The following is a 63083-nucleotide window of genomic DNA, read 5'->3' on the forward strand; positions in this document are numbered from 1 at the left end:
CCCTCGGAGCAGCGAAGCGGAGTTTTAGAGGGGTCTGTTTTCCCCGAGAGTTCCGTGTGACGATTAATATTAAGAATATATCATTAATATTAATAATATATCGCTAACATTATTAACAATTGATCATTAATCGGGTCGCGATTCGGAGCCGCCGCTCCCCCCCCCCCCCCCAAAAAAAAAAAAGCCCCAAAAGGGTTTTTTTGGGGGCTGATTTCGCGCCGGCCCCGCTGAGGTTTTGGGGGACTCGACTCCTCTTTTCCCTCCCCAAAATCGGGGCCACCGCGAGGGAGATTTTTTTTTTTTTCTCGATTAAAAGAAGCGATTCGGGAGCTGAAAAATTTCCATTTTCGGGGAATTTTCGCTCCGGGAGGGTGGGTTAAAAGAAGGGATTTGGGAGCTGAAAAATTCCCATTTTCGGGGAATTTTCGCTCCAGGAGCGGGTCCGAGAGGGTGGGTTAAAAAAAAGCGATTTGGGAGCTGAAAATTCTAATTTTCAGGGAATTTTCGCTCCGGGAGCGACTCCGGGAAGGCGGGTTAAAAGAAGCGATTTGGGAGCTGAAAAATTCCCATTTTCGGGGAATTTTCGCTCCGGGAGCGGCTCCAGGGGGGGTGAGACCCGGCGCTGGGTTTGGGGCCCCCTAAATTCCATCCCCCCCGTGACAGAGCCCCCAGAAATGTCCTTTTTCCCCCCCAAAAAAGCGACTTACCCGAGTGGCACCGCCAGAAAAAGTCGAGCGGCGGCAGAATTTGGTTTTTTTGGGGGGGAGGGAGGGGAGGGAATTTCCCCTTTTGGGGTTTTTTATTTTTTTGAGCGAAGAGCGAAACCTCCGAGGCAGGAAACGGAGCGGGGGCGGGAGAGCGAAGGAGCCTTAAACTGAAATTCAAATTTAAATTGAAATTGAAATTTAAATTTAAATTGAAACCGAAACTCGGAAAAACCCCGCGGAGGAGGGGGAAGGGGGAGCGAGGATCGGGGTCTTTCCCCTCCCCCCCCCCCCCCGATTCTCCAGGGGTTAATTGGGAGCAAAATTAGGATTCGTTTAATTTGGGGTGATGGGAGTTTAATTCGGGCCCTGATGGGGTTTAATTTTTACTCTGATGGGGTTTAATTCGGAGCCTGGTGGGGTTGGTTCAATTTGGGCCCTGGTGGGGTTTAATTCAGAGCCTGATAGTGTTTAATTTGGAGCCTAATAGGGTTTGTTTAATTCAGAGTCTGATGGGGGTTTAACTTTGACCCTGATGGGGTTTAATTCTGAGCCTGATGGGGGTTGGTTTAATTTGGGCCCTAATGGGGTTTCATTTGGTGCCTGATTTGGTTTCTTTTAATTTGACCCCTTTTTAGGGTTGGTTTAATTCAGAGTCTGATGGGGGTTGGTTTAATTTGGGCCCTGATGGGGGTTTAACTTTGACTCTGATTGGGTTTAATTCGGACCCTGATGGGGGTTTAATTTTGTCTCTGATGAAGTTTAGTTCAGAACCTGATGGGGGTTGGTTTAATTTGGGCTCTGATGGGATTTAATTTTAACCCTGATGGGGTTTAATTTGGAGCCAATGGGGTTTAATTCAGAGCCTGATGGGGTTTTAATTTTAACTCTGATGAAGTTTAATTCGGAGCCTGACTGGGGGTTTGTTTAATTCTGAGCCTGATGGGGGTTGGTTTAATTTGGGCCCTAATGGGGTTTCATTTGGTGCCTGATGGGGTTTCTTTTAATTTGAACCCTATTTAGGGTGGGTTTAATTCAGACCCTGATGGGGTTTAATTCAGACCCTGATGGGGTTTAATTCAGACCCTGATTGGGATTTGTTTAATTCAGAGCCTGATGGGGGTTGGTTTAATTTGGAGCCTGATGAGGTTTCTTTTAATTTGAACCCTATTTGGCGCTTGTTTAATTCAGAGTCTAATTTGGGCCCTGATGGGGTTTAATTTGGAGCCAGATGGGGGTTTAATTTTGACCTTGATGGGATTTAATTCAGACCCTGATGGGGTTTAATTTGGACCCTGATGAAGATTAATTCGGACCTTGATGGAGTTTAATTTGGGCTCTGATGGGGCCTAATTCAGACCCTGGTGGGGTTTTAATTCTGACCCTGGTGGGGTTTAATTTGGGCCCTGATGAGGGTTTAATTTTGACCCTGATGGGGTTTAATTTGGGCCCTGATGGAGTTTAATTTGGGCCCTGATGGGGCCTAATTCAGACCCTGGTGGGGTTTTAATTTTGACCCTGATGGGGTTTAATTCTGACCCTAATGGGGTTTAATTTTGACCCAGAGGGGGTTTAACTTTGACCCTGATGGGGTTTAATTTGGGCCCTGATGGGGGTTGAACTTTGACCCTGATGGGGGTTTAATTTTGACCCAGAGGGGGTTTAATTCAGAGTCTAATGGGGGTTGGTTTAATTTGGGCCCTGATGGGATTTAATTTGGACCCTGATGCCTGATGGGGATTGGTTTAATTTGGACCCTGATGTGGTTTAATTTGGACCCTGATGGGGATTGGTTTAATTCAGAGCCTGCTGGGGGTTGGTTTAGTTCAAGCCCTGATGGGGTTTAATTTGGGCCCTCATGGGGGTTTAATTTCTACTCTGATGAGGCTTTAATTTTGACCCTGAGGGGGTTTAATTTGGACCCTGATGAGGTTTAATTCAGAGCCTAATGGGGGTTGGCTTAATTCAGAGCCTGATGGGGTTGGTTTAATTTGGACCCCAATGAAGTTGAATTCAGAGCCTGTTGGGGGGGTGTTTAATCCTGACCCTCACAGCTCCAGCTCCCGGAGCCTCATCCCCTGCAATCCAGGCAATATTCCAGCCAACATCCCACCAATCTCAGTTAATCCCAGCTCCCAGAGCCTCATCCCCTGTAATCCAGGCAATATTCCAGCCAGTATCCCACCAATCCCAGTTAATCCCAGTTCCCAGAGCCTCATCCCCTGCAATCCAGGCAATATTCCAGCCAACATCCCACCGATCCCAGTTAATCCCAGCTCAGACCTCTCCAACCCTCTGCCAAGGGCCGGAGCCAAAGGAAAATCCTCCCCTGGGGGAACAAACCCGCCCTGGGCTGCTCCTCCCGGGGGTCTCCATCATCCTCCCGCTCCTCCCAGTGCCCCAGGGACAGGCCCTTACTGGTCCCAGTATAGCTGGGGTCACATCTCTGTGACTCCCAGTATCCCCAGTAACAAGCCTTTACTGGTCCCAGCACACCCAGGCTCCTGTCCCTATGGCCTCTATAGGTGTCTGTGACTCCCAGTGCCCCCAGTAACAGGCCCTTACTGGTCCCAGCACACACATATGGTCATGTCCCTATGGCCTCTACAGGTGTCTGTGACTCCCAGTATCCCCAGTAACAGGCCTTTACTGGTCCCAGCACACACAGGGTAATGCCCTGTGACCTCTGTAGCCCCTTGAGGCTCCCAGTGCCCCCAGTAACAGGCCTTTACTGGTCCCAGCACAGTGACCTCTCTAGGCCCCTGTGGCTCCCAGCAGGCCCAGGGCGGCACCAGGACCGGGCGATATTCCCAGGATGGGCAGCACTAGGACCGGGCGATATTCCCTGATCCGGGGCACCAGGACCGGGTGATATTCCTGGGATAGGCGGCACCAGGACCGGGTGATATTCCTGGGATAGGCGGCACCAGGACCGGGTGATATTCCTGGGATAGGTGGCACCAGGACCGGGCGATATTCCCGGGATGGGCGGCACTAGGACCGGGCGATATTCCCTGGAACGGGCGGCACCAGGACCGGGCGATATTCCTGGGAACGGGTGGCACTAGGACCGGGCGATATTCCCGGGACGGGCGGCACTAGGACCGGGCGATATTCCCGGGACAAGCGGCACTAGGACCGGGCGATATTCCCGGGATGGGCAGCACTAGGACCGGGCTATATTCCCTGATCCGGGGCACCAGGACCGGGCGATATTCCTGGGAACGGGCGGCACCAAGACCTGGCGATATTCCCTGGAACAGGCGGCACTAGGACCGGGCGATATTCCCGGGACAAGCGGCACTAGGACCGGGCGATATTCCCGGGACAGGCGGTACTAGGACCCGGCGTTATTCCCGGGACAAGCGGCACTAGGACCCGGCGTTATTCCCGGGACAAGCGGCACTAGGACCGGGCGATATTCCCGGGACAGGCGGTACTAGGACCCGGCGTTATTCCCGGGACAGGTGGCACTAGGACCGGGCGATATTCCCGGGACAGGCGGCACTAGGACCCAGCGTTATTCCCGGGACAAGCGGCACTAGGACCCGGCGTTATTCCCGGATCGGAGGCCCCGCCCCGTGCACCTGTACCGGGGGAAGGAGGGGGGGGACAGGTAGCGGAGGTGGCCCCGCCCCTCCCGGACTCACCTGAGGCCCCGCGGCCGCCCTGGAGCCGGTGAGCGGGGGAGGGGAACGGGGGTCCTGGTGCTGAGCCCCCGCCGCCGTGAGGGGGTCTGGGGGTCCCGGTGAGGAACCCTCGCCACGGGGGAGGGGGTCCGGGGGTGCGGGTGGTTCTCGTGCCGAGCCCTCGCTGAGGGGGAAGAGGGTCCGGGGGTCCCGGGGGTCCCGGTGTGGACCCTTCTCCACGGGAAGGGGTTCTGGGGGGTCCCAGTGCCGACCCCTGGCCCGGGGGAAGGGGGTCCGGGGGTCCTTGGGGAGCCCTCGCTTCCAGGGAAAAGGGGTCTGGGGGGTCCCAGTGTGGAGTCCCTGCTCGGGAGAAGGGGGTCCGGGGGTCCTCCGGGGTCCCCGTGTGGAGCCCTCGCTTCCAGGGAAGGTGGTCCGGGGGTCCCAGTGCGGAGTCCTTGCCCGGGGGAAGGGGGTCTGGGGGTCCCAGTGTGGACCCTTCTCCACAGGAAGGGGTTCTGGGGGTTCCAGTGTGGACCCCTGGCCCGGGGGAAGGGGGTCCGGGGGTCTCGGTGATTCCCGTGCCGAGCCCTCGCTGAGGGGGAAGAGGGTCCTGGGGGTGCCGGGGGTCCCAGTGTGGACCCTTCTCCACGGGAAGGGGTTCTGGGGAGTCCCAGTGCGGACCCCTGGCCCGGGGGAAGGGGGTCTGGGGGTCCCTGGGGGTCCCGCTGTGGAGCCCTCGCTTCCAGGGAAGGTGGTCCGGGGGGTCCCAGTGCGGAGCCCCCCTCGCGCTAAGGGAGTCGGGGGTCCCGGTTCCTATCGGGGTCCAGGGATGGAGCCGCTCTCGCTTCGGGGGAAGGGGGTCTGGGGGTCCCGGTGTGGACCCCTGGCCCGGGGGAAGGGGGTCTGGGGGTCCTGAGGGTCCCAGTGCGGAGCCCCCCTCGCGCCAAGGGAGTCGGGGGTCCCGGTTCCCATCGGGGTCCGGGGGTGGAGCCCCTCTCGCTCCAGGGGAAGGGGGTCCGGGGGTCCCGGGGGTCCCAGGGTGGAGCCCCCTCCCCCATCGGGGGGTCCGGGGGGGCTGCGGAGCCCCCTCGGGGTGAGGAGTGTCCGGGTGGGGGGTCCCAGTGGGAAGCTCCTCTCCGGGAAACGGGGGGGTCCCGGTGCGGAGCCCCCCCCGCAGCAGGGGAGGGGTCTCGGGGGGGTCCAGGAGAGGAACCTCCCCCAGTCCGGAAGGAAAGGGAGCCGGGGGGTCCCGGGGTGGGGGTTAAGGGGGTCTGGGGGTCCCGGTGTGGGGGTTAAGGGGGTCTGGGGGGTCCCGGCGTGAGAGTTAAGGGGGTCTGGGGGTCCCGGTGTGCAGGGAAAGGGGGGTCCGGGGGATCGCGGTGGGGAGGGGGAGTCTGGGGGTCCCAGCGCGGAGCACTCGGGGGGAGGGTTGGGGCCCCGGGGGTCCCGATGAGGAGCCCCCCCCTCCGTGGAAGGGGATTCGGGGGGTCCTGGGATGGAGCCCCCGGGGCAGCCCAGCGGCTCCGAGTAACAGATATTAATATATTAATAATAGAGTAATAATAGAGTAATTAGCAGATAGTTTAATATAATAAAATATAAATTATAATAATATAAATAATATACTAATGATATAATAATAACATATTAGCTAATATATAATATAATGATATAATATATGATAGTATAATATATATGATAATATAATTAATAATATATTGAAAATATATTAATATAAATTAATATATTATAATGATATAATATAAACAATAATATAATAAATAATATAATCGTGATATATTAATAATATATTAATAATATATTAATTGCTATATAGTATATATATACTATATAGTATATATACTATATAGTATATATAGTATTAATTAATAATATATTACTATATAATATAAATAATAAAATAAATACTATCTTAATACTACATTAATAATATATTAATATATGTTAATAATATGTTAATCTAACAGTACATTACTGCATTAATAAATCAATGATAATATAATAAATAATATATTAACAATATGTTAATATATTAATTAATGTATAATATAATGATATAATATAAATAATAAAATAAATATTATATTCATAATATATTCATAATATATTAATACATTATTGATATATTAATCTAACAGCCTGTTACTGCATTAATATATCAATGATAATATAATAAATAATATATTAACAATATGTTAATAATATATTAATTAATGTATAATATAATGATATAATGTAAAAATAATATAATAAATAATATATTCATAATATATCAATAAAATATTAATATATCAACAATACATTAATCTAACAGCCTATTAGTGCATTAATAAATCAGTATCGTATTAATATATCAATAATACATTAATCTAACAGCCTATTAGTGCATTAATAAATCAGTATTGTATCATTAGATGTTACCAAGGGGGTGGGAGGGCCCCGCCCCCTCCCCCCCCCCCGGGTCACCCCAAATCCCCCCGGCGGGGCAGAGACCCCCCCCCGGACCCCCATCCCTGGGGGTTCCCCAAGTCCCGGAGCGGGTCCGGGACCCCTCGGATTCATCCCAAGGGCGCGGGAGCAGCACCAACCCCCTCCCCCTCCCCTCCCGCAGGAGCGAATCCCACCGGGAACAATCCCGGTTTTTTTTTTTTCCCGCTCCCCCCGTCCTGTCTCTGCCACGTGGATCCCGCGGCCACGTCGCCCGCGCCGGTGTCGATTTACTCCCATTTTATTCATCTTCCCTTTTTTCCCCCCCTTCCCCCCCCTCCCGAGGATTCCTCTCTCCATTTTCCTTCCTCTTCCCACCTTCCCCAGTCCTCCTAAAATTCCCACCAAACCCCTTTTAAACCCCTTTTCTGAACCCGAAAGGCTCCGCTGGGTCATTTTGGTGTTGGTTTTACTCCTATTTTATTCATCTTCCCTTTTTTCCCCCTCCCTCCCGAGGATTCCTCTCTCCGTTTTTCTCCCTCTTCCCACCGTTCCTCCTTCCCCAGGCCTCCTCAGATTCCCACCAAACCCCTCTTAAACCCCTTTTCTGAACCCGAAAGGCTCCGCTGGGTCATTTTGGTGTTGGTTTTACTCCTATTTTATTTATCTTCCCTTTTTTTTCCCCCCTCTCCTCACCCCGAGGATTCCTCTCTTCATTTTCTTTCCTCTTCCCACCGTTCCTCCTTCCCCAGTCCTCCTCAAATTCCCACCAAACCCCTTTTAAAACCCCTTTTCTGAACCGGGAATGCTCCGCTGGGTCGTTTTGGTCTTGGTTTTACTCCCATTTTATTCATCTTCCCTTTTTTTCCCCCCCTTCCCCCCCCCCTCCCGGGGATTCCTCTCTCCATTTTTCTCCCTCTTCCCACCGTTCCTCCTTCCCCAGTCCTCCTCAGATTCCCACCAAGCCCCTCTTAAATCCCTTTTCTGAACCCGAAAGGCTCTGCTGGGTCATTTTTGTGTCGGTTTTACTCCTATTTTATTTATCTTCCCTTTCCCCCCCTCCCGAGGATTCCTCTCTCCATTTTCCTTCCTCTTCCCACCGTTCCTCCTTCCCCAGGCCTCCTCAAATTCCCACCAAACCCCTTTTAAACCTCTTTTCTGAACCCCAAAGCTCCGCCGGGTCGTTTTGGGGTCGGTTTTCCGGGGTATGGGAACCTCGGAAACCTTGGAAACGTCCCTGGTGCCAGGCGGGGTTTCCGGGATGGCATTTTTGGGATGGGATGGAGCGGCATCCAGCCGGGATTTTCCAGCCCAGGGGCACCAGGAGCTCGACGCCAAACGCGCCCCAACCCCTTCCCAAAACAGGGTCGAAAAGCCAAATATAAATTAAAAATCCCCCCCAAAAAGGACGGGATCGGGGTCGGAGCCCCCGCGGGAGCCGCAGCTTGTTGTGCACAAACCCGAACACCTGAGCGCCGCCTCGGGCTTAATTAGCGCCGCGCTCCTAATGAGCTTCGTTAGCAGCGCGGCGGGAACACCCCGAGAGACGTGGGGACGATGGAGACAAATGGGATTTTTTTTTTTTCTCCCCCAAAATCCGCTTTTTTTTCCCGCCGTGCGACGAAGCCGTCGGGGCTCGGGGCGGGGGGCACAATTTCGAGGCAAGAGCGGAAAATACGAAGGGATTTAGGGTTTTTTCCCTTAATTCCGCTTTTCCGAGGAGCCGGCGGGTGGGGAAAGGGCCGCCCTTGGCAGCGGAGCGTGGAGCGGCCGCCGCCTTTGATCCCGCGGCGCTCAAAGGGGGAACCTTCCTCCTCCTCCTCCTCCTCCTCCTTTTCCTTCTCCTTCTTCTCCTCCTCCTCCTTCTCCTTCTCCTCCTCCTCCTCCTCCTCCTCCTCTCAACCCGAACTTCCTCGCCCTTGAAGTTGTGGCAGGTGCCCTCCTCCGCCCCCTTTTTCCGAGAGAATAAATAGGAAAAAAAGGGGGGGAAAAGGGAATAAAGGGCAGAGGGGGAAGGACCCGGAGGAGGAGGCGGTGAATGGATCCCGCCGTGCTCGGCCACGCTCGGGCGGCCGCGGCTTCACAAAGAGGAGCCGCGGGAGGGTTTTGGGGTTTTTTTGGGGGGAAGGGGGAGGTGGGAAAAGCTCGGAGCTTCCGACGGATCCCGCTGGAAATTCGGGAGCTGGCGCCGGAGCTCGCGGTGGCCGCAGAGCCGCCGGACCCGCCGCTCCCGCTCGGCAGAACCTGCGGAGGCTCCTTCCCAGGAGTTTTCCTTCTCCCGGGAGTTTTCCTTCTCCCAGGAGTTTTCCTTCTCCCAGGAGTTTTCCTTCTCTCAGGAATTTTTCTTCCCTGGAGTTTTCTTCTGCCAGGACTTTTCCTTCTCACAGGAGTCTTCCTTCTCCCAGGAGTTTTCCTTCCCAAGAGTTTCCATCCGAGGAGTTTTCCTTCTCCCAGGAGTTTTCCATCCCTGGATTTTTCCTTCCCTGGATTTTTCCTTCCCTGGAGTTTTCTTTCTCTCAGGAGTTTTCCATCCCTGGATTTTTCCTTCCCTGGAGTTTCCTTCTCCCAGGAGTTTTCCTTCTCCCAGGAGTTTTCCTTCTCCCAGGAGTTTTCCTTCTCCCAGGAGTTTTCCTGCTCTCAGGAGTTTTCCTTCTCCCAAGACTTTTCCTTCTTTCAGGAGTTTTCCTTCTCTGGAGTTTCCTTCTCCCAGGAGTTTTCCTTCTCCCAAGACTTTTCCTTCTCGGGAGTTTTCCTTCTCTCAGGAATTTTTCTTCCCTGGAGTTTCCTTCTCGGAAGTTTTTCTTCTCTCAAGAGTTTTCCTTCCCAGGAGTTTCTTACTCCCAGGAGTTTTCCTTCTCCCAGGAGTTTTCCATCCCAGGAGTTTTCCTTCTCTCAGGAGTTTTCCTTCTACCCAGGCAGTGAAATTTATATTCGTGCGTTGTTAATATTACGTTGTTAATATTGCTTTACTATATTGCTCTATTAATGTATTAATATAATAATATATCATAATATATTAATATAACAATATATTAATACCATAATGTTAATATTATTTTATTATATTGGCCTATTAATATATTAATATAATAATATGAAGTAATATATTAATATAACAATATATTAATATCGTAATGTTAATATTAGTTTACTGTATTGGTCTATGAGTGTATTAATATAACAACATATTATATATAATAATATTAATATTACAATTTATTAATACTGTAATGCTAATATTACTTTATTATATTGCTCTATTAATGTATTAATATAATAATATAATATAGAGAGTAATATATTAATATAGCAATATATTAATATAACAATATATCAATATTGTAATGTTAACATTACTACATTGCTCTATTAATGTATTAATATAATAACATATTAGATATAATAATATATTAATATAACAATATATTAATATAGCAATATATTAATATCATAATGTTAATATTATTTTATTATATTGCTCTATTAATGTATTAATATAACAATATAACAATATATTAATATAACAATATATTAATACCGTAATGTTAATATTACTTTACTATATTGCTCTATTAATGCATTAATATAATAATATATTACATATAAAATAATATATAAATATTACATATAAAATGATATATAAATATAACAATCTATTCATGCATTAATATATCAATATTGCATTATTATATATTATTATATATTATCAACCTGGTCTAGTGGAGGGTTCCCTGCCCGCGGGAGGGGAATGGAATATATTTATATTTATATATTCTATAATACATATATATACATATAATACATATATATACATATAATACATATATATACATATAATACATATATATACGTATATAATACATATAGAATATATTAACATATTAATATATTCTATATTAATAGAATATATTTATATATACATATAATACATATCTATAATACATATATATATACATATATATACATGTATAATATATTAATATAATATGTATAAAATAATATAATATATATCTAATATATATTGAATATATTAATATATTCTATAATACATATATATACATATAATGCATATATATAAATATAGAATACATATAGAATATATTGATATAATGTATATATAAAATAACATAATATATGTAGAATATATATAGAATATGTTAATATATTCTATAATACATATATATATATATAATACATATATATAATACATATATATACATATAATACATATATATACATATAATACATATATATACATATAGAATACATATAGAATATATTAATATAATATATATAAAAATAATATAATATATTATATATCTAATATATATAGAATATATTATGTATCTAATATATATAGAATATATTAATATAATATATATAATATAATATATTTTATATCTAATATATATAGAATATATTATATATCTCATATATATAGAATATATTAATATAATATATATAATAATATAATATATTATATATCTAATATATATAGAATATATTAATATATCCTATAATACATATGTAATATTTTAACACCCGGGGCACGCACCCAAAGCGCGTCTGACCCGCGGCTCCTTCTCCTCCCCGCAGCTTCCCGGAGCAGAGCAGCGCGCCATGAACCGCCCCTGAGACCTCGCAGGAACCTCCCAGACCGCGCCAACCCCCCCAAAATGAGGCTTTTCGGCCGCCGCTCCGGCCCCTGGAAGGCGGCGCTGGCGGGGGCGGCCTTCCTCTTGGTGCTCTTCCTCCTGGCGCTGCCGCGGGCCCGCCGGGCGCGGGGCGCGGAGGGGCCGTGGCTGCGGAACATCGCGCAGGGCCGGGCGCAGGTGCTGGGGCTGATGCTCGGGGCCGTGCACAACCTGCGCGACTCGATGCCCAAACTGCAGATCGGGGCCCCGCAGCCCCCCCGCGAGCCGCTGCCCCCCGCGGGCCGGCCCTGCCCGCCCGGGGTCTACACGGCGGCCGAGCTGCGGCCCCTCCTCGAGAGACCCCCCCAGGACCCCGCCAGCCCCGGCGCCGACGGCAAGGCCTTCAAGAAGGAGCGCTGGACCCCCGAGGAGAGCAGGGAGAAGGAGCGGGGCTACGAGAAGCACTGCTTCAACGCCTTCGCCAGCGACCGCATCTCCCTGCACAGGGCGCTGGGGCCCGACAGCCGCCCCCCGGAGTAAGAGCCGGGCCCCAAAACCGCGGGGACAGCGGGTTCCCGGGAATCCGGACCTCGTTCCCTCAAATCTGGCCCCGCTGCCTTCAAATGTTACCCTTATTCCCAAAAATTCGGCCCTTATTCCTTAAAATTGGGTCCTTATTCCCTTAAAATTTGGCCACTTATTCCATTAAATTTGGCCACTTAATCCTTAAATTTGGCCCCTTATTCCCTTAAATTTGGCCCCTTATTCCCTTAAATTTGGCCCCTTATTCCCTTAAAATTTGGTCACTTATTCTCTTAAATTTGGCCCCTTATTCCTTAAATTTGGCCCCTTATTCCTTAAATTTGGCCCCTATTTCCCTTAAAATTCGGCCACTTATTCCTTAAGTTTGGCCCCTTATTCTCTTAAAATTTGGTTACTTATTCCTTAAATTTGGCCCTCGTTCCCTTAAATTTGGCTACTTATTCCTTAAATTTGGCCCCTTATTCCCTTAAGTTTGGCCACTTATTCCCTTAAGTTTGGCCACTTAATCCTTAAATTTGGCCACTTATTCCATTAAATTTGGCCCCTTATTCCTTAAATTTGGCCCCTTATTCCCTAAAATTTGGCCCTGGTGCCTTCAAATGTTACCCTTATTCCTTAAAATTTTACCCTTCTTCCCTCAAATTTGGCCACTTACTCCTTTACAATTTGGCCTCTTATTCCTTTACAATTTGGCCACGTATTCCCTTACAATTCCACCTTTTATTCCCTTAAAATTTCGCCATTTATTCCCTTAAAATTTGGTCACTTATTCCCTTAAGCTTGGCCCCGATGCCTTAAAATGTTACCAGTATTCCCTTAAATTTGGCTCTTATTCCTTAAAATTTTGCTCTTACTCCTTATATTTGGCCCTTATTCCCTTAAATTTGGCACTTGTTCCCTCAAATTTGACCCTGATGCCTTAAAATGTTACCCTTATTCCTTTAAATTTGGCCACTTATTCAGTAAAATTTGGCCCTGGTTCCCTTAAATTTGGCCCCAGTGCCTTCAAACGTTACCGTTATTCCCCAAAATTTTACCCTTATTCCCTTAAATTTGGCCCTTATTCCTCAAATTTGGCCACTTATTCCTTTAAATTTGGCCACTTATTCCCTTAAATTTGGCCCCTTATTCCTTACAATTTGGCCACTTCTTACCTTAAAATTGACCTTTATTTCCTTAAATTTGGCCCCGGTGCCTTCAAATGTTACCGTTATTCCCAAAAATTTAGCCACCTATTCCTTAAAATTGGGTCCTTATTCCTGAAATTTGGCCACTTATTCCTTAAAATTTGGCCATTTATTCCCCTACAATTTGGCCACTTATTCCTTAAAATTTGGCCATTTATTCCCCTACAATTTGGCCACTTAATCCCTTAAATTTGGCCTTTATTCCTTACAATTTGGCCATGTATTCCCTTAAGATTTGGCCACTTATTCCCTTAAATTTGGCCCTTATTCCTCAAAATTTGGCCACTTATCCCCTTAAAATCTGGCCTCTTATTCCTTTAAATTTGGCCACTTATTTCTTACAATTTGGCCACTTATTCCCTTAAATTTGGCCACTTATCCCCTTAAAATTTGGTCCCTTTTTCCTTTAAATTTTACCGTTATTGCCTTAAATTTGGCTCTTATTCCTTTAAATGTTGCCCTTATTCCTTAAATTTAGCCACTCATTCCCTCGAATTTGGCTCTTATTCCTTAAAATTTAGCCACTTACTCCCTCAAATTTGGCCCTTTTCCCCTCGAATTTGTCCCTTTCCCCCTTGAATTTGGCCCTTATTCCTTAAAATTCAGCCACTTATTCCCTTGAATTTGGCCGCTCATTCCCTTAAATTTTTGCCCCCGTTCCCCGAAATTTCAGGGGGTGTAAACCCGCCCGGGGACGGGGCGTCTCTCGGCGCTGGCAGCTGAAAACCGGCGGCAGAGCCGAACCCGACCCTATTTATTAATATTTCCCCAGTTCCGGCCCCTCGGGTCGGTTTGAGGGCCCCGCGCTCTTTGTGCCTCCGGTACCTGCTCGGGGGCTCCGGGATCTCCCCCTCCCCTCTCCCTCTTTTATTCCCGCCGGCTCCAGAAATCCCACTTTTTCTTTTCTCAGCCGAGCGGAACAACCCCGGAGCCCGCTGGGTGTGCGGGGACAGACAGGGGGGAGGAGGGAAACGGGGAAATCCAGGGATTTCCTCCTGCCGGATTAACCACGGGGGGCCCCCCGACCTGCCTGCGCCGGGGGGGAGGGAATTCGGGCTGGGAAAAGCCTGGAATGGGAGGGAGAAGAGGAGCCCCCTCCCCGTTCGATCGATTATCTGCGATCGGCGGGGACAAAGGGGGGGTCGGGAACGGGAATCAAAGCTGGGATGTACCAGGAGGGCCGGGAATGGGAATCAAAGCCGGGATGAGCCGGGGGGGTCGGGAATGGGAATCAAAGCCGGGATGAGCCGGGGGGGTCGGGAACGGGAATCAAAGCGGGATGAGCCGGGGGGGTCGGGAATGGGAATGAAAGCCGGGATGAGCCGGGGGGGTCGGGAATGGGAATGAAGCCGGGATGAACCGGGAGGGGCCGGGAATGGGAGGTCAAAGCCGTGGGGGGTCGGGAACGGGAATCAAAGCCGGGATGAGCCGGGAGGGGTCGGGAATGGGAATGAAAGCCGGGAGGAGCCGGGAGGGGCCGGAATGGGAATCAAAGCCAGGATGAACCGGGAGGAGTTGGGGAATGGGAATGAAAGCCGGGATGAGCCGGGAGGGACCGGGAACGGAATCAAAGCCGGGATGGAGCCGGGGGGGGGCCGGGAACGGGAATCAAAGCCGGGATGAGCCGGGAGGGGCCGGGGAATGGGAATCAAAGCCGGGATGAGCCGGGAGGGGCCGGGAATGGAATCAAAGCCGGGATGAACCGGGAGGAGTTGGGAATGGGAATGAAAGCCGGGATGAGCCGGGAGGGGCCGGGAATGGGAATGAAAGCCGGGATCAACCGGGAGGGGCCGGGAATGGGAATGAAAGCCGGGATGAACCGGGAGGGACCGGAGCCGCCCTCCCGCCGCGGGCTCTGGGGGTCAGAGGGGTCGTTCCCGCCGCTCCCCCCGCCACCAACCCCCCCTGTCGCGTGTCCCCAAAGGTGCATCGACCAGAAGTTCAAGCGCTGCCCGCCCCTGCCCAGCACCAGCGTGGTGATCGTGTTCCACAACGAGGCCTGGTCCACCCTGCTCCGCACCGTCTACAGCGTCCTGCACTCGGCCCCCGCCAGCCTGCTCAGGGAGGTCATCCTCGTCGATGACGCCAGCACCGACGGTGGGGACACGGGGGACACGGGGGAGACATGGGGGGACACGGGGACAGAGAGGTGTCGGAGCTGGGGTGGGATGTGGGGACACGGGGGTGTAGGGACCAGAGGGATGTGGGAGTTGTGGTGGGATGAGGGGAGAGGGATGAGGGAGCTGTGGTGGGATGCAGGATCCAGAGGGATGTGGAGCTGGGATGGGATATGGGGACACAGGGGTGTGGGAGCTGGGATGGGATATGGGGACACAGGGGTGTGGGAGCTGGGATGGGATGTGGGGACACAGGGGTGTGGGGACCTGCTGCACCCCATGTCCAGTGTCCTGCACTCGGCCCCCGCCAGCCTGCTCAGGGAGGTCATCCTCGGGGGATGACGCCAGCACCGATGGTGGGGACACGGGGGGACACGGGGGACACGGGGACAGAGGGGAGTGGGAGCTGTGGTGGGATGTGGGAAGAGAGGGATGTGGGGACAGAGGGATGAGGGAGCTGTGGTGGGATGCAGGATCCAGGGGAATGTGGGAGCTGGGGTGGGATATAGGGGCAGAGGGATGAGGGAGCTGTGGTGGGATGTGGGAGCTGGGGTGGAATGCAGGATCCAGAGGAATGTGGGGACCAGAGGGATGTGGGAGCTGGAGTGGGATGAAGGAGCTGTAGTGGGATATAGGGGCAGAGGGATGTGGGGACAGCGGGATGAGGGAGCTGTCGTGGGATGTGGGGACAGAGGGATATGGGAGCCACGATGGGATGCAGGATCCAGAGGAATGTGGGGACCAGGGGGATGTGGGAGCTGTGGTGGGATGTGGGGACAGAGGGATGAGGGAGCCATGGTCGGATTCAGGGGCCAGAGGGAGGAACAGGAGCCCTGGCAGGGTGTGGGGATCAGAGGGATGCGGGAGCCCTGGTGGGATATGAGGCCAGAGGGATGTGGGAGCTGGGGTGGGATGCGGGGCCAGAGGGATACGGGGGGTCGGGGGGGTGCAGGAGCCGTGGTGGGATGCAGAGGCCGGAGGAATGTGGGGACCAGAGGGACGTGGGAGCCGTGGTGGGATGTGGGGCCAGAGGGATGTTGGGAACTGTGGTCGGATTCAGGGGCCAGAGGGATGCAGGAGCCGTGGTGGGATGTGGGATCAGAGGGATGTGGGATCAGAGGGATGCAGGTGGGATTTAGGGGGCAAAGGGAGGAACAGGAGCCCTGGCAGGGTGTAGGATCAGAGGGATGTGGGATCAGAGGGATGCAGGTGGGATTTAGGGGGCAGAGGGAGGAACAGGAGCCCTGGCAGGGTGGTAGGATCAGGGGATGTGGGATCAGAGGGATGCGGGGGATGCCCGGTGTCCATTCCCGGGAGCCATGGCTCCGATCCACCGGGAGAAGCGGCTCGTGCCGATCCCGGGGCAGCCCCGGGACGTTCCAGCGGCTCCTCCCGCCCTTCACATCCCCGGGGATTTTCCCTTCCCCAACAAACACCAATCCCGACCCGGCCCGGGACACAAACTGGGCGCTCCCGCGAACACCTCGGTCACGGCAAACCCCGCGAGCCGCGCCCGGGGCTGATTAATTAACCACGTTAACAGCGCCTGGGGCTAATCAATTAACCACGTTAACCACGCCCAGGCTAATTAATTAACCACGTTAACCGCGCCCGAGGCTAATTAACTAACCACGTTTAACCGCGCCCGGGCTGATTAATTAACCACGTTAACCGCGCCCAGGGCAAATCAATTAACCACGTTAACCACGCCCAGGGCTAATTAATTAACCACGTTAACCGCGCCCGGGGCTGATTAATTAACCACGTTAACCGCGCCCGGGGCTAATTAACTAACCACGTTAACCGCGCCCGGGGCTGATTAATTAACCACGTTAACCGCGCCCGGGCTGATTAACTAACCACGTTAACCGCGCCCGGGGCTAATTAATTAACCACGTAAACCGCGCCCGGGGCTAATTAACCGGCGGGTTCAGGGTGGGTGTGTGGGAGGCGCGGACTCCACCTCGGCCCGGATAAATTCCCACTTCGAGGAGCCTCCGGTGCCGCGGGGCTGCACCGCCCGCGACCGCGCCCCCGCTGCGGTGGGGACGGGGGGGGCACTCGGGGTCCCTTCCCGGGGTGGTTCTCGGGGGGGTCCCAGCTCTCCCGTGGCCATTCCCAGCTCTCCCGTGGCCATTCCCAGCTCTTGGCTGCCCCGATATCCCGGTGTCCTGTGGTGACCCCGTGCCCGGTGTCCCCCCCCCTCAGTGACAGTTCGGTCCCGGTGACACCTGAGGCTCGGGGACGGGACCTCCTCCCCCCGGCAGCGCCCTGATCCCTCTCCAGGGGGGGATTCCATGGGAAGGGGCATTGGATGAGGAGAGGGGGGCGAGTCCTTCGCGAAACTCCCTTTCTTTGGCCAAACCCAGTGTGGATTTAGCCAAACCCAGTCCGGATTTAGCCAAAAACAGTGTGAATTCGGCCAAAGCCAGTCCGGATTTAGCCAAAGCCAGTCCAGATTTAGCCAAAACCAGTCCGGATTTAGCCAAAACCAGTTTGGATTCAGCCAAACCCAGTCCGGATTCAGCCAAAACCGCTGGGATTTGGGGAAAGACGATTCCACGTGTTTGAATCCGAAGCCGGGAGCAGCAGTTCTGGGGATGGGATGGGACGGGTGGGATGGAATGGGACGGGGTGGGGTGGGATGGGATGGGAGCAGCAGTTCCTGGGATGGAAGGAGTGGGATGGGATGGGAGCAGCAGTTCCTGGGATGGGAAGGGGTGGGATGGGATGGGAGCAGCAGTTCCTGGGATGGGAAGGGGTGGGATGGAAGCAGCAGGGTGGGATAGGATGGGGTGGAATGGGAGCAGCAGTTCCTGGGATGGGATGGAAGCAGCAGGGTGGGATAGGATGGGAGCAGCAGTTCCTGGGATGGAATGGGAGGGGAGGGGATGGGAAGGAGGGAAATGGGATGGGATAGGATAGGAGGGGGACAGCAGGATGGGATGGGATGGGATGGGAGGGGGTGGAAGGGGATGGAAGGGGATGGGAGGGGATGGGATGGGATGGATGGGATGGGATGGGATGGGATGGGATGGGATGGGATGGGAGCACCAAGGCGGGCTCGTGGGACGCAGGAACCGCCTCCTGCCCATCCCGACGGCTCCGGCTCCTGTCCCCCCGTCCCCCCGCCCCCGAATCCCGCAGAGTACCTGAAGGAGGAGCTGGATCGCTACGTGGAGCAGCTGCAGATCGTGCGCGTGGTGCGGCAGCGGGAGCGCAAGGGGCTCATCACGGCGCGGCTCTTGGGGGCCAGCGTGGCCAGCGGGGACGTGCTCACCTTCCTGGACGCCCACTGTGAGTGCCCGCCCCGCCCGGGGGTCCCCAGAGACCTCCCCCCCTTTTTCCTCTTTTCCCCTTCCCCTTCTTAACCCCCTTTTCCTCTTCTTTTTTTTTCCTCTTCCCCCTTTTTTCCTCTCCCCCCTTTTTTTCTACTTCCTCCCTTTTATCCTCTTCCCTCCTTTCTTCCTCTTTATTCCCTCCCTTTCCTTCTCTTATTCTTCCCTTTCCCCTTCCCCCTCTTTTTTCTTCTTCCCCTCCTTTTCCTCTTCTCTTTTCCTCCCCCCTTTTTCGTCCTCCCCCCTTTTTCCTCCTCCCCCCTTTTTCTCCTCCCCCCTTTTTCCTCCTCCCCCCTTTTTCCTCCTCCCCCCTTTTTCCTCCTCCCCCCTTTTTCCTCCTCCCCCCTTTTTCCTCCTCCCCCCTTTTTCCTCTCCCCCCTTTTTCCTCCTCCCCCCTTTTTCCTCCTCCCCCCTTTTTCCTCCTCCCCCCTTTTTCCTCCTCCCCCCTTTTTCCTCCTCCCCCCTTTTTCCTCCTCCCCCCTTTTTCCTCCTCCCCCCTTTTTCCTCCTCCCCCCTTTTTCCTCCTCCCCCCTTTTTCTCCTCCCCCCTTTTTCCTCCTCCCCCCCTTTTTCCTCCTCCCCCCTTTTTCCTCCTCCCCCCTTTTTCCTCCTCCCCCCTTTTTCCCTCTCCCCCCTTTTTCTCCTCCCCCCTTTTTCCTCCTCCCCCCCCTTTTCCCTCTCCCCCCTTTTCCCTCTCTCCCCCCCTTTTCCCTCTCTCCCCCCCTTTTCCCTCTCTCCCCCCCTTTTCCCTCTCTCCCCCCCTTTTCCCTCTCTCCCCCCCTTTTCCCTCTCTCCCCCCCTTTTCCCTCTCTCCCCCCCTTTTCCCTCTCTCCCCCCCTTTTCCCTCTCTCCCCCCCTTTTCCCTCTCTCCCCCCCTTTTCCCTCTCTCCCCCCCTTTTCCCTCTCTCCCCCCCTTTTCCCTCTCTCCCCCCCTTTTCCCTCTCTCCCCCCCTTTTCCCTCTCTCCCCCCCTTTTCCCTCTCTCCCCCCCCTTTTCCCTCTCTCCCCCCCTTTTCCCTCTCTCCCCCCCTTTTCCCTCTCTCCCCCCCTTTTCCCTCTCTCCCCCCTTTTCCCTCTCTCCCCCCCCTTTTCCCTCTCTCCCCCCCTTTTCCCTCTCTCCCCCCCCTTTTCCCTCTCTCCCCCCTTTTCCCTCTCTCCCCCCCCTTTTCCCTCTCTCCCCCCCTTTTCCCTCTCTCCCCCCCTTTTCCCTCTCTCCCCCCCTTTTCCCTCTCTCCCCCCCTTTTCCTCTCTCCCCCCCCTTTTCCCTCTCTCCCCCCCTTTTCCCTCTCTCCCCCCCTTTTCCCTCTCTCCCCCCTTTTCCCTCTCTCCCCCCCTTTTCCCTCTCTCCCCCCCTTTTCCCTCTCTCCCCCCCTTTTCCCTCTCTCCCCCCCTTTTCCCTCTCTCCCCCCCTTTTCCCTCTCTCCCCCCCTTTTCCCTCTCTCCCCCCCTTTCCCTCTCTCCCCCCCTTTTCCCTCTCTCCCCCCCTTTTCCCTCTCCCCCCTTCCCCTCTCCCCCCCTCTCCCCGGTTCCCAGGCGAGTGTTTCCACGGCTGGCTGGAGCCGCTGCTGTCTCGCATCGCGCACGAGCCGCGGGCCGTGGTGAGCCCCGACATCGCCACCATCGACCTGCACACCTTCGAGTTCTCCAAGCCCGCGCCCGGCGGGAAGCAGCACAGCCGCGGCAACTTCGACTGGAGCCTCACCTTCGGCTGGGAGCTGCTCCCGGCCCGCGAGCGGCAGCGCAGGAGGGACGAGACCTTCCCCATCAGGTGGGAGCACCCGGGGCTGCTCCTTCTCCCGGAAAATCGGGGCTTCGTGCCTCTGGGGGAGCGATTCTGCTCCTTCTCCCGGAAAATCGGGGGCTTGGTGCCTCTGGGGGAGCGATTCTGCTCCTTCTCCCGGAAAATCGGGGCTTGGTGCCTCTGGGGGAGCGATTCTGCCCCTTTTCCCCAAAAAATTGAGGGATTTGGTGCCTCTGCGTGAAGAATTCTGCCCCTTTTCCCAACAAATTGAGGGTTTTGGTGCCTCTGGGGGAGCGATTCTGCCCCTTTAACCCCAAAATTGATGGGCTTGGTGCCTCTGGGGGAGCGATTCTGCCCCTTTTCCCCCCAAAATTGAGGGTTTTGGTGCCTCTGGGGGAGTGATTCTGCCCCTTCACCCAAAAAATCGGGGACTTGGTGCCTCTGGGGAAGCGATTCTGCCCCTTTTCCCAGAAAATCGGGGGTTTGGTGCTTCTGGGGGAGCGATTCTGCCCCTTTTCCCCCAAAATTGATGGGTTTGGTGCCTCTGGGGGAGCGATTCTGCCCCTTTTCCCAAAAAATCGGGGGGTTGGTGCCTCTGGGGGAGCGATTCTGCCCCTTTTCCCCAAAAAATTGAGGGTTTTGGTGCCTCTGCGTGAAGAATTCTGCCCCTTTTCCCGACAAATGGGTGGTTTTGGTGCCTCTGGGTGAGCAAGTCCGCCCCTTTTCCCAACAAATCGATGTTTTTCTCACTTTTGGTGCCTCTGGAGGAGCGATTCTGCCCCTTTTCCCAACAAATCAGTGTTTTTGGTGCCTCTAGGGGAGCGATTCTGCCCCTTCCCAGTGGACTTTTCCCCCTGGGGGAAGGCTGAGACCTTCCCCATCAAGCAATCCCAGCCGGGGGGGATTCCTGATCCGGCTGCTTTTGCTCCTTTTCCCAACAAATCAGTGGGTTTGGTGCCTCTGGGGGAGCGATTCTGCCTCTTTTCCCGACAAATTGGGGTTTTTCCCTCAGTTTTGGTGCCTCTGGATGAGCAATTCCTCCCCTTCTCCCAACAAATCGGTGGTTTTGGTGCCCCTGGGGGAGCGGTTCCGCCCCTTTTCCCAACAAATCAGGGTTTTCCTCAATTTTGGTGCCTCTGTGTGAGTGATTCTTCCCCTTCCCCGGTGGAGTTTTCCCCCGGGACATCCCCAAACTCGGATTCCCACCTTTTTGTTTGCATTTACCCCTCCTTTGCCCCCGCAGGTCTCCCACCTTCGCCGGGGGCCTCTTCGCCATCTCCAGGTCCTACTTCGAGCACCTCGGCGCCTACGACGACCAGATGGAGATCTGGGGGGGGGAGAACGTCGAAATGTCCTTCAGGGTGAGGTTCAGGTGTGAGGAAAACATCTCTCTTTTAAATTTAGATTTAATTCCGTTTCAATTGTAATTTTAAATGTTTTAAATCCCTCGTAAACCCCGGGGAAGGAAGAAACGAGGGAAGGATTTACTCGATGCGTCGGGACTTTCCTCCCGCCGAGTTTCTGGGGGAAAAGACCCCTCGGGTTTAAATTTCCTGCGTTTTATGGTTTTACAAAATCCCCCTTTTCAGTGTGACGTAAATAATGGGATGGAATATCGGGATATGGAGACTTCCCTAGTTTAGGCCCAGACTAAACCATCCCTGCAGGTCTGGCAGTAAATACCAGACTGGAATATCAGGATATGGAGAATTCCCTAGTTTAGGCCCAGACTAAACCATGACATTCCCACAGGTCTGGAATTAAATACCAGGCTGGAATACTGGGATATGGATTCCCACAGGTGTGGCAGTAAATAACAGGCTGGAATATTGGAATATAGAGACTTTCCTAGTTTAGGCCCAGACTAAACCATGACATTCCCACAGGTCTGGAATTAAATACCAGGCTGGAATATCGGGATATGGAGACTTCCCTAGTTTAGGTCCAGACTAAATCACTCCATTCCCACAGGTCTGGCAGTCAATAACATTATGGAATACTGGGATATGGATTCCCACAGGTCTGGCAGTCAAAAACAGGTTGGAATATCCAGATAGGGAGACTTCCCTAGTTTAGGCCCAGACTAAATCACTCCATTCCCCCAGGTCTGGCAGTAAATAACAGGCTGGAATATTGGGATATGGACACTTCTCTAGTTTAGGCCCAGACTAAACCATTCCATTCCCACAGGTCTGGAATGAAATACCAGGCTGGAATATCGGGATATGGATTCCCACAAGTCTGGCAGTCAATAACAGGCTGGAATATCGGGATATGGAGACTTCCCTAGTTTAGGCCCAGACTAAACCATGACATTCCCACAGGTCTGGAATTAAATACCAGGCTGGAATATCGGGATATGGAGACTTCCCTAGTTTAGGTCCAGACTAAACCACTCCATTCCCCCAGGTCTGGCAGTAAATAATGGGATGGAATATCAGGATATGTGCACTTCCCTGTTTTAGGCCCAGACTAAACCACTCCATTCCTACAGGTCTGGCAGTAAATAACAGGCTGGAATATCGGGATATGGATTCCCACAGGTCTGACAGTCAAAAACAGGTTGGAATATCCAGACAGGGAGACTTCCCTAGTTTAGGCCCAGACTAAACCATTCCATTCCCACAGGTCTGGAATTAAATACCAGGCTGGAATATCGGGATATGGAGACTTCCCTAGTTTAGGTCCAGACTAAATCACTCCATTCCCACAGGTCTGGCAGTCAATAACAGGCTGGAATATTGGGATATGGACACTTCTCTAGTTTAGGCCCAAACTAAACCATTCCATTCCCACAGGTCTGGAATGAAATACCAGGCTGGAATATCGGGATATGGAGACTTCCCTAGTTTAGGCCCAGACTAAACCATTCCCACAGGTCTGGCAGTAAATAACAGGCTGGAATGCTGGGACATGGAGACTTCCCTAGTTTAGGCCTAAGACTAAACCGTGAGATTACAATAGGTCTGGCAGTAAATAACGAGCTGGAATACTGGAATATAGAGACTTTCCTAGTTTAGGCCCAGACTAAACCATGACATTCCCACAGGTCTGGCAGTAAATAACAGGCTGGAATGCTGGGATGTGGACACTTCCCTACTTTAGGCCTAAGACTAAGCCCTCCTGCAGGTGTGGCAGTGAATAATGGGATGGAATATGGAGATTTGGACACTTCCCTGGTTTAGACCTAAGACTAAACCATCCCTGCAGGTGTGGCAGTGAATAATGGGATGGAATACTGGGATATGGACACTTCCCTACCTTAGGTCTAAGACTAAGCCCTCCCCTAGGTCTGGCAGTAAATAACGGGATGGAATATGGAGATTTGGACACTTCCCTGGTTTAGGCCTAAGACTAAACCCTCCCCCAGGTGTGGCAGTAAATAATGGGATGGAATATGGAGATTTGGACACTTCCCTAGTTTAGGCCTAAGACTAAACCATCCCCACAGGTGTGGCAGTAAACAACAGGCTGGAATACTGGGATGTGGACACTTCCCTACTTTAGACCTAAGACTAAACCCTCCTGTAGGTGTGGCAGTAAATAACGGGGTGGAATATCAGGATATGGACACTTCCCTGGTTTAGGCCTAAGACTAAACCCTCCCTGCAGGTGTGGCAGTGAATAATGGGATGGAATACTGGGATATGGACACTTCCCTGGTTTGGGCCCAGACTAAACCCTCCCGCAGGTGTGGCAGTAAACAACAGGCTGGAATACTGGGATGTGGACACTTCCCTACTTTAGGCCCAGACTAAGCCCTCCCGCAGGTGTGGCAGTAAATAATGGGATGGAATATGGAGATTTGGACACTTTCCTACCTTAGGCCTAAGACTAAGCCCTCCCTCAAGTGTGGCAGTAAACAACAGGCTGGAATACTGGGATATGGAGACTTTCCTACTTTAGGCTTAAGACTAAACCCTCCTGCAGGTGTGGCAGTAAATAACGGGGTGGAATATTGGGATATGGAGACTTCCCTAGTTTAGGCCTAAGACTAAACCCTCCCTGCACGTCTGGCAGTAAATAATGGGATGGAATATGGAGATTTGGACACTTCCCTGGTTTAGACCTAAGACTAAACCATCCCTGCAGGTGTGGCAGTAAATAATGGGGTGGGATGTTGGGATATGGACACTTCCCTGCTTTAGGCCCAGACTAAACCATGACATTCCAATGGGTCTGGCAGTAAATAACAGGCTGGAATATCAGGATATGGAGACTTTCCTGGTTTAGGCCCAGACTAATCCCCTCCATCCCTGCAGGTGTGGCAGTAAACAACAGGCTGGAATACTGGGATGTGGACACTTCCCTACTTTAGGCCCAGCTAAGCCCTCCCGCAGGTGTGGCAGTAAATAATGGGGTGGAATATGGAGATTTGGACACTTCCCTACCTTAGGTCTAAGACTAAACCATCCCTGCAGGTCTGGCAGTAAATAATGGGGTGGAATATGGAGATTTGGACACTTCCCTGGTTTAGGCCTAAGACTAAGCCCTCCCGCAGGTGTGGCAGTAAATAATGGGGTGGAATTTGGAGATTTGGACACTTCCCTACCTTAGGCCCAGACTAAACCCTCCCGCAGGTGTGGCAGTAAATAATGGGGTGGAATATGGAGATTTGGACACTTCCCTGGTTTAGGCCTAAGACTAAACCATCCCCACAGGTGTGACAGTAAATAATGGGATGGAATATTGGCATATGGACACTTCCCTGGTTTAGGCCTGAGACTAAACCCTCCTGCAGGTGTGGCAGTAAATAACGGGATGGAATATGGAGATTTGGACACTTCCCTACTTTAGACCCGGACTAAGCCCTCCCGCAGGTGTGGCAGTAAATAATGGGATGGAATATGGAGATTTGGACACTTCCCTAGTTTAGGCCTAAGACTAAACCATCCCCACAGGTGTGGCAGTGCGGGGGGCAGGTGGAGATCATCCCCTGCTCCGTGGTGGGCCACGTGTTCCGCTCCAAGAGCCCGCACACCTTCCCCAAGGGCACGCAGGTGATCTCCAGGAACCAGGTGCGCCTGGCCGAGGTCTGGATGGACGACTACAAGGAGATCTTCTACAGGAGGAACCAGCAGGCGGCCCAGATGGCCCGGGAGGTAAACTGGGCAGACTGGGAGGGCCTCACTGGTTCTGCTGGTCGGGGGGTGTGGGAGCTTCACCCGAGCAGGGGGAGGGGGGGAACCACCACGTGCAGAATCAGCCAAAAAAAGCTATTTTTGGTTATTTTCTCTGTTAAATCGGGGTGTTTTCTGGTAGAAAAATGACGATTTTTTTTTTTTTAATGTATATTTATATAAAAATGGGAGGGCTTTTATGACACGGAAAAGGTGCCAAAATATCTCAGGCCTGAGGGGACCCCCCCCACTGGTCTGGGATGACCCCCAGCTCTGAGAAGGGGTTTTTTGGGAGGTTTTCCTTCCTGTTTTCAGAGGTCAGTTTAATTTTCCCACGTGACTTCCTCTATAAAATATCATTTTTCTATAAAAATAAGGTTTTTTACTACACCACCAAAATCCCTCCGAGCTCTTGGGGAGTGGCCGGAGCCTGAGGGGACCTGCCAGGTCTGGGATGACCCCCAGCTATGAGAAGGGGTTTTTTGGGGGTTTTCCTTGCTGTTTTCAGAGGTCAGTTTAATTTTCCCACGTGGCTTTGTCTATAAAATATCATTTTCCCATAAAAATGGGTTTGTTTTTTTACACCACCAAAATACCCCCGAGCTCTTGGGGAGCGGCCGGAGCCTGAGGGGACCTGCCAGGTGACCCCCCCACCGGCCTGGGATGACCCCCAGCTCCGAGAAGGGTTTTTTTGGGGGGGATTTTCAGAGGTCAGTTTAATTTTCCCACGTGGCTTTGTCACTAAAATATCATTTTTCTATAAAAATGGGGTTTTTTTACAACATCAAAATCCCTCCAAGCTCTTGGGGAGCGGTTGGAGCCTGAGGGGACCTGCCGGGTCTGGGATGACCCCCCAGCTCCGAGAAGGGGTTTTTGGGTTGGTTTTTTTTTTCCCTTGCCGTTTTCGGAGGTTCAGTTTCGTTTTCTCCACGTGGCTTCGTCGATAGAAGTCGTTTGGTGACATTACAGAGCGGCGGCGGCTGCGGGAGCGGCTCCACTGCCGGAACTTCACGTGGTACCTGCAGAACGTTTACCCCGAGATGTTCGTCCCCGACCTCACCCCGACCTTCTACGGGGCGGTGAGTGCCGGGAGAGCGCCGAGAATTCCCGCCGGGAACAACCGAGCGGGAAAATCCCCCGGCCTTGGGTTGAGGGGGTCGCTTTAGGTGCTGCCGCGTCTGTCGCCTGTCCCCCTGTCTGTCCCCGTGTCTGTCCCCCTGTCTGTCCCCGTGTCTGTCCCCCTGTCTGTCCCCCTGTCTGTCCCCGTGTCTGTCCCCGAATCCGTCCCCGGCTGGCGGGGAGGGGTTTTTGGGCTGCGGCCCCGCTGGAATCCGGCAGAGCCGGTTTTTGGGGGGGCAGTTCCGGGGGGGGAACCCGCGGGGACGCGGCTTTTTGGGGCAGAGTGGGGACAAAGAGCTGCAAAGTTTCCCCTCGAGAGAACCGAACGCCGGCCCGGAACGGGATGGGCTTGGAAAACTCGGCTGGGGACGGGACACGGAGCTTCGGCTCCATCCCTAAGGAATTGGGAACAGGCAGGACACGCAGCTCCGGCTCCATTCCAAAGGAATCTGGGGACAGACAGGACACGGAGCTCCAATCCCATCCCTGAGGAATTGGGACAGGCAGGATTTGCAGCTCCAATTCCATCCCTGAAGAACTGGGAACAGACAGGACACGGAGCTCCAATTCCATTCCTGAGGAATTGGGAACAGACAGGACTCGGAGCTCCGGCTCCATTCCTGAGGAATTGGGAACAGGCAGGATTTGCAGCTCCAGCTCCATCCCTGAGGAATTGGGAACAGGCAGGATTTGCAGCTCCAATCCCATCCCTGAGGAATTGGGAACAGGCAGGATTTGCAGCTCCAATTCCATCCCTGAGGAATTGGGAACAGGCAGGACACGGAGCTCCGGCTCCATCCCTGAGGAATTGGGAACAGGCAGGACACGGAGCTCCAGCTCCATCCCTGAGGAATTGGGACAGGCAGGATTTGCAGCTCCAATCCCACCCCTGAGGAATTGGGAACAGGCAGGATTTGCAGCTCCAATCCCACCCCTGAGGACGGAGCTGCCCAAAAAGCCCCTTTTCCCCGAGCCGGGTGTTGTGTCCTGGGGCTGCCCCTCCCCAGCCGGGTCCGTGCGACAGCGGGGGACAGGGAGGGGACAGCAGGTGACAGGGAGGTGACAGCAGGTGACAGGGAGGTGACAGCGGTGACAGGGAGGGGACAGCAGGGGACAGGGAGGGGACAGAGGTGACAGGGAGGGGACAGCAGGGGACAGGGAGGGGACAGCAGGTGACAGAGGTGACAGGGAGGGGACAGCAGGTGACAGAGAGGGGACAGCAGGTGACAGCAGGTGTCAGCGAGGGGACAGCAGGTGACAGCAGGTGACAGAGACGTGACAGCAGGTGACAGAGAGGGGACAGCAGGTGACAGATGTGACAGCAGGTGACAGCAGGTGACAGAGAGGTGACAGAGAGGTGACAGAGAAGTGACAGCAGGTGACAGGGAGGGGACAGCAGGTGACAGAGGTGACAGGGAGGGGACAGCAGGTGACAGGGAGGGGACAGCGAGGTGACAGCAGGTGACAGAGGGGACAGCAGGTGACAGAGGGGACAGCAGGTGACAGAGGGGACAGAGAGGAGACAGCAGGTGACAGCGAGGGGACAGCAGGTGACAGCAGGTGACAGAGGGGACAGCAGGTGACACAGGTGACAGAGACGTGACAGCAGGTGACAGAGAGGGGACAGCAGGTGACAGAGGGGTGACAGCAGGTGACAGAGAGGGGACAGCAGGTGACAGGGAGGGGACAGCAGGTGACAACCAGGCTGGCGCCGGGTCCTGGCTCCCGTCCAACTTTTAATTCACCTTTTATTTCCTGGAGCCTCGGCCCGGGCGGTTTCTCCTTTGCCTCGGGGGTTGGCCCGGGCGTTCCCCGTGTCCTGGAAAGGTCCCGGCCCCGGACGCGGCGCTCCCGGCCCGTGTTTGCAGAGCGATCACCGGAGCCCTGCGCGGCCCGGAGCCGGGGCGGGGCCTGTCCCGCCCCTCTGAGACTCTTTTTCCCCCCCCCCTTTCCTCCTTTTCCCCCTCCCTTTCCTCCTTTCACTCCCCTTTTCCTCCCTTTTTCCTCTATATTCCCCTTTTCCTCTTTATTTCCCCCCCTTTTTTCTCTCCCCCCCTTTTTTCTCTCCCCCCCTTTTTTCTCTCCCCCCCCTTTTTTCTCTCCCCCCCTTTTTTCTCTCCCCCCCTTTTTTCTCTCCCCCCCTTTTTTCTCTCCCCCCCTTTTTTCTCTCCCCCCCTTTTTTCTCTCCCCCCCTTTTTTCTCTCCCCCCCTTTTTTCTCTCCCCCCCTTTTTTCTCTCCCCCCCTTTTTTCTCTCCCCCCCTTTTTTCTCTCCCCCCCTTTTTTCTCTTCCCCCCTTTTTCCTCTTCCCTCCCTTTTTTCCTTCTCCTTTCCTTTTTTCCCTCTTCCTCCCCTTTTTTTCCTCTTTCCTCCCTTTTTCCTCTTCCCCCTGTTCCTCCTCTTTATTCCCTCCCTTCCTCCTCTTTATTTCTCCCCCTCTTTATTCCCTCCCTTTTTTTCCTCTTCCCCCCCTTTTTCCTCTTCCCCCCCTTTTTTCCTCTTCCCCCACTTCCTCCTCTTCATTCCCTCCCTTTCCTCTTTATTTCCCCCCTCACCTTCCCCCCTTTTTCTCTCCTCGCCTTTCCTCTTCCCCCCTTTTCCTCTTCCCTCCCTTCCTCCTCTTTATTCCCTCCCTTTCCTCCTCTTTATTTCTCCCCCTCATCTTCCCCCCTTCCTCCTCTCCCCCCCTTTTCCTGCTCTTCTCCCCCGTCCTTCCTTTTCCCCTCCCTTCCTCCTCCTCTTTTTCCCCCTCCCCTCCCCGCAGATAAAAAATGAGGGCACCAAGAGCTGCCTGGACGTCGGGGAGAACAACCACGGGGGGAAGCCCCTCATCATGTACCCCTGCCACGGGCTGGGGGGCAACCAGGTGGGCGCCCCCGACCCCTCATTTCCCCTCCTGTCCCCCCGGGGGGTGACCCTCGGGGGGCTCGGCCCGACGCGTCCTCACCCTGTCCCCGCAGTATTTCGAGTACACGAGCCAGCGGGAGCTGCGGCACAACATCGGCCGGGAGCTGTGCCTGCGGGCGGGGCCGGGCCCGGCCGAGCTGGGCGAGTGCCAGTTCCGAGGGAAGCCCGGCCGGGTGCCCGCCAACGAGGAGTGGGAGCTGGGACAGGTGAGGGGGGCACCGCCCCGGCCCGGGAATCCCCTCTGGGGAGGGAGAATCGTCCCCGCCGCGGGGCTGGTCCTCTGCCGGTTCCCATCGGTCACACCCCTCGTTCATCCCCTCCGGTCACACCCAATTCACCCTCCTATCAGACCCCCATTCACCCCCCCCTCGGTCACACCCCTCGTTCATCCCCTCGGGTCACACCCAATTCACCCTCCTATCACACCCCTCGTTCACCCCCCCCCTTCGGTCACACCCTCATTCACCTTCTGGTCACACCTTCATTGACCCCCCCGGTCACACCCCCGGTCACCCCTTTGGTCACACCCCCATTCACCTTCTGGTCACACCCCCATTAAGTCCCTTGGTCACATCCCCATTCACCCCTTTGGTCACACCCCCATTGACCCCCCCAGTCACATGCCTGGTCACACCCCGGTCACACCCCCATTCACACCCCCATTCACCCCCTGGTCACACCCCCATTCACCCCCCGGTCACACCCCCCTTTGACCCCTCTGTCACACCCCCATTATCACCCTGGTCACACCCCCATTGTCCCCCTCGTTCACACCCCATTCACTTTCTGGTCACACCCCCGTTCACCCCTTTGGTCACACCCCCATTCAGCCTCTGGTCACACCCCCATTGACCCCCCCATGTCACACCCCCATTCACCCCTTTGCTCACACCCCATTCACCCCTCTGGTCACACCCTCATTGACCCCTCCCCTGGTCACACCCACATTCACCCTCTGGTCACACCCCCCTTTGACCCCTCCCCGGTCACACCCCCATTCACCCCCCCTTGGGTCACACCCTGTTGACCCCTTTGCTCACACCCCCATTCACATTCTGGTCACACCCCCATTCACCCCTTTACTCACACCCCTCGTTCACCCCCCCATTCACACCCCTATTCACCCCCTGACCCCACCCCCATTCACCCTCCCTGGTCACACCCCTATTGACCCCCCCCGGTCACACCCCCATTAACCCTTTGGCCACATCCCCATTGACCCCCTCGGTCACACCCCCATCCATCAACCCCGGTCACACCCCCAGTCACCCCCCAGTCACACGCCCCTTTGACCCCTCCCCTGGTCACACCCCCATTCACCTTCTGGTCACACCCCCATTCACCTTCTGGTCACACCCCCCCAGTCACACTCCCCTGTGACCCCTCCCCTGGTCACACCCCCATTCACCTTCTGGTCACACCCCCCCAGTCACACCCCCCTTTGACCCCTCCCTTGGTCACACCCCCATTCACCTTCTGGTCACACCCCCGTTCACCCCTTTGGTCACACCCCCATTGAACCCCCCTGGTCACACCCCCAGTCACCGCCCGCTCACACCCACATTGACCCCCTGGTCACACCCCCCATTCACCACCACCCCCCCTCCCATCATACCCCCACCGACCCCAGTCACCCCTTTGGTCACCCCTCCCACTCACCCCCCCCATTCACCCGGTCACACCCCCATTCACCCCTTTGGTCACACCCCGGTCACACCCCTGGTCACACCCCGGTCATACCCCCATTCACCCCCGAGGTTACACCCCTGTCACACCCCGGTCACACCCCCATTCACCCCTGGGTCACACCCCTGTAACACCCCTATCACACCTCATTAACCCCTTTGGTCACACCCCTGGTCACACCCCGGTCACACCCCCATTCACCCCTTGGTCACACCCTCATTCACCACCACCCCCCGTCACACCCCTGTCACACCCCTGTCACACCCCCACTCACCCCTTTGGTCACACCCCTGTCACACCCCCACTCACCCCTTTGGTCACACCCCTGTCACACCCCCATTCACCCCGAGGTTACACCCCTGTCACACCCCCATTCACCCCGAGGTTACACCCCTGTCACACCCCATCACACCTCATTCACCCCTTTGACCACACCCCTTTGGTCACACCCTGGTCACACCCCTGGTCACACCCCTGATCACACCCCGGTCACACCCCCATTCACCCCGAGGTTACACCCCTGTCACACCCCTATCACACCTCATTCACCCCTTTAGCCACACCCCTTTGGTCACACCCCCACTCACCCCTTTGGCCACACCCCTTTGGTCACACCCCCACTCACCCCTTTGGCAACACCCCTTTGGTCACTCCTTGGTCACACCCCCATTCACCCCCGGGTCACGCCCCCATTGACCCCCGGGTGGGATCGGGCTCTGCTCCCAGGAAGCAGCAGCAGGACAAGAGGGTTTGGTCTCCAGCTGTGCCAGGGGAGGGGCAGGTTGGATATTAGGAAGAATTTCTTTCCAGAGAGGGATCAGACACTGGAATGGGCTGCCCAGGGAGGGGGTGGATTCTCCGTCCCTGGAGGTGTTTAAGGACAGACTGGATGTGGCACCAGTGCCACGGGCTGGGAACCACGGCGGGGTTGGAGCGAGGGTTGGGCTGGATGAGCTCGGAGGTCCCTTCCAACCCGGCTGACTCTGTGATTTTGTGATTCTGTGATTCTGTGATTCTCTAATTCTCTGATTCTGTGATTCCATGATTCTCTGATTTTCTAATTCTGTGATTCTCTGATTCTCTAATTCTCTGATTCTCTGGTTCTTTAATTCTCTGATTCTGTGATTCTCTGATTCTCTGATTTTCTAATTCTGTGATTCTCTGATTCTCTAATTCTCTGATTCTCTGGTTCTTTAATTCTCTGGTTCTTTAATTCTCTAATGCTCTGATTCTCTAGTTCTGTGATTCTCTGATTCTCTGACTCTGTGATTCTCTAATTCTTTAATTCTCTGATTCTCTGATTATAAGATTCTGTGATTCTGTGATTCTCTGATTCTCTGATTCTTTGATTCTGATTCTCTGATTCCATGACTCTCTGATTCTCTAATTCTCTGATACTCTAATTCTCTGATTCTCTGGTTCTTTAATTCTCTAATTCTCTGATTCTCTGGTTCTTTAATTCTCTAATTCTCTAATTCTCTGATTCTCTGATTCTCTGATTCTCTAATTCTCTGATTCTGTGATTCTCTAACTCTCTGGTTCTCTGATTCTCTGATTCTCTGGTTCTCTAATTCTCTAATTCTCTAATTCTCTGATTCTCTGGTTCTTTAATTCTCTGATTCTCTGGTTCTTTAATTCTCTAATTCTCTGATTCTCTGATTCTGTGACTGATTGCTCCCCTTGGTTTCCCGGCAGAACCGGCTCATCAAGAACTTGGCCTCGGGTTCGTGCCTGACGGCGCGGGGGCCTCACCCGGCGCTCGTCCCCTGCGACCTCACCGACCCCCACCAGCTCTGGGCCTTCACCTGACCGGGGCTGAGCCCCCCCGGCCCCGGCCCCGCTCAGGAAAACCAGAACCCACAGAAAACCAACCCAAAACCTTCCTTGGTGGCTTCAGTTGAAGAAGCAAAAGCCTCAAAGCTGCTGCGTTTCGCCGTGACCTTGAACTGACTCCTGTGCCTTCGGAGCCGGGAATTCCGGGGGCCCCGCTGGGCCCGGGGGGTTCCCCAGGGCCCCCCAAAGTGTGGCACTTGTGGAGACCCCCGTGATGCTCCTCAGGACCTCCTGCTCGTCCTCCCCCTCCCCGGCTCCGGCCGGAGACTCCCGAGCTCCTCCCGGGCATGGAAAAGGTGGATTCCCTTCCCAGAGGGGGAATCCGGGTGGGAAAAGCGGGAAATGCGGGTGGTGACCACGGGGGGAGGTGACCACGGGTGGCTTGGGGTGGCCCCAGACGGGCAAGGGGAGGAATTGGGATCTGTGCCTTGGATTAGGGAGGGAGGGGATTTTAGGAAGGTCATGGGGAGATCGTGTTCCCGGGGAAACCCCGAGTTTTCCTTGGAGACTGGAGCAGAACTGCACCAGGTGCTTTGGGATTCTGGAGTTTTGTTCCCCTGGGGGCACACGACGATCCCCATGACCCCAAAGGCTGCTTCCCAGCGTTTTCCAGGGGCATTTTTGGGGTTTATAATTGTTGTTGTTGTTGCAAAATGACGATTCCCAGGGGCGATTCCCGCTCGGGCTGATCCCGAGCAGGATTTTCCCTGGATGCCACCACGGCATCCAGATCTCCTCAGGTCACCTCTAAGTCCTGGTTTGTTTGGGTTTTTTTTGTCAAGCCCGACTCCTGTCGCTGCCCCTTCCGTCGCCATTTCATTTATCCTCCAGGAAAATCCCCCCGGAAGGGACATAAAGGGGCAGAACCTGCCTTGGACACGGGACCTCAAATAAAGAGATGATTTATTTTCCACAGATCCCGTCTCCGGCTCCTCCCAGCTCCCCTCGCTCCTCCCATTCCAATTCCCTCCCTCTCCTTGCCCTGAAAACTCCCTTTTGCAGCCAAAATGTGACTTTAATCCCTTTGTGTCACACTTGGGGGGTTCGTTTGGGTCGGGGTGTCCCTGGGTGGGGTGGAGCTTTTGCTGCTGAAATCCCCAAACCCGACACCCAAGAGTGTTGTCCAAGCACTCCCTGACCTCTGGAATTGTGGAATGATGGATTATCCTGAGCTGGGAGGGACCCACAGGGATCATCGACATCAACTCTTGGCTCTGCAAAGGACAAACCCCAACCCCCCAAAATCCCACTGGCCAAGAGTGCTGTCCAAGTGCTCCCTGCCCTCCGGAATCCCGGGATCGTGGAATGGCCGGAGCTGGAGAGAACCCACGAGTGTCCCAGAACTGTGGGACGTGTGGAGTTGGGGGGGACTCACCAGGAACGTTCTGTCCAGCTCCTGGCCCTGCACAGAACAGCCCCAAAACCCCCAAAATACCCCAATCCCAATGGATCTGGGTGGTCCAGGCGCTCCCTGACCTCCGGGATCATGGAATCCTGGGATACCTGAGTTGGGAGGGATCCACAGGGATCACAGAATCTTGGAATGTTCGGTGTCGGAGGGGATCCAACAAAGCTCCTCGAGTCCAACTCCTGGCCCTGCACAGCACAACCCCAAAACCATCATTAATGCCCCAATCCCACCTTTTTGGCCCCAAAATGGGGTCACAGCCCTTCGTGTCCCCTGGGGGGGGTTCCCTCGGGTCGGGCTGTCCCCGGGTGGGACCCTTTGCTTCCGTCCCTGCCCCTCCCTTGGGGCCGATCAAACAACCCCGAGTGTGGGGAGATCGTGTTCCCGGCAACCCTCCTGTTTTCCTGGAGATAAGGGCAGAACTGCTCCAGGTGCTCTGGAATTCCCGCAGCTTTGTTGCCCTGGGCACACGACGGTCCCCGTGACCCCGAGGGCTGTTTGCCAGCGCCTGCACCTCGAGGCCAAAGGTTCCCCCAAAACAGCCCCAAGTCGGAGCTGAAGGGGTGGAAAACGTCACAGTTTTGGCCCCAAATCCGGGTTTTATTCCAGCCCTGGTGGGTGTCCCGTTTATCCCCAAAAGAAGGCCCCTGGGGGGGAGGGGGAATCTCCTGATCCAGCCCTGGGGGGGTTGGGGAGGGGGGGGAAGGTCGTTCCCTGGGTTTGCCTCCATTTCCCCATCCCGATGTGGCACCTTCAGGGCTTGGACCAAACCCTGGGACCATCCCCCAAATCCGGGCCGTGGATGAGCCCCAGGAGGAGCATCCTGGGGGCTGAGAGCGGGACAAACTCGGGACAGGAGTGGGGAAGGGCAGAGCAGCTGGGGGGCACTCGGGGGGTGTCCCACAGACCCAGAGCCGGGGGGCACTCGGGGGGTGTCAGAACCCAGATCCGGGGGGCACTCGGGGGGGTGTCAGGACCCAGATCCGGGGGGCACTCGGGGTGTCCAAAGGACCCAGAGCCGGGGGGCACTCGGGGGGTGTCCAAGGACCCAGATCCGGGGGGCACTCGGGGGTGTCCCAAGGACCCAGAGCCGGGGGGCACTCGGGGGGTGTCCCAAAGACCCAGAGCCAGGGGGCACTCGGGGGGTGTCCCACAGACCCAGAACTGGGGGGCACTCGGGGGGTGTCCCAAGGCCCCAGAGCCGGGGGGCACTCGGGGGGTGTCCAAGGCCCCAGATCCGGGGGGCACTCGGGGTGTCCCAAGGACCCAGAGCCGGGGGGCACTCGGGAGGTGTCCCAAGGACCCAGATCCGGGGGGCACTCGGGGGGTGTCCCAAGGCCCCAGAGCCGGGGGGCACTCGGGCCGTGCCCGGGGCGCTCCGGCCTTGCCCTCGGGCCGTGTGTGCTCTGGCAGAGGGTCCAAGGCCGCCCGGGGGGGCCGCGGCACCTGCTTTCCTTCCCGCCCCTCCCTCGCCGGCCCCGTTAAAGCGGCCGCGCCGCAGCCCCCGCTCCCGCCGCCTCCGCCGCGCCCCGGGACGAGGACGATGATGAAGATGCTGCAGCTCGTGCTCCTCGCCGCCCTCGCCCTCTGCGGTGGGTGCCCCGACGGAGCCTTCGGCCTCCGACCCCCCTGACCTCCCCCTCCCGGCCGCTGCTCACCCGTGTCTCTGTCCCTCTGTCCCTCTGTCCGTCTGTCCGTCTGTCCCTCTGTCCCTCTGTCCCTCTGTCCGTCTGTCCCACTGTCCCTCTGTCCCTCTGTCCGTCTGTCCCCCTGTCCGTCTGTCCCCTGTCCCTCTGTCCCTCTGTCCCTCTGTCCCTCTGTCCCCCTGTCCCCCTGTCCCTTTGTCCCTCTGTCCCTCTGTCCCCCTGTCCCTCTGTCCCTCTGTCCCTCTGTCCCTCTGTCCCCCTGTCCGTCTGTCCCCCTGGCCCCTGTCCGTCTGTCCCCCTGTCCCTCTGTCCCTCTGTCCCTCTGTCCGTCCTGTCCGTCTGTCCCCAGGGCGCTGCTCCGAGCCGGCTCTCGCGGGCACCCAGCGCGTGGTCGGGGGCACCGAGGCGCGCTCGCACTCCTGGCCCTCCCAGGTGGGTCCTGCCGGGGGTCCCCCGGCCCGGCGGTCGTGCGGCCCCGGCACCCGCCAGTGACCCCCCCCGTGTGTCCCCCCCGCCCAGATCTCCCTGCAGTATTCCTCGGGGGGCAGCTGGCACCACACCTGCGGGGGATCCCTCATCCAGAGGAACTGGGTCATGACGGCAGCCCACTGCGTCACCAGGTCCGTGCCCACCCTGAAAACCCCGCGGCAAAATCCTTTGCACCCCCAAAACCTCCTTCCCACCCTTGGAGGCATCACTGGGGCTCCTCGTTTGGGGGCCCCTCAGGGAAAAGCCCTTTGGACCCCCAAAACCTCCTTCCCACCCCTGGAGGTCTTTGGGGTTCCTCACTCGGGGGCTCCTCAGGAAAAGCCCTTTGCCCCCAAAAAACCTTCCCACCCTTGGAGGCACCTCGGGGGCTCCTCAGGAAAAGCCCTTTGCTCCCCAAAAACCCCCTTCCCACCCTTGGCAGCCTTTGGGGCTTCTCTCTCGGGGGCTCCTCGGCAAAAGCCCTTTGTTCCCACAAACCTTCCCACCCTCGGAGGCCTTTGGGGCTCCTCGCTCGGGGGCTCCTCGGCAAAAGCCCTTTTTCCCCAAAACCTTCCCAGCCCTGGAGGGCCTTTGGGGCTCCTCGCCCGGGGCTCCAGGGCCCGTCTCCGGGAGCATCCTCTCCTCGCCCGGAGCGCTCGGGATCGGCTCAGCCCCGCCCTGAGCGCGCTTTGGGGCCGATCCCCTTTTCCCCCCGGCCGGCAGCAACCTGAACTTCCGCGTGGTGGCCGGGGAGCACAACCTGAGCGCCAACGAGGGCACCGAGCAGGTCTTCAGCGTCAGCAGGATCATCATCCACCCCTTCTATAACAGCAACAACGTCGCCGCAGGGTAACGCCCGCGGGAGGGGGCTCGGGGGGAGCCCGGCCGCCCTTCGGGGGGGCCCGGCCACAACCTCTCCCCTCTCCCTCCCTGGGCAGCTACGACATCGCCCTGCTGCGCCTGGGCAGCTCGGCCACCCTCAACAGCTACGTGCAGCTGGCGGTGCTGCCCCAGGAGGGCACCGTCCTGCCCAACAACTACCCCTGCTACATCACGGGCTGGGGGCCGCACCCGCAGTGAGTCCGGGGGGCCCCAATGCCCCCGACCGGGGGCACCGCGGGGAGCTCAGGCGGCTTTGGGGAGCCCGGGCAGGGCCGGGAGGCGTCACGGGAGGCTTGGTCGGGGGCCGGGGGGGGTTTGGGGGGATTCGGGGGCACGGGGGCCGGGAGGGTTTGGGGGGATTCGGAGGGCACGGGGGCCGGGGGGGTTTGGGGGGATTCGGGGGGCACGGGGGCCGGGGGGGGCCGCGGGCCGGGCTGGGGCCGGGGGGGGGCCCGCGTGGGCCGCGGGTCTGGGGCCGGAGGGCACTGACGGCGCCGGGTCCGTGCAGCCAACGGGCAGCTGTCCAGCGTCCTGCTCCAGGCCTACCTGCCCGTGGTGGACTACCAGACCTGCTCCAGCTCGGCCCTACTGGGGCTCCACCGTCAAGAACACCATGGTCTGTGCCGGCGGCGACGGCGTGCGCTCCGGCTGCCAGGCACGGCCCTGCTCCCCCCCGGGCACCTCCAGCATCCCCGGGCACCTCCAGCATCCCCCGGGCACCTCCAGCATCCCCCCAGCACCTCCAGCATCCCCTTGTGCACCTCCAGCATCCCCCCAGCACCTCCAGCATCCCCCCGGGCACCTCCAGCATCCCCCCAGCACCTCCAGCATCCCCCTGGGCACCTCCAGCATCCCCCCAGCACCTCCAGCATCCCCTCTGCCCCCGGGGAACTCTAACCCAGCGCCCTCTCTGTGCCCCTCCGGGCACCTCCAGCATCCCTGGGGCCCCTGACCCCTCCCTGTGGCCCTCTCTGGCCCCTCTCTGTGCCCCCCGGCACCTCCAGCATCCCCTCTGCCCCCCAGGGAACTCTCTGTGCCCCCCCCAGCACCTCCAGTGTCCCCGCTCCCCTCACTCACCGTTCCCTGGCTGGGCCTCCCCCGTTCCCCCTCCTTCCCCTCGCTCACCGTTCCCTCACTGTGCCCCCGTTACCCCCCCGGACCCCTTTCCCCCCCATTCACCGGCCCCTCTCTGCACTCCCCCGGCTCCCTCCTTCCCCTCTGGCTCACCCACCCTCGCCCTGACCCCCCTTTCCCCCTCTCACCCCCCAGCCCCTCCCTGTGCCCCCCGGCTCCCCCGAGCCCCTGTGCCCCCTCTGACCCCCCTGTGCCCCCTCTGACCCCCCTGTGCCCCCTCTGACCCCCCTGTCCCCGCAGGGCGATTCGGGCGGGTCCCCTCCACTGCGCCGTCAATGGCCAGTACCAGGTGCACGGGGTCACCAGCTTCGTGTCCAGCCTGGGCTGCAACACGGCCCTCAAGCCCACCGTGTTCACGCGCGTCTCCGCCTACATCTCCTGATCAACAGCGTGAGGCCCCAGCCGGCTCCGGACCCGCCCATCGACCCTTCCCCTTCCCATTCCCGACCCCTTTCCCCTTCCCGGCCCCTTTCCCGGCCCCCGTTCCCCTTCCCCTTCCTGTTCCCCTTTCCCGACCCCGTTCCCAGCCCCGTTCCCATTCCCGTTCCCCTTCCTGTTCCCGAATCCGTTCCCAGCCCCGTTCCCATTCCCGTTCCCCTTCCTGTTCCCGACTCCGTTCCCATTCCCCTTCCCCTTCCCGTTCCCCTTCCCGGCCCCGTTCCCAGCCCCATTCCCATTCCCATTCCCGTTCCCCTTCTCGTTCCCCTTCCCGATCCCAGCCCGTCCCCGTTACCATTCCCGTTCCCCTTCTCGTTCCCGTTCCCTTCCCCGTTCCAGTTCCCGACCCTGTGCCTATTCCCCGTTCCCAGTCCCGTTCCCGTTCCCGTTCCCGTCCCCGTTCCCAGCCCCGTTCCCGACCCCGTTCCCCTTCCCGACCCCGTTCCCGTTCCCAGCCCCGTTCCCGTCCCGTTCCCGACCCCGTTCCTGTTCCCAAACCCGTCCCCGTTTCCATTCCCGTCCCCGATCCCGATCCCGTTCCCATCCCCGTTCCCATTCCCGTCCCCCGTCCCCAGCCCCGTTCCCGTTCCCATTCCCGTCCCCGTCCCGTCCCCGTCCCCTTCCCCTTTCCAGCCCCTTTCCCGTCCCGGTCCCGGCCGGGCTCAGCCGCTGCCTTTGTGCCCCCCAGGTCATCGCCCAGAACTGAGCCGAGCCCCGCCAGCCCCCGGCCCGCCCCGGGGGCACCGCCCGCCCCCCCGGCGCTCCCCGCGCCCCCCGCACCCGCAGCCCCCGCCCGCAATAAAAGCTCTGCCGCCGCCCGGACTCGCTCCCTGCTCTGCCCCGCGCCCGAGCCTTCCTCCTCCTCCTCCTCCTCCTCCTCCTCCTCCTCCTCCTCCTCCTGCCCCCCCGAACCCTCCTCTTCCTCCCCCTCGGGGAAAAGCCCCCGGCTCGGAGCTGGGGGGGCACCGGAACCCCCCGGGATGGGGGAAAAAGGGGCAAACGCCGCAAATCCCCTTCCCGGGCAGCACCTGCGGGCCCTGGGGACACGGGGGGACACAGGGGGCACGGGGGGACATGGGGGGACACGGGGGGACATGGGGGACATGGGGGGACACGGGGGGACACGGGGGGCAGGGGGGGACACGGGGGGACACGGGGGGACACGGGGGGACACGGGGGTCATGGGGGACACGGGGGGACACGGGGGACATAGAGGGACACGGAGGGACATGGGGGGACACGGGGGGACACGGGGAACACGGGGGGACATGGAGGGACACGGGGTGGACACGGGGGGACACGGGGGACATGGGGGGACACGGGAGGGGACACGGGGGGACACGGAGGGACATAGAGGGACACGGGGGAGACACGGGGGGACACGGGGGGACATGGGGGGACACGGGGGGGACATGGAGGGACCACGGGGGGCAGGAGGGGACACGGGGGGACACGGGGGTCATGGGGGACACGGGGGGACACGGGGGGACATAGAGGGACACGGAAGGACACGGGGGGACACGGGGGGACATGGGGGGGACACGGGGTGGACACGGGGGACACGGGGGACATGGGGGGACATGGAGGGACATGGAGGGACGGGGGGGACGGGGGACATAGAGGGACACGGGGGGACATGGAGGGACAAGATGGGGGCACAGGGGGACACAGGGGGACACGGGGGGACACGGGGGGACACGGGGGGACACGGGGGACATGGGGGGACACGGGGGGGACAGGGGGGACATGGAGGGACATGGAGGGACATGGAGGGACGGGGGGGGACGGGGGGACATAGAGGGACACGGGGGGACACGGGGGGACACGAGGGGACACGGGGGGACATGGGGGGGACACGGGGGGGACATGGAGGGACATGGGGTAGACACGGGGGGGACATGGGGGACACGGGGGGACACGGGGGGGGGACAGGGGGACATGGAGGGACATGGGGGGACAACGAGGGACACGAGGGACACAGAGGAACACGGGGGGGACACACGGGGGACACGAGGGGGATCCCACTGGGATCCTCTTCCCAAACCCACCTCCTGGCCAGCAGAGATGTTGCATTCGGGCACTGTCACCTCCTCGGCCTGGGGCTGCTGTGCCACCACCCCCCGGGCTGGGCACAAACCAGCAGCACCAACGGGCACCCCCTTCCCAAATTAACCCCAAACCGGACCCGGGGGGGAATCCAGAGCCGGGAGGGGCTTCCCCTCACCCCTCTGGCACGTCCCGCTGGACAAACCTGCCCTGGACAACAAGGACACCCGGCCCAGGCCCCGAGGGAAGCCAGGCCATGGAATCCTCAGGGATTCCAGCCAAACTTCCCCAGCCTGGCTCTGCCAGGACCCCTTCTGGCAAAGTGTCCAGCCCGGCCCGACAAACCCCCCGGGCTGAGGGGTGGGGACAGGGGGGTCAAATGGGGGCAAAAGGGGCAAAGGGGATCCAGGGGGTGATGTGGGGCTGGGGAGCAGGTTCGGGGGGGGTTCCAGAGGGCTTTTCCAGGGCTCTCCAAAGCCCTCCTGGAGGACTCGGGTGCAGGGCTGGAAGGTCAGCTGGGTGAGTTGGGTGGTGGCCCCGCACTGGGAGGAGCCACTGACCCCCCCGGGCACAGAGAAGCCCCCCAGAGAGACCCCAGGAGAGGAGGGGCTGGGAAATCACCCCTGGGTGGAGTTTGGGCTGAACAGACCCGGCGACCTCAGCCTTGGCTTCCCCCCCTTCACCATCCCCGGGGCCTCCTCTGGGCACTGAGAGCTCCAGACCCTTCCCAAGGGAGGATCTCCCGTGTTGTGCCCCCCAAACTGCCACATCCAGGTGACTGCCCTGCTCTGCTCTCTTCTGGGGAGGTTCACCTCGAGTCCTGGGGCAGTTTGGGTGCCTCATTCCCCACCTGGATGTGGTCCCATTCCCACCTGGATGTGGCCCCATTCCCACCTGGATGTGGTCCCATTCCCACCTGGATGTGGCCCCATTCCCACCTGGATGTGGTCCCATTCCCACCTGGATGTGACCCCATTCCCACCTGGGTGTGGCCCCATGTCCCACCTGGATGTGACCCCATTCCCACCTGGATGTGGCCCCATTCCCTAACTGGAGGTGGCCTCATTCCCTACCAGGATATGGCCCCATTCCCACCTGGTTGCAGCTCCATGTCCCACCTGGTTGCAGCTCCATGTCCCACCTGGATGTGGCCCCATTCCCACCTGGATGTGGCCCCATTCCCACCTGGATGTGGCCCCATGTCCCACCTGGATGTGGCCCCATTCCCACCTGGATGTGACCCCATTCCCACCTGGATGTGGCCCCATGTCCCACCTGGATGTGACCCCATTCCCACCTGGATGTGGCCCCATTCCCACCTGGGTGTGGCCCCATTCCCCAAAGGGTGCCCCTGTCCCGTTTGGGGCCGCAGGTTCTCCAGGACGATGCCCCGGGCAGAGCAGCCAAGGCTTTGCTCAAGGGCCCCCTGGGGACCCCCACCCAGCTCTCCCTCCCCAGGACCCTCAGGTCCCGTTCCCAGCTGTTCTCCAGCCCCTCATTCCCAGTCTGTCCATCTGCACAGTCCCTGAACTGGGAAAGGACCCCCAAGGTCACCCCGGCCCACCCTCCCTCCGGGGCTGCCCCATCCCAGGAGCAGAGTCCATCCCTCGCCCTCGTGGGGGTGATTTCCCAGCCCCTCCTCTGGGGGTCCCGGGGCAGTTTGGGGGGCACAACACGGGAGATCCTCCCTTAGGAAGGGTCTGGAGCTCTCAGTGCCCAGAGGAGGCCCCGGGGATGGTGAAGGGGGGGAAGCCAAGGCTGAGGTCGCCGGGTCTGTTCAGCCCAAACTCCACCCAGGGGGTGATTTCCCAGCCCCTCCTCTCCTGGGGTCTCTCTGGGGGCTTCTCTGTGCCCGGGGGGGTCAGTGGCTCCTCCCAGTGCGGGGCCACCACCAAACTCACCCAGCTGACCTTCCAGCCCTGCACCCGAGTCCTCCAGGAGGGCTTTGGAGACCCCTGGAAAAGCCCTCTGGAACTCCCCCCAAACCTGCTCCCCAGCCCCACGTCACCCCATGGATCCCCTTTGCCCCTTTGCCCCCATTTGACCCCCCTGTCCCACCCCTCAGCCCGGGGGGTTTGTCGGGCCGGGCTGGACACTTTGCCCAGAAGGGTCCTGGCAGAGCCAGGCTGGGAAGTTTGGCTGGAATCCCTGAGGATTCCATGGCCTGGCTTCCCTCGGGGCCTGGGCCGGGTGCCCTTGTTGTCCAGGGCAGTTTGTCCAGCGGGACGTGCCAGAGGGGTGAGGGGAAGCCCCTCCCGGCTCTGGATTCCCCCCCGGGTCTGGTTTGGGGTTAATTTGGGAAGGGGGTGCCCGTTGGTGCTGCTGGTTTGTGCCCAGCCCGGGGGGTGGTGGCACAGCAGCCCCAGGCCGAGGAGGTGACAGTGCCCGAATGCAACATCTCTGCTGGCCAAGGAGGTGGGTTTGGGAAGAGGATCCCAGTGGGATCCCCCCCGTGTTCTCCTGTGTCCCTCCGTGTCCCCCCATGTCCCCCGTGTCCCTCCCCGTCACCCCGTGTCCTCCTGTGTCCCCCCGTGTCCCCCCATGTCCCCCCCATGTCCCCCCCATGTCCCCCCATGTCCCCCCATGTCCTCCCCATGTCCCCCCAATGTCCCCCCATGTCCCCCCTATGTCCCCCCCCATGTCCCCCGTGTCCCCCCGTGTCCCTCCATGTCCCCCCCGTCCCCCCGTGTCCCCCCCCGTGTTCCCTCATATCCCCCGTGTCCCCCCGTGTCCCCCCGTGTCCCCCCGTGTCCCCCATGACCCCCGTGTCCCCCCGTGTCCCCCATGTCCCCCCGTGTCCCCCCATGTCCCCCCGTGTCCCCCCGTGTCCCCCGTGTCCCCCCGTGTCCCCCCGTGTCCCCCCATGTCCCCCCGTGTCCCCCCGTTGTCCCCCCATGTCCCCCCGTGTCCCCCCATGTCCCCCATGTCCCCCCGTGTCCCCCGTGTCCCCCCGTGTCCCCCCGTGTCCCCAGGGCCCGCGGTGCTGCCCGGGAAGGGGATTTGCGGCTTTTTCCCCTTTTCCCCCATCCCGGGGGGGTTCCGGTGCCCCCCCAGCTCCGAGCCGGGGGCTTTTCCCCGAGGGGGAGGAAGAGGAGGGTCGGGGGGGCAGGAGGAGGAGGAGGAGGAGGAGGAGGAGGAGGAGGAGGAGGAGGAGGAAGGCTCGGGGGCAGCGGGAGGGCGGGTCCGGGCGCGGGGCAGAGCAGGGAGCGAGTCCGGGCGGCGGCAGAGCTTTTATTGAGGGCGGGGGCTGCGGGTGCGGGGGGCGCGGGGGGCGCCGGGGGGGCGGGCGGGGCCCCCGGGGCGGGCCGGGGGCTGGCGGGGCTCGGCTCAGTTCTGGGCGATGACCTGGGGGGCACAAAGGCAGCGGTTGAGCCCGGCGGGGACCGGGACGGGACGGGACATGGAAGGGGACGGGGCTGGGGACGGGGACGGGAATGGGAACGGGGATGGGAATGGGAAGGGGAACGGGAAGGGGAACGGGGACGGGAACGGGATCGGGATCGGGGACGGGAATGGAAACGGGGACGGGGCTGGGAACAGGAACGGGGTCGGGAACGAGGCTGGGAACGGGAACGGGGTCGGGAAGGGGAACGGGGTCGGGAACGGGGCTGGGAACGGGGACGGGAAATGTAACGGGAACGGGACTGGGAACGGGGAATAGGAACGGGGTCGGAGAGGGGAACGGGAACGGGGAAGGGAACGGGAACGAGAAGGGAAACGGGAATGGTAACGGGGACGGGAACGGGATCGGGAAGGGGAACGAGAAGGGGAACGGGAATGGGAATGGGAATGGGAATGGGAATGGGAATGGGAATGGGAATGGGAATGGGGCCGGGAACGGGACCGGGAAGGGGAACGGGAAGGGGAAGGGGAATGGGAACAGAGTCGGGAACAGGAAGGGGAACGGGAATGGGAACGGGGCTGGGAACGGGGTCGGGAAAGGGAAGGGGAAGGGGAAGGGGAACGGGGTTGGGAAGGGGAATGGGAAGGGGAACGAAGTCGGGAACGGGAAGGGGAGTGGGGCCGGGAAGGGGAACGGGGTCGGGAAGGGGAAGGGGAACGGGGCAGGAACGGGGCCGGGAAGGGGAAAGGTGTCGGGAATGGGAACGGGGCCGGGAAGGGGAACGGGGCCGGGAAGGGGAAGGGTCGATGGGCGGGTCCGGAGCCGGTTGGGGCCTCACGCTGTTGATCCAGGAGATGTAGGCGGAGACGCGCGTGAACACGGTGGGCTTGAGGACCGTGTTGCAGCCCAGGCTGGACACGAAGCTGGTGACCCCGTGCACCTGGTACTGGCCATTGACGGCGCAGTGGAGGGGACCGCCCGAATCGCCCTGCGGGGACAGGGGGGTCAGAGGGGGCACAGGGGGGTCAGAGGGGGCACAGGGGGGCTCGGGGGAGCCGGGGGGGCAGAGGGAGGGGCTGGGGGTGAGAGGGGGAAAGGGGGGTCAGGGCGAGGGTGGGTGAGCCAGAGGGGAAGGAGGAGCCGGGGGAGTGCAGAGAGGGGCCGGTGAATGGGGGGAAAGGGGTCCGGGGGGTAACGGGGGCACAGTGAGGGAACGGTGAGCGAGGGGAAGGAGGGGGAACGGGGGAGGCCCAGCCAGGGAACGGTGAGTGAGGGGAGCGGGGACACTGGAGGTGCTGGGGGGGCACAGAGAGTTCCCTGGGGGGCAGAGGGGATGCTGGAGGTGCCGGGGGGCACAGAGAGGGGCCAGAGAGGGCCACAGGGAGGGGTCAGGGGCCCCAGGGATGCTGGAGGTGCCCTGAGGGGCACAGAGAGGGGCTGGGTTAGAGTTCCCCGGGGGCAGAGGGGATGCTGGAGGTGCCCAGGGGATGCTGGAGGTGCCCGGGGGGGAATGCTGGAGGTGCTGGGGGAATGCTGGAGGTGCTGGGTGGATGCTGGAGGTGCCCAGGGGGATGCTGGAGGTGCCCGGGGGGGAATGCTGGAGGTGCTGAGGGGGGATGCTGGAGGTGCCCGGGGGGGATGCTGGAGGTGCCCGGGGGATGCCGGAGGTGCCGGGGGGGAGCAGGGCCGTGCCTGGCAGCCGGAGCGCACGCCGTCGCCGCCGGCACAGACCATGGTGTTCTTGACGGTGGAGCCCCAGTAGGCCGAGCTGGAGCAGGTCTGGTAGTCCACCACGGGCAGGTAGGCCTGGAGCAGGACGCTGGACAGCTGCCCGTTGGCTGCACGGACCCGGCGCCGTCAGTGCCCTCCGGCCCCGACCCGCGGCCCCCGCGGCCCCCCCGGCCCCAGCCCGGCCCGCGGCCCCTCCCGGCCCCCGTGCCCCCCGAATCCCCCCAAACCCCCCCCGGCCCCCGTGCCCCCCGAATCCCCCCAACCCCCCCCCGGCCCCCGTGCCCCCCGAATCCCCCCAAACCCCCCCGGCCCCCGTGCCCCCCGAATCCCCCCAAACCCCACCGGCCCCCGACCAAGCCTCCCGTGACGCCTCCCGGCCCCGCCCGGGCTCCCAAAGCCGCCTGAGCTCCCCGCGGTGCCCCCGGTCGGGGGCATTGGGGCCCCCCCGGACTCACTGCGGGTGCGGCCCCAGCCCGTGATGTAGCAGGGGTAGTTGTTGGGCAGGACGGTGCCCTCCTGGGGCAGCACCGCCAGCTGCACGTAGCTGTTGAGGGTGGCCGAGCTGCCCAGGCGCAGCAGGGCGATGTCGTAGCTGCCCAGGGGAGGGGAGAGGGGAGAGGTTGTGGCCGGGCCCCCCCGAAGGGCGGCCGGGCTCCCCCCGAGCCCCCTCCCGCGGGCGTTACCCTGCGGCGACGTTGTTGCTGTTATAGAAGGGGTGGATGATGATCCTGCTGACGCTGAAGACCTGCTCGGTGCCCTCGTTGGCGCTCAGGTTGTGCTCCCCGGCCACCACGCGGAAGTTCAGGTTGCTGCCGGCCGGGGGGAAAAGGGGATCGGCCCCAAAGCGCGCTCAGGGCGGGGCTGAGCCGATCCCGAGCGCTCCGGGCGAGGAGAGGATGCTCCCGGAGACGGGCCCTGGAGCCCCGGGCGAGGAGCCCCAAAGGCCTCCAGGGCTGGGAAGGTTTTTGGGGAAAAAGGGCTTTTGCCGAGGAGCCCCCGAGCGAGGAGCCCCAAAGGCCTCCGAGGGTGGGAAGGTTTGTGGGAACAAAGGGCTTTTGCCGAGGAGCCCCCGAGAGAGAAGCCCCAAAGGCTGCCAAGGGTGGGAAGGGGGTTTTTGGGGAGCAAAGGGCTTTTCCTGAGGAGCCCCCGAGCGAGGAGCCCCAAAGACCTCCAGGGGTGGGAAGGAGGTTTTGGGGGTCCAAAGGGCTTTTCCTGAGGGGCCCCCAAACGAGGAGCCCCAGTGATGCCTCCAAGGGTGGGAAGGAGGTTTTGGGGGTGCAAAGGATTTTGCCGCGGGGTTTTCAGGGTGGGCACGGACCTGGTGACGCAGTGGGCTGCCGTCATGACCCAGTTCCTCTGGATGAGGGATCCCCCGCAGGTGTGGTGCCAGCTGCCCCCCGAGGAATACTGCAGGGAGATCTGGGCGGGGGGGACACACGGGGGGGTCACTGGCGGGTGCCGGGGCCGCGCGACCCCCGGGCCGGGCCGAGGGACCCCCGGCAGGACCCACCTGGGAGGGCCAGGAGTGCGAGCGCGCCTCGGTGCCCCCGACCACGCGCTGGGTGCCCGCGAGAGCCGGCTCGGAGCAGCGCCCTGGGGACAGACGGACAGACGGACAGAGGGACAGGGGGACAGAGGGAGAGACGGACAGACGGACAGAGGGAGAGACGGACAGGGGGACAGACGGACAGAGGGACAGAGGGACAGAGGGACAGACGGACAGAGGGACAGAGGAATAGAGGGACAGAGGGACAGAGGGACAGAGGGAGACAGACGGACAGAGGGACAGGGGGACAGAGGGACAGAGGGACAGGGGGACAGAGGGACAGAGGGACAGAGGGACAGACGGACAGAGGGACAGGGGGACAGAGGGACAGAGGGACAGGGGGACAGAGGGACAGAGGGACAGACGGACAGAGGGACAGAGGGACAGAGGGACAGACGGACAGGGGGACAGAGGGAGAGGTGAGCGGCGGCCGGGAGGGGGAGGTCAGGGGGGGTCGGAGGCCGAAGGCTCCGTCGGGGCACCCACCGCAGAGGGCGAGGGCGGCGAGGAGCACGAGCTGCAGCATCTTCATCATCGTCCTCGTCCCGGGGCGCGGCGGAGGCGGCGGGAGCGGGGGCTGCGGCGCGGCCGCTTTAACGGGGCCGGCGAGGGAGGGGCGGGAAGGAAAGCAGGTGCCGCGGCCCCCCCGGGCGGCCTTGGACCCTCTGCCAGAGCACACACGGCCCGAGGGCAAGGCCGGAGCGCCCCGGGCACGGCCCGAGTGCCCCCCCGGCTCTGGGGCCTTGGGACACCCCCCGAGTGCCCCCCGGATCTGGGGCCTTGGACACCCCCCGAGTGCCCCCCGGATCTGGGTCCTTTGGACCCCCCGAGTGCCCCCTGGCTCTGGGTCCTTGGGACACCCCCCGAGTGCCCCCCGGATCTGGGTCCTTTGGACACCCCGAGTGCCCCCCGGCTCTGGGGCCTTGGGACACCCCCCGAGTGCCCCCTGGCTCTGGGTCCTTGGGACACCCCCCGAGTGCCCCCCGGCTCTGGGGCCTTGGGACACCCCCCGAGTGCCCCCCGGATCTGGGTCCTTTGGACCCCCCGAGTGCCCCCCGGCTCTGGGGCCTTGGGACACCCCTGAGTGCCCCCCGGCTCTGGGTCCTGACACCCCCCGAGTGCCCCCCGGATCTGGGTCCTTTGGACCCCCCGAGTGCCCCCCGGCTCTGGGGCCTTGGGACACCCCCCGAGTGCCCCCCGGCTCTGGGTCTGTGGGACCCCCCGAGTGCCCCCCGGATCTGGGTCCTTGGACACCCCCCGAGTGCCCCCCGGCTCCGCTGCCCTTCCCCACTCCTGTCCCGAGTTTGTCCCGCTCTCAGCCCCCGGGATGCTCCTCCTGGGGCTCATCCACGGCCCGGATTTGGGGGATGGTCCCAGGGTTTGGTCCAAGCCCTGAAGGTGCCACATCGGGATGGGGAAATGGAGGCAAATCCAGGGAACGACCTTCCCCCCCTCCCCAACCCCCCAGGGCTGGATCAGGAGATTCCCCCTCCCCCCCAGGGGCCTTCTTTTGGGGATAAACGGGACACCCACCAGGGCTGGAATAAAACCCGGATTTGGGGCCAAAACTGTGACGTTTTCCACCCCTTCAGCTCCGACTTGGGGCTGTTTTGGGGGAACCTTTGGCCTCGAGGTGCAGGCGCTGGCAAACAGCCCTCGGGGTCACGGGGACCGTCGTGTGCCCAGGGCAACAAAGCTGCGGGAATTCCAGAGCACCTGGAGCAGTTCTGCCCTTATCTCCAGGAAAACAGGAGGGTTGCCGGGAACACGATCTCCCCACACTCGGGGTTGTTTGATCGGCCCCGAGGGAGGGGCAGGGACGGAAGCAAAGGGTCCCACCCGGGGACAGCCCGACCCGAGGGAACCCCCCCCAGGGGACACGAAGGGCTGTGACCCCATTTTGGGGCCAAAAAGGTGGGATTGGGGCATTAATGATGGGTTGGGGGTTGTGCTGTGCAGGGTCAGGAGTTGGACTCGAGGAGCTTTGTTGGGTCCCCTCCAACACCGAACATTCCAAGATTCTGTGATCCCTGTGGATCCCTCCCAACTCAGATATCCCAGGATTCCATGATCCCGGAGGTCAGGGAGCGCCTGGACCACCCAGATCCATTGGGATTGGGGTATTTTGGGGGTTTTGGGGCTGTTCTGTGCAGGGCCAGGAGCTGGACAGAACGTTCCTGGTGAGTCCCCCCCAACTCCACACGTCCCACAGTTCTGGGACACTCGTGGGTTCTCTCCAGCTCCGGCCATTCCACGATCCCGGGATTCCGGAGGGCAGGGAGCACTTGGACACCACTCTTGGCCAGTGGGATTTTGGGGGGTTGGGGTTTGTCCTTTGCAGAGCCAAGAGTTGATGTCGATGATCCCTGTGGGTCCCTCCCAGCTCTGGATATTCCATGATCCTCATGGATCCCTCCCCACTCCAGATATTCCATGATCCTCATGGATCCCTCCCAGCTCTGGATATTCCATGATCCTCATGGATCCCTCCCAACCCTGGATATTCCATGATCCTCATGGATCCCTCCCAGCTCTGGATATTCCATGATCCCTCTGGGTCCCTCCCAACTCTGGCTATTCCATGATCCTCATGGATCCCTCCCCACTCTGGCTATTCCATGATCCTCATGGATCCCTCCCCACTCTGGCTATTCCATGATCCTCATGGATCCCTCCCGACTCCAGATGATTCCAGAGTCGGAGTGTTTTGACAACACTCTTCAGAGCCGGGATTTTGGAATTCATGGATTTTTGGAGTTCTCCTGTGCAGGGCCAGGAGTTGGACCTGGCGATCCTCGTGGATCCCTCCCAGCGCCGGATATTCCCGGCTCTTGGACGTTGGGATTTTGGGATTAGTGGGAATTTCGGGGTTGTCCTTTGCAGGGCCAGGGGTGCCAGGGGGGTCGTTCCAGGGGTGCCAGGGGGGTCATTCTGGTGGTGCCAGAGGAACCATTCCAGGGGTGCCAGGGGGGCTGTTCCAGGGGTGCCAGGGGGGCCATTCTGGGAGTGCCAGAGGGGTTGTTCTGTAGGTGCCAGGGGGGTTGTTCCGGGGGTGCCAGGGGCGCCCTTCAAGGGGTACCAGGGGGGTCATTCCAGGCATGTCAGAGGGGCTGTTCTGGGGGTGCCAGGGGGGGGCATTCCAGGGTTTCCAGGGGGGGCATTCCAGGGTTTCCAGGGGGTCCATTCTGGGGGTACCAGAGGGGCCCGTTCCAGGGTGCCAGGGAGGTCATTCCAGGGGTGCCAGAGGGGTCATTCTGTGGGTGCCAGGAGGGCCATTCCAGGGGTGCCAGGAGGGCCATTCTGTGGGTGCCAGGGGGGCCATTCTGTGGGTGCCAGGGGGGCCATTCTGGGGGTGCCAGGGGGGCTGTTCTGGGGGTGCCAGAGGTGTCGCTCAGTGGGTGCCAGGGAGGCCATTCCAGCGTTTCCAGGGGGGCCATTCCAGGGGTGCCAGGGGTGTCGTTCCGGATGTGCCAGGGGGGCTGTTCTGGGGGTGTCAAGGGGGCCACTCCGGGGGTGTCAGGGAGGACATTCTGGGGGTGCCAGGGGGGTCATTCCAGGGGTTCTGGGGGGGCCATTCTGGCGGTACCATGGGGCCCATTCTGGGGGTGCCAGGGGGGCCATTCCAGGGATGCCAGTGGGGCCGTTCTGGGGGTGCCATTCTGGGGGAGCTATTCTGGGGGTGCCAGGGGGGTCATTCCAGGGGTTCTGGGGGGGCCATTCTGGCGGTACCAGGGGGGCCATTTTGGGGGGTACCAGGGGGGCCATTCTGGGGGTGCCAGGGGGGCCATTCTGGGGGTGCCATTCTGGGGGAGCTATTCTGGGGGTGCCAGGGGGGTCGTTCCAGGGGTTCCAGGGGGGCCATTCTGGGGGTGCCAGGGGGGTCATTCTGGGGTTGTCATTCTAGGGGTGCCAGGGGGGCCGTTCCGGGGGTGCCAGGGGGGCAGTTCTGAGGATGCCAGGAGGGACATTCTGGGCGTGCCAGGGTGTGATTCCAGAGGGACCCATTCCGGGGGTACCAGGGGGGTCATTCCGAGGGGGCCCGTTCCGGGGGTGCCAGGGTGTTGTTCCGGGGGGCCATTTCCGGGGGACCCATTCCGGGGGGGCCGTTCCAGGGGGGGCCGTTCTGGGGGTACCAGGGGGTCGTTCGGGGGGTGTCGTTCTGGGGGTGCCAGGGGGTCGTTTCGGGGGGAGCCCATTCCGGGGGTGCCAGGGTGTCGTTCCGGGGGGACCGTTCCGGGGGTGTCGTTCCGGGGGGGGCCATTCAGGGGGTGTCGTTCCGGGGGTGTCATTCCGGGGGGCCGTTCTGGGGGGGCCGTTCCGGGGGTGTCATTCCGGGGGGCCGTTCTGGGGGGGCCGTGCCGGGGGGGCCGTGCCGGGGGGGCCGTTCCGGGGGTGTCATTCCGGGGGTGTCATTCCGGGGGCCATTCCTGGGGGGCCGTTCCGGGGGTGTCATTCCGGGGGGCCGTTCCGGGGGGGCCGTTCCGGGGGTGTCATTCCGGGGGGCCGTTCTGGGGGGGCCGTGCCGGGGGGGCCGTTCCGGGGGTGTCATTCCGGGGGGGCCGTGCCGGGGGGCCGTTCCGGGGGTGTCATTCCGGGGGTGTCATTCCGGGGGCCGTTCCGGGGGGGCCGTGCCGGGGGTGTCGTTCCGGGGGGCCGTTCTGGGGGGGCCGTGCCGGGGGGGCCGTGCCGGGGGGCCGTTCCGGGGGGGCCGTTCTGGGGGTGTCATTCCGGGGGGCCGTTCTGGGGGGGCCGTGCCGGGGGGGCCGTGCCGGGGGGCCGTTCCGGGGGGGCCGTTCTGGGGGTGTCATTCCGGGGGTGTCATTCCGGGGGCCGTTCCGGGGGGGCCGTTCCGGGGGTGTCATTCCGGGGGGCCGCTCCGGGGGCCCGTTCCGGGGGGGCCGTTCCGGGGGTGTCATTCCGGGGTGCAGCGGATGCTGCGGTGACCTCGAACTTCCTCCGTCCCCAACCCCCCCGGCAGCGGGGCCGCGGGAGGGGCCGGGCCGGGCCGAGCCGAGCCGAGCCATGGCCGAGGGCAGGGCGGGCAGCGCCGGGCTCTTCGCCAGGCAGGTCCAGAAGCACCTGAGCCGCGCCCAGGAGAAGGTGAGGGGGGGCCCGGCATTCCCGAAATCCCGGCCCTGCTCGGGTCCAGCCCTGTTCCCCCCCCGGCAGCGGGGGAGCCGCACGGCAGGAATTTGGGGGCTCTGGGTCGTCGCTCCGAGGATTTTGGGGGGCTCTGGGTCGTCGCTCCGAGGATTTTGGGGGGCTCTGGGTCGTTGCTCCGAGGAATTTGGGGGGCTCTGGGTCGTCGCTCCGAGGCTTTGGGGGCTGGGGGCGTCTCCTAAAGCCCCCCCGAGATCGTTTGGGTTTTCCAAAAGTGGCGTTTCCCGCCCCAGAACCTTCTGGAGGGGGGTTCTGAGTCGTCGCTCCCAGGAATTTGGGGGGCTCTGGGTCGTTGCTCTCAGGGTTTGGGGAGTGGTGGCATCTCCTAAAGCCCCCCAGGGTGGTTTGGGTTTTCTAAAAGCGGGGTTTTCCACCCCAAAACCTTCTGGGGGGGGAGTCATGGGGGGGCTGTGAGGGGGTGGCAGGGGGTGCCTGGGCTGGGGGGGGGGAATTTGGGGGGCTCTGGGTCGTCGCTCCCAGGGTTTGGGGGGTGGTGGCGTCTCCTAAAGCCCCCCAAGGTGGTTTGAGTTTTCTGAAGGTGGGGTTTTCCACCCCAAAACCTTCTGGGAGTGGCTGGGGGGGCGCGGGAAGGGGGTGACAGGGGGTGCCCGGGCTGGGGGTGAAATTTGGGGGGCTCTGGGTCGTCGCTCCCAGGGTTTGGGGGGTGGGGGCGTCTCCTAAAGCCCCCCCAGGGTGGTTTGGGTTTTCTAAAAGTGGGGTTTTCCACCCCAAAACCTCCCGTGGGGTCACGGGGGGCTGTGAGGGGGTGGCAGGGGGTGGTCCCCCCCCGGACAGGGGGTGCGGGGTCGTCCCGGGAATGGGGTGGGCGGGAAGGAGGGGGAGGGGCAGCGGAAACGGGCGATTCTCGCCCGGTTTGGGGCAGTTTTGGGGTCGTTCCCCTTCCCTTTCCCTCCCCAAAAGGGCGGTGGCGGTTTTGGGGGGACACAAAGACTCCCCCTCCCCACCCCAGGTTTCCTGGCCGGGGCTCGGGGCTAAATTTGGCTCCCCCGGGGCTCTTATCGGCCCCAACCGGCTGCGGCTGCTTCCGGACCCCCCAAATCTGCCTCGGCCCCACCCGGGCTCTTCCGGGGGGGTCAAACCCCTTCCTGACCCCCCAAATCTGCCTCAGCCCCACCCGGGCTCTTCCGGGGGGGTCAAACCCCTTCCTGACCCCCCAAATCTGCCTCAGCCCCACCCGGGCTCTTCCGGGGGGGTCAAACCCCTTCCTGACCCCCCAAATCTGCCTCGGCCCCACCCGGGCTCTTCCGGGGGGGTCAAACCCCTTCCTGACCCCCCAAATCTGCCTCAGCCCCACCCGGGCTCTTCCGGGGGGTCAAACCCCTTCCTGGACACCCCAAATCTCCCACCTGGCTCAGTCTTCTTCCTTGGGATGTTCAGCCTCTTCCTGGACACCCCAAAGTTTCCCTTTCCTCTTCCTGGGGGTTCAAACCTCTCCTGGACACCCCAAATCTCCCTCCAGCCCCACCCTGGGCTCTTCCTGAGGAGCTCAACCCCTTCCTGGGCACCCCAAAACTCCTCCATCCCTCATCCCACGCTTTCCCAAGTGGATCAAACTCTTCCTGGACACCCCAAAGTTCCCCCTGTCTGGCTCCAGCCTCTTTTGGGGGGGCTCAGCCTCTTCCTGGGCACCCCAAATCTCGCTCCCACTCAGCCCTGGGCTCTTCCAGGGGTTCCAACCCCTTCCTGGGCACCCCAAAGTTCCCCTTTCCTCTTCCTGGGGGGGTCAAAGCTCTTTCTGGACACCCCAAATCTCCCACTTGGCTCCATCTTCTCCCTTGGGATGTTCAACCTCCTCCTGGGCCCCCCAAATCTCCCACCTGCTCCCGGCTTCTTCCTGGGGGGGCTCAGCCTCTTCCTGCACACCCCAAATCTCCCTCCAGCCCCACCCCAGGCCCTTCCTGAGCAGCTCAACCCCTTCCTGGGCACCCCAAAAATCCCCCCACTCAGCCCTGGGCTCTTCCCTGGGCTTCCAACCCCTTCCTGGACACCCCAAAGTTCCCCTTGCCTCTTCCTGGGGTGTCAAAGCTCTTCCTGGACACCCCAAATTTCCCCCTGTCTGGTTCCAGCCTCTTTTGGGGGAGCTCAGCCTCTTTCTGGACACCCCAAAGTTCCCCTTTCCTCTTCCCGGGGGGGCCAAAGCTCTTCCTGGACACCCCAAATCTCCCACTTGGCTCCATCTTCTCCCTTGGGATGTTCAACCTCTTCCTGGACACCCCAAATTTCCCCCTGTCTGGTTCCAGCCTCTTTTGGGGGGGCTCAACCCCTTCCTGGGCACCCCAAAGCTCCTCCATCCCTCATCCCACACTCTTCCTGGGGGGTCAAAACTCTTCCTGGATAGGGGGTTTTGGAGGTGTTTTGGGGTGTTTGGGGTTGTTTTGGGGGTGTTTTGGGGTGTCTTCAGGTGTTTTGGGGGTTTTTAGGATGTTTTAGGGTGTTTTGGGGTGGTGTAGGCTGTCTTGGGCTGTTTTGAGCTGTTTTGGGTGTTCGGGGATGTTTGGGGGTCTTTCAGGGTGTTTCAGGCTGGTTTGGGCTGTTTTGGGGTAGTTTGGGATGTTTTCAGGTGTTTTGGGATATTTTGGGATGTTTTAGGGTGTTTGGGGGTGTTTTCACGTATTTGGGGGTGTTTTGAGGTGTTTTGGTGTCTTTGGGGTGTTTCAGGGTGTTTTCAGGTATTTTGGGGTGTTTTAGGATATTTTGTGGTGTTCAGGTGGTTTGGGGTATTTTGGGGTGTTTTAGAGTGTTTTGGGATGTATAGGGTGTTTGGGAGTTCTTTAGGGTGTTTTAGGGTGTTTTGGGCTGTTTTGGGGTTTTTGGAGTGTTTTCAGGTATTTTGGGGTGGTTTCTGGTGTTTTAGGGTATTCTGGCATGTTTTGTGCTGGTTTGGGGTGTTCCAGAGTGTTTTGGGGTATTTTGTGGTGTTTTAGGGTGTTTTGGGGTGTTTTCAGGTATTTCCGGGTGTTTTCAGGTGTTTTGAGGTGTTTTGGGGTGTTTTAGGGTGGTTTGGGGTGTTCTGATATTTTGGGGTGTTTCACGGTGTTTTAGGGTGTTTTGGGGTCTTTTAGGGTCTTTTAGGGTGTTTTGGGGTGTTTCCGGATGTTTTGGGCTGTTTCAGGGTGTTTTGGATTTTTTCAGGGTGTTTTTGGTTGTATTGGGGTGTTTGGGAGTGTTTTGTGGCATTTGGGGGTGTTTTGGGCTGTTTTGGGGTGTTTTCAGGTGTTTTGGGGAGTTTGGGTGTGTTTGGGGGTGGGTTTGGCTGTTTTGGAGGTTTTGAGGCGTTTTAGGATGTTTTAGGGTGTTTTGGGGTGTTTTGGGGTGTTCTGATGTTTTGGGGTGGTTTAGGGTGTTTTAGGGTGTTTTGGGCTGTTTCGGGGTGTTTCGGAGTGTTTTGGGATTTTTTAGGGTGTTTTGGGTTGTTTTGGGTTGTTTTGGGCTGTTTTGGGGTGTTTGGAGTGTTTTGGGATGTTTTTGGGTATTTTGGGGTGTTTTCGGGTGTTTTGGGGTGTTTTGGGGTGCTGGGGCTGTTTAGGGTGCTTTGGGATGTTTTGGGGTGTTTTGGGGGTGTTTGGGTTGTTTTGGGGTGTTTTGGGGTATTTGGGGGTGTTTTGGAGTGTTTTGGGGTATTTCGGGCTGTTTTCAGGTATTTTGGGCTGGTTTTGGGATGTTTTGGGGTGTTTTGGGGTGTTTTGGGGTGTTTGGGGGTTTTTATTGGGTATTTGGGGATGTTTTAGGGTGTTTTGGGGTGTTTCGGGGTGTTTTGGGGTGTTTTTGGGGTGCCCTGACGGGGTTTCCGGGGTGGTGGTGCCGGGTTTGGCACCCAAAAATTCCTGGTTTTCCTCTTCCCACCCTTTTCCCGCCCCAGGTCCTGCAAAAATTGGGCAAAACGGTGGAAACGAGGGACGAGCAGTTCGAGCAGAGCGCGGGGAACTTCAGCCGGCAGCAGGTGGGGACTGGGGGACTGGGGGGACTGGGGGGATACTGGGGGGGTACTGGGGGGTACTGGGGACACTGGGGATACTGGGGGGACTGGGGGGATACTGGGGATACTGGGGATACTGGGGATACTGGGGGGGACTGGGGGGATACTGGGGATACTGGGGATACTGGGGATACTGGGGATACTGGGGGGACTGGGGGGACTGGGGGACTGGGGGACTGGGGGGACTGGGGGGTACTGGGGATACTGGGGGTACTGGGGTACTGGGGTACTGGGGATACTGGGGATACTGGGGGGTACTGGGGATACTGGGGGGGATACTGGGGGTACTGGGGATACTGGGGACACTGGGGATACCGGGGGGATACTGGGGGTACTGGGGATACTGGGGGAATTGGGGGGGTACTGGGGGGACTGGGGGGACTGGGGGGACTGGGGATACTGGGGGGGGTACTGGGGGGTACTGGGGATACTGGGGGTACTGGGGGGGACTGGGGATACTGGGAGTACTGGGGGTACCGGGAGTACTGGGGGGTACTCGGGGGTACTGGGGGATACTGGGGATACTGGGGTCACTAGGGGTCACTGGGGTCACTGGGGGGACACTCCGGGGGTCACCGGGGGTCACTGGGGACACTGGTGGGACACTGGGGGGGACACTGGGGGGTCACTGGGGGGCACTGGGGGGGTCACTGGGGGGTCACTGGGGGACACTGGGGGGCACTGGGGATACTGGGGGGTCACTGGGGTCACTGGGGGTCACTGGGGTCACTGGGGGGTCACCGGGGGGTCACCGGGGGGTCACTGGGGGGTCACTGGGGACACTGGTGTTCACCGGGGGTCACTCTGGGGGTCACTGGTGGACACTGGTGGTCACCGGGGGTCACCGGGGGTCCCTGGGGGGTCACTGGGGGGTCACTGGGGGGTCACAGGGGGTCACTGGTGGTCACCGGGGGGCACTGGGGACACTGGGGGTCACTGGGGGTCACTCCGGGGGTCCCTGTCCCCCCCCCTCACTGTCCCCCCGTCCCAGGCCGAGGGTCTCAAACTCTACAAGGACCTGAAAAGCTTCGTGGGAGCCGTGAGAGGTGTGGGGGGTAATTAACGGGGAGGGCTAATTGTGGGTTAATTCGTGATGTAAATATTGAAACGGGGCAGGTAAAATGTGTTTTAAATATTTACGTGTTTAAATATCGGTCGATGGTTTAATTTAAGGGTTTTAATCGGATTGAATCGGGATTTAAAACTGGATAGCAAAGAAAAAATTGGGAAGAAATTTCAATTAATTTAATTTATATATATAAATTATATATATAATTTATTTATATAATTTATATATATATTTTATATATATATTTTTATATATATAATTTTTATATATCATTTATATATATAAATTGATTTTGTTTCATTTTTATTTAATAATCATCTCGACGATAAATGGATTATATATAAATATAATCTTTTAAAAATATATGTAAATGGATAAATGGATAACAAAGAGGAAAGAGAGAAGAAAAATAATGTATCTGGGATAATACATAATATATATATTATATATGGAATAATAAATAGATAACAAATGTATATGGCATGTATAATATATATGAGTTAATAAATAGGGAATAAATAATACATATATTATATACTGGATAATAAATAGATAAGAAATGTATTTTATATATGACGTATATATTATATATGGGGTTAAATTATATATGGGTTAATAAATAGATAAAAAGTAATAGATACCTAATTAAAAGATAAAATAATAGAGAGATATTAAACAGAGATTAAATAAATAATAAATAATAAAATAATAATTAGCAAAGGAAATGGAAATATATTTTAACAAAGAGATCGTAAATAAAAAATTGATAATAGGTCAAAACAGAAAATATTGATAATAAATAGATGTGATATATACATATAATATTTTTAAGTGCATACAAATAAAGAGATAACTCGAGAATAAAGGGAAAATAGAGAATAAAAAACAATATATCTGGGATAATAAATTATATATATATTATATATGGGATAATAAATAGATAATAGATGCATTATATATGGCATATATATTATATGTGGGGTAATAAATAGATAATAAATAATAGATACCGAATTAAAAGATAAAATAATAAAGATATTAAACAGAAATTAAATAATTAATAATTAACAATAAACAATAAACAATAATTAATGAATAATGAATAATGAATAATAAATAATGAATAATAAATAATAAATAATAAATAATAAATAATAAATAATAAATAATAAATAATAAATAATAAATAATAAATAATAAATAATAAATAATAATGAGCAAAGGGAATTGAAATATATTTTAATGAGGAGATTGTAAATAAAAAATTGGTAAGTCAAAAGCGACAATATTGATAATAAAGAGATTATATAGAAATAAAGAAATAAATAGATAAATGGATAACAAAGAGAAAATAGAGAATAAAAGTAATATATCTGGGATAATAAATAATATATATATGATATCTGGGATAATAAATAGATAATAAATGCGTTGTTTATGGCATATATATTATATATGGGGTGTATTTTATGTGGGGTATATTATATAAGGGTGTATTATATAACAACATATAATAATGAATTAATAAATAATGATAATAAGCAAATAATTAATAATTAAAAATAACATACTTATAAATAACAACTTTATAAATATATATAAAATATATATAATAATATATCACATATAAATATAATAATGAATGAATTAATAATGATAATAGACAAATAATTATAATAACTAATGAGAATAAAAATTATAAAATATTACGATAAAATTATAATGACAATAAACAAATAGCTAAAAATAACCTTGCCGTGGTAATAAATAACAATAAATAATAAATAATAAATAAATTAACAGTGATAATAAACAGTAAATTAACGGTGATAATATTATTAATTTTTATATAAATAATAAATTTATAATGGTAGTAATAGACATAAGAAATAATAAATTAATTAATAACGATAATGAACAAATAATGACTAATAATTAAAAATAACATCCCTGGGCTAATAAATAACAACACACAGTAACAAATAAATTAACAGTGATAATAAACAAATGATAACTAATAATTAAAAATAACATACCTGGGGTATTAAATAACAACATATAATAAATTAAGAAATATAGAAATATGACTATATGAATATTCATAAATTAATAGTTATTAATATTATTAATATAAAATATAGTATATTAATAAAATAATAATATTAATTATTAATGTGGTATGTTAACTCATATAATAATTAATAAAATTAAAATATAAATTAATATAAATACTAAAATTATAATGATAATAAACATAAAACATAATAGATTAATTGATAACGATAATGAACAAATAATAACGAATAATTAAAAATAACGCGCCTGGGCTGATAAATAAACCCCGGCGGTAATAACTAAATTGCCGGCGGTACCGAAGGGTAAGTGCAGGTCGGTAATTAGCAATTAAGGGCCGCTAATTAAGGGCTTTGTCCGCAGCGATGCGCGAGAGCTCCCGGCGCGTGGCCGAGACCCTGACGGAGATTTACAGCCCCGAGTGGGACGGACACGGGGAGCTCACCGACATCGCCAGGGTACGGGGGGAGAGGGGGGAGGAAAAAGGGGGAAATGGGGAAAAAAAGGGGGAGAAAGGAAAAAGGGGGGAAGGGAAAGGGGGAAAGGGAAAGGGGGAAAGGGAAAAGGGAAACGGAAAAGGAGAAAGGAAAAAGGGGAAAGTGGGAAGGAAAAAGGGGGAGAAGGAAAAGGGGGAAAGGGAAAGGGGGAAAGGGAAAAGGGGAAACGGAAAAAGGGGGGGAAGGAAAAAGGGGAAAGGGAAAGGGGGGAAAGGGAAAAGGGGGAAACGGAAAAAGGGGGGGAAGGAAAAAGGGGGGAAGGAAAAAGGGGAAAGGAAAAAGGGGGGGGAAGGAAAAAGGGGGGAAAGGAAAAAGGGGGGAAGGGGAAAAGGGAAAAAGGGAAAAGGAAAAAAGGGGGAAAAGGGAAAAGTGGGAAGGAAAAGGGGGAAGGAAAAAAGGATAAAAAGGGAAAGGAGGGAAAAGAGGGGAAGAAGAAAAAAGGGGAAAATGGAGAAAAAAGGGGGAGAAAGGAAAAAAGGGAGAAAGGAAAAAAGGGGAAAAGGGGAAAAGGGGGAAAAGGGGGAAAAGGGGAAAAGGGGGAAGGGAAAAAGGGGAAGGGAAAGCGGGGAAAGGGGAAAGGGAAAGGAAAAAGGGGGGAAGGGGAAAAGGGAAAAAGGGAAAAAGGGGAAAGTGGGAAGGAAAAGGGGGAAGGAAAAGTAGAAAAGGAAAAAAGGGTAAAAAGGGAAAAGAGGGGAAGAAGAAAAAAAGGGGGAAAGGAAAAAGGAGGAAAGGGAAAAGGGAAAATGGGGGGAAGGGAAAAGGGGGGAAGGAAAAAAAGAGGGAAGGGAAAAAGGGGGGAAGGGAAAAGGGGAAGCGGGAAAGGGAAAAGAGGGAAGAGAAAAAGGGGGGAAAGGAAAAAGGAGGAAAGGAAAAAAGGGTAAAAAGGGAAAAGAGGGGAAGGAGAAAAAAGGGGAAAGGAAAAAGGGGGAAGGAAAAAGGGGGAAGGGAAAAAAGGTAAAGAGAAAAAGGAGAAAGAGGGGAAGAATTAAAAAGGGGAAAAGGGGAAAGAAAAATGGGAGAGAAAGAAAAGGGGAAAAGAGAAAAAACGGGGGAAAAGGAAAAAAGGGTCAAGAGAAATGGGGAAGAACGGAAATAGAGGGGAAAGAAGATAAAAGGCCGAAAATGCAAAAAAAGGGATTAAAAGGGGGAAATGCAACAAGGAAACCCTTGGCCTTCCACCTCTGTTTTTCCCTTGCTCCCGTTGTTTACTTTCCCCCTTCACTCCTCTCCCCTTTTCCCTCTTTTCCTCCTGCCCCCCTTTTCCCCTTTCCCCCCCCTTCTTTCTCCCTCCCCCTTTTCCCCTTCACCCCCTTTTCCCCCTCTTTTCCCTTTTCCCCCTTTTCCCCCTTCCCTCCTTTCCCTCCTTTTTCCTTCCCCCCCTTTGTTCTCCCTCCCCCTTTCCCCTTCCCCCTTTTCCTTCCCCTCCTTTTTTCTTTCCCCCTTTATCCTTTCCCCCTTCCCCTCCTTCCCCCTTTCTTCCTCCTCCTCCCTTTTCCCCTTCCCTCCCCTTTCACCCCTTTTCTCCTTCCCCCCTTTCCCCTCCCCCCCTTTCTTCGCCCTCCCCCTGTTATCCCCTTCCCGCCTTTCCCTTTCCAGCCTCCTTTTCCCTGTTTGCCTCCTCCCCCCTTTCCCCCAGTGCCCCCCCCCTTCACCTTGAAGGAAGTTTTCGTTTGTCCCTTCCCCCTTCTTTCCCCCCTCCCCCTTTTCTCTTGTTCCCTCTTGTCTCCCTCCCCCTTTTCAACCGTTCCCCCTCTCACATTATACCCCCCCAAACCCACCTTTGGCCTCACCATACTTACCAAGTTTAAAAAAAATTCTAAAAAACAAACCAAGCCACCAAACCCCCTAGACCAACCAACCCAGCCGTTTAACCTGGGATGTGTGGAAACGTTTAACATGGCCAAAATAGAGATTTTTGTGTCCCCCCCCCCTCCCCAGCAGCAACGACCTTTTTCCTCCGTGGCAGATCCTGCAGTTCCTTGGGAATTTTTATTTCCTTGCCTCCTTTTCGATCGTTTGTTAATGAAATTAAGAATTTAACGGGATGTGTGGAAAATGAATTTTTATTTCCTTGTCTCGTTTTCGATGGTTCCTTAATTAAAATAAGGATTTAATGGGATGCGTGGGAAGTGTTTAAATAGGAAACAGAGATTTTCGTGCCCCCCCCCAGAACAACGACCTCCTGTGGGACGACTACGAGGCCAAGTTGGGCGACCAAGCCCTGCGGCTGCTGGAGAATTACCTGGCCCAGTTCGGGGACTTCAAGGTGCCAAAAAGGGGGGGAAAGGGGGAAGAGGGAGGAAAGGAAAAAAGGGGGAAAGAAAAAAAGGGGAAGGAAAAAAGGGGGGAAAAAAAAAAAGGGGAAGGAAAAAAGGGGGGGAAGGGAAAAAGGGGGAAGGAAAAAAGGGATAAAGAGAAAAAAGAAGAAAAAAAGGGGAAAAAGGAAAAAAAAGGGGGAGAAAAAAGGGGAAAATGCAAAAAAAAGGAGAAAAGGAGAAAAAAGAAAAAAGGGGGAGAAAGAAAAAGGGGGGAAGGAAAAAAGGGTTAAGAGAAAAAGGGAAAGGTGGGAAAAGGGGGGAAGAAGAAAAAAGGGGAAAATGCAAAAAAGTATAAAAGGAAAAAAAGGGGGGAAGAGGGAAAAAA

The 63083-nt window shown here is 57.1% G+C and overlaps 3 protein-coding genes and 1 pseudogene across 4 annotated transcripts; 3 read left to right on the forward strand and 1 right to left on the reverse strand.

Annotated features, from left to right (window-relative positions):
- Window positions 1-8803: 8803 nt before the first annotated feature.
- On the forward strand, window positions 8804-33395 carry LOC127466016 (polypeptide N-acetylgalactosaminyltransferase 6-like). Of its 2 annotated transcripts, none has more exons than XM_051776610.1 (12): window positions 8804-9135; window positions 9405-9714; window positions 11378-11951; window positions 15070-15242; window positions 18410-18559; window positions 20132-20366; window positions 21583-21700; window positions 25241-25441; window positions 26407-26538; window positions 29341-29442; window positions 29537-29689; window positions 32865-33395. In XM_051776610.1, exons 3-12 carry the CDS (start codon window positions 11458-11460, stop codon window positions 32976-32978), a joined length of 1872 nt encoding a protein of 623 aa, XP_051632570.1. In that variant the 5' UTR covers window positions 8804-9135; window positions 9405-9714; window positions 11378-11457; the 3' UTR covers window positions 32979-33395. The 2 variants fall into 2 exon arrangements, with proteins under 2 accessions (XP_051632570.1, XP_051632571.1); XM_051776611.1 differs by lacking the exon at window positions 8804-9135 and having other exon boundaries at window positions 9268-9561; window positions 9644-9714.
- A 2494-nt stretch (window positions 33396-35889) lies between these two features.
- Window positions 35890-38922, forward strand: LOC127466014 (chymotrypsin-like elastase family member 1; annotated as a pseudogene).
- Window positions 38923-44241: 5319 nt separating this feature from the next.
- On the reverse strand, window positions 44242-48242 carry LOC127466013 (chymotrypsin-like elastase family member 1). Its single transcript, XM_051776608.1, has 8 exons — window positions 48131-48242; window positions 47609-47691; window positions 47417-47517; window positions 46782-46907; window positions 46554-46690; window positions 46060-46205; window positions 45206-45355; window positions 44242-44369 (listed from the first exon to the last, which is right to left on the reverse strand). The coding sequence occupies exons 1-8, from the start codon at window positions 48177-48179 to the stop codon at window positions 44352-44354; spliced, it is 810 nt and encodes a 269-aa protein (XP_051632568.1). The 5' UTR covers window positions 48180-48242; the 3' UTR covers window positions 44242-44351.
- Window positions 48243-52661: 4419 nt separating this feature from the next.
- Window positions 52662-62706, forward strand: LOC127466015 (bridging integrator 2-like; the record flags this gene model as incomplete). The annotated part of the gene is made up of 5 exons (XM_051776609.1): window positions 52662-52744; window positions 56685-56765; window positions 57793-57847; window positions 60307-60401; window positions 62611-62706. Coding segments are annotated over exons 1-5 (405 nt in total), but the record flags the coding sequence as incomplete, so codon positions are not given.
- Between the last annotated feature and the right edge of the window lie 377 nt (window positions 62707-63083).

Source organism: Manacus candei, unplaced genomic scaffold, assembly GCF_025592945.1.
Source record: "Manacus candei isolate 608988 ecotype Guabito, Panama unplaced genomic scaffold, ASM2559294v1 h1tg000563l, whole genome shotgun sequence".
Lineage (NCBI taxonomy): Eukaryota > Metazoa > Chordata > Aves > Passeriformes > Pipridae > Manacus > Manacus candei.

Excerpts from the sequence above, each read along its gene's own strand:
- LOC127466016 (XM_051776610.1), top strand. The coding sequence starts at position 11,458 with ATGAGGCTTTTCGGCCGCCGCTCCGGCCCCTGGAAGGCGGCGCTGGCG. Across the intron at positions 15,243-18,409 it reads CGATGACGCCAGCACCGACG|AGTACCTGAAGGAGGAGCTG; the intron begins GTGGGGACACGG and ends CGAATCCCGCAG. Across the intron at positions 18,560-20,131 it reads CACCTTCCTGGACGCCCACT|GCGAGTGTTTCCACGGCTGG; the intron begins GTGAGTGCCCGC and ends CCCGGTTCCCAG.
- LOC127466013 (XM_051776608.1), bottom strand. The coding sequence starts at position 48,179 with ATGATGAAGATGCTGCAGCTCGTGCTCCTCGCCGCCCTCGCCCTCTGC. Across the intron at positions 46,691-46,781 it reads AGCAACAACGTCGCCGCAGG|CTACGACATCGCCCTGCTGC; the intron begins GTAACGCCCGCG and ends TCCCCTGGGCAG. Across the intron at positions 46,206-46,553 it reads GGGCTGGGGCCGCACCCGCA|CCAACGGGCAGCTGTCCAGC; the intron begins GTGAGTCCGGGG and ends GGGTCCGTGCAG.